The sequence below is a fragment of the Gigantopelta aegis genome, chromosome 3, assembly GCF_016097555.1.
Source record: "Gigantopelta aegis isolate Gae_Host chromosome 3, Gae_host_genome, whole genome shotgun sequence".
In the NCBI taxonomy this organism is placed as follows: Eukaryota; Metazoa; Mollusca; class Gastropoda; order Neomphalida; family Peltospiridae; genus Gigantopelta; species Gigantopelta aegis.
Genome location: NC_054701.1, coordinates 63,440,178 through 63,501,099, shown reverse-complemented (window position 1 = coordinate 63,501,099; position 60,922 = coordinate 63,440,178). Strand labels below are relative to the sequence as shown.

Genomic DNA, 60,922 nt, shown 5'->3' with positions numbered 1-60,922 from the left:
CTGGGTAAAGGCACTAAAACGTGACAAACTTTATGCAACGCCATGGCTTCCCACAGAATGCGACTACGTGGAGTTTAATGTTGTTGCTTGTCAACCATAACCGACGTTAACATCAAACAAAATGGTTAAAGCATGTGTATTGATAAGATTTCCACATTATACTGTAAATAAAATACACAATTCCATCTACTTTCATGACCCCCCCCCCCCCCCCAAAAAAAAAAAACCCACACAAAACAAAACAACACAACTTAGGTTAAATATGTGTAGCAGAAGGCATATTGATGCAGATCAGTTTACTAACAGTCATGATATTTGCCCCATCTCCTTTCTCCACCTGTATCTTAGTTTTGTACATGTTAAATTTAATTGCAATAACAATTCCAGTACAGCCCAAGACAAAATCTGCAATATCCACTGACTAGGTATAAAACAACGTATATATATATATATATATATATATATATATATATATATATATATATATATCTGTGTGTTAAACATTATTTACTCAAGTAAGTTTTTGTGTTTTATTGATAAATATACCATGTTAAACCCTATTATTAAAACAGTTATATGTTTATTCGATGAGATAACACTGTGTTTTAGTAGGTTGTAGACCGTGACATGAAAATAATATGGGAGTTATTAATTGCTACCCTAACTTAGATTATGGGGGACAATTTAAAATATTAATATTCACATGCCAAAGGGAGCTATATATTATTCTCCTTGAACTAATCTCAGGGGAGTGATGGGTAGCTAGAGAGAGATATAACTCCCCTTAGATGACAAGGTCTGAGGTTGGCTATATTTTATTATTGCTATTTTCTTTTCGCCTGCATTCAACCGGTAAGGAAGGCCAACATCATGAGATAATTTCACAATCTGTAAAAACAAAATCATTTCATTATTTCAAGAAACTGGGGTGGTTTTTTTAAAGAATAAAAGAATGTATTCAGTGGAACATTTTCACTGTTGCCAATACATTTATATAATAAGAATGACCATAATAATACTATAATTTAAAGTTGTAAAGTAACAACTTTGCAATTGTTTAATTATTACATTCTATTTGGAAATAAAATAATTATGTTAAATCATAAAAATTATCTTGAATCATGCATATAAATTTTATTATTATACATACAAATTATATATTTTGTAGCCCACATCATAATTATTATAATATTAATAATTATCTTATCATTTCAAAGTAATTATAATGAATATTACCTTAAAATTGCATCAACAAAAATTGTTCTGTCCAACCTGCCTCTAGTCAGGTCCCCTCGACAATATAAGCTATACGGAAACATGTCAGTAATAAATATAGACTACTAATTCATATTCCCGTTGTTCGTTTCTCTTATATGACAACCTAAGCTGCTATAATACTCATAAGACATGCTGCAACTATGTGTTAGCTACAGAATATAAATGACAATATGCAAAGCATGCAAAAAGTTAATATGATAACTTTATTCTATGTAAAACAGTAATCACTAAGGCTTTGCTTCACCCCCAAAGACCCGGATGATCGGTAACTAGGCCGTGTGACGTCACGCTGGTTCCGAGAATTATCTGCTTTACGTAATGACGTTCCATTTGATGTAATGACTGCGCTACACAATTTTATGGAATTTGTGACAGTTGTACAAGCAGTTCTTATATAATTACAAACATAGGAGTGTGTGCAGAGGGTGGGTTTCGGCAGTCGAACCCTCCACTTGATTATGCAAATTTTTCTGTCTTTTTTTTTTCTTTTCAATATTTTTTCCGGGAAGCATGTCTTAACCCCTCATAAACTTTGTTTCTCTGTTAGTCGACAACATCTTAAAATTTGCAGCAAACTCAGGAATGTCCCTTTAGAAATTAATCGTGGTCATGGCACTAGGTTTATTGACATTTAAGCAAACATACTAGAGTGACACTCCATAATTAACGTATGCATTCAGTCGTCAAATAAAAACATTTCAATAGCAATTTTACACTGAAAGCTGTCCAGCGTTAAAAACCCCCAAAACAAAACATAAATGTTACGCACTAGTTTATTTTGATGTAGCTAAGGACATCTAGTGATGAATATCTAGTAATGGCAGACTGGAATTAAAGTTGTGTGTACAGTTTACAAAAACGCGTTGTATTAAGCTTGGGATTATTACCCTCGTGTGATTCGGTATCGTCGATATGATATATTAGGAATAAAAATAATGTATTATGCTTGACAGAGGCTCGCATAATACAATTTTTATTCCTAATATATGATATTGAAGATACCAAAAAACAATCTGGTAATAACAGATACATACTGTACACATACATATATACACACATACAGAGACAGAGACACGCATACACACAGGTCAAGAATCTTTGTTTATGACACCTCAGCAAACATCATCTATGACACTTTGGTGTTTAATAGTTTCAACACATGGGAAGTGAGTGCGGAAGCCTGGTGCAACATATTATTCCTACCGAATCCTACCGAATTAGAAGAATGTTGTTTTTTTATATGCACTGTCCCATAGACAGGTCAACACATCTCTGATATACCGGTCATGGGGCACTGACTGGTATATTATAAAAACTAGAATAGTCCATCGAGGACAATCCATCTACCCTCACTTTCGCATGCTAACTTACCATTCCGTTGGGGCCTATAGTATACTGCAGTATCAACTGTATGGAATGGTACCTTGGCTTGCAAAGATGTCTTACCCTCATCTGTCTCACCACACATACACACACAACATGGTACACACACACACACATACACACACATGGTACACACACACACATACACACACAACATGGTACACACACACAACAAATTGTTTGAAATACCCTTTTTAAAATAACAAATGTTAGGTTTTTTTCAATTCAACATCCACAAGAGAGAGAGGGGGGAGGGGAAGACCGACAAACAGACAAAATGACAGATGGAACAGGCACTGGAATGTGCCAAAAAGTGTGTGGGGGGGGGGGGGGGCACACTTTTATATTTACACTTTTACACTATTATAAAGCAAAATATCTTAAAAGTGGGTGGGGGGCACATGCCTTCCTTGCCACCCTCCACTTCCTATGCCAGTGCGAAATGATGGAGATGAAAACTATGGTAGGGGACTAAAAAACATTCCTCATCCCATGGGAGGTTGGTGTAGGTTTAAAACCCCATTATTTCAGTCAAACGGGTGAATTTTATTGAGGGTCCAATCATAGATGATATTATATCAAGCATCATTAGTAATGACACGTTTTATAAACAGATTCCCTTACATTCCGCATGTCATTTGCAATAAAATAATACTTAAACACAAAAAACAAAGCAACACACAAAAACATTCGAATTTGGAAGCAATATTTTATCCTGTGTGTCGAGTTAATAAAAAAAAAAAAAAATTATGATTATACACCTCATATTGTTTGTGTCCTAAAATATGTGTTGTATCGAACCATTTTGTCGCCAGGGACATTATGGTTTAATGGTGACAAAATGGTCTGACAGGTGTGACTCATTTTATCCCTACACACAGCTAGCCTGCTGTTATTTGAAAGCCATTAAGTGAAAGTACCTGTAAGACTAAAATGTGAAAATATTACAATTATTTGTGTGTAATTTTGGTAGAAATCAACCATTGTTTTTTTCTGGAACCTGCTACAATGTAACATCCTCTTCTTTTCTTTTCTTTTCTTTTCTTTAGTGGGGTTCGGGATGGAGGGCAAGACCATAGCCTGCTTACATAGCCTGCCACTTACAGGACAATTCAGTTTGTAAGGTACATCCGTAAATAAACTTGGCACACCCAATGAAAATAAAAACAAAGTTTGGTTAATCTACAAACCTGTAAAACATTTGCATAAAGTTACCATAGAGTGAAACAAGAGTCTATTTTATATTTATATCTTATGTTCAAAGCCATTCTGAAAACCCTGCTAAAACAATACTTGTCCCCTACCGGGCCCAACATATTTTCATATCAACAGCCATAACTCTAAAATGGGTCAATCACATATGAAAGTCAAACTTGATCCGTAACAGTACATGATAAAGCTATACACTAACTTTCTGCTGAATATCTCAAGTCACTGCAAGAAAAGAAAAAGTCCGGAAAACTAATTTTTGTATCTCCTAAGTTTAAGGGCCATAACTCCATCAAAAATGGGTCGATCGTCATGAAAGTCAAACTTGATCTGTAACAGTACATGATAAAGCATTGTGAAAAAAATCTGGAAAACTATATGTGAGACAGACAGACAGACAGAAGGATGGAGATGAAACTCATAGTCCCCTCCGGTTGGACCGGTAGGGGACTAATAAGAAGACACATCAGAACAAACAAATGGTCTACCAATCCAAAACAAAGAAAAACCTATCTGTTTTAAAATTTATTTTATTTTTGTTCGTCACCTATGTTTCTGAACATGCTGTTTATTCCTTGATCTGTACTGCTCTTTCACAAATGTCACCAAGCTAACTTCCGATCTATATATGACTAAAAGGACCACCAGCCCACAGAGTCCACCAACACAAATATGAATTATTCTTCCAGAAATTCCTTTATTACAGCAAAATGTGATCTGGAAAAAAAAGAAACAATAAAAAACCCCATAATGGGCCACATTTACAAAGCCTGTTTTTCTTAAATATATGTAGTTATACATGTGTAAGACTAAAACAGGTTTTCTAAATTCAGCCCCATTTGTTTTAGACGTACACTGTAATTTGCAGACATGCTTATTTGCCAAACAAACACAAGTAAAATTCTTGTAACTTTATACAGTTTATCATACCAGTCTCATTCTAATAACTGCATATTAACCCACAATACTAATCTCACCTTAGTGACACTAAACTATTTCTTTGTGTAACTATTATACTTGGTCTACCTGGGAACATTTTGTTGAGTATCACAATAGGCTACACTAGTTACAGACATTGTGACATGATTTTAAAACATGAAGCAGTAGTTGCTAATCAAAATTTAATTGACTAAAAATGTTGCTAATCAAGATTTTGAAAACAAAATGTTCTCTGTTTACGGTACTAGGGTCTCCATTAGTATTTGAGTACTTGGACATGGGCTAACTCTGTTCACAGGACTCGAGTACCCGTACTCGTGAGACAATGTAGGGCATTAATTTCAGCAGTATCTAATCAGTAATACAAGTTATGCAATAATTTATATGATCATACACTAGTTTCTCTTTTCAATCTGGCCGTCCGTCACAATACTGAATGTACCAACTGGTTTGTAAATGCTTATACAATGGCATGATTTGGCATCCATGTTCAGTGCTGGAATTAAGATGCATAATGCTATTTCACTTATTCCTTAGTCTCATTATCATCTAGTGTAAGTGTCGGGTACTCGGGTCTGGGTCCAGTTTGACCCTCGAGTACTTGAGTGCAATATTTTGGACTCGTGGAGGCCGTACTGTCTACATGATGTCATTAAATGTGACTAACTTGTGTGGTAGTATAATAGCTGTGAACAACATAGACAACTAATGTCAAAGTTGTGAAGGGGAGATAATTCGTCAAATCACTAATGGGGACCATGAATAAAATATTGAGATGCATTTAGTGGATGTAGCTTTGGAAAAAAACAAGTTGAATTCTTTTAATTATTGCCAGCGACTGAACAAAAATGTTTAATACACTTTTTAAAGAAGATTTTCAGTTGTTCTTGAAGCCCTGAGCTTTGTTATAATTTCTTGTACAAGTAACAAAAATAAAACCCCAAACAAAACAATTAAAAATCTAAATACATAAACCTATGCATTATTCATAGACAGCTAAGTGTAGCAGGATCGAACCACCTTGGTGGATCCATTTACCTGACGCAGGGATAGAAATGGACATTCTATTTTTAATATACATGTACATTTGTAATTATTATTTTCTCGTTCCAACCAGTGCACCACAACTGGTCAATGGCCATGGTATGTGCTTTCCTGCCTGTTGGAAAGTGCATATAAAAGATCCCTTACTGCATTAGGAAAAATGTAGCAGTTGACTACTTGTCAGAATTACCAAATGTTTGATTAATCAACATGCTCTAGTGGTGTCGTTAAACAAAACAAACTTTAACTTTAACTTTATTCATAGACCTACCTCTGAAAGATATGTAATGAAGAATGATGCTATTAGTGTAACTAAAACTGGGAAGGAAGAAACAAAGGACTCCAAAGGCTTGTGATGGCTTTCTTTAAAATAGTTCACAATAAAGTAGATGCTGAAAAACATAAATATTATATTTTAAAATCTCTGTACTGTAAAAGTAATATAAATATACTACTCAAAAGAATTTAAGGGTCAAAAATTTATAACCAAATAAGTTTCAGAGTGTATTAGATTGATGATGTAAACTACACCAAAAATTTAATTTATTGTTCCATATTTACAAAAAACCACAAATAAACGTCACTGTATACAAGAAAGTCACATGACATGCTGTCAAAGTTGAAGGTTGTCAAACATGGATTTTACACATTAGAACATTCGTTTAATAGTGTGAATCCACCCCTGGCGCGAATACACTCGACACATCGTTGCCTCATGCTGTTGATCAGATGTCTGAAGAACTCCTGGGGAATGGCCTACCACTCTGCCATAAGAAGTTGACCCAGATCATGAAGGTTGGCCGGAGGGGCATGGTTATCCCGAACTCTCCTGCCTAATTCGTCCCAGGCGTTCTCTATTGGGGCCAAGTCAGGCGAATATGCTGGCCAATCCATCCTGGTGATACCTTGTTGTCTGAGAAAGGCATTGTCATCCTGCAGAACTGCCCCGCCGCCAATCTGCTGAAGGCCTGGGAGAACCAACGGCCGGATAATCTCATTCAGATAGCGGATTCCATTCAGATTGCCATCCACCACATAGAGGGGGGTTCCTGTGGTGGATAGAGATGCCGCCCCACACCATGACGCTGCCACCACCGAACCGGTGACGTTGTCTAATGTTAACGTCAGCGAAGCACTCCCCAGGACGTCTGTAGACACGAACCCAACCATCGTTGAACTGGAGACTAAACCTGGACTCGTCAGTGAACATCACTCGACCCCACTGAACACGTTGCCACCGCCGTCTGGCCGTTCTGTGACGTGGTAGGAGTGGTGGTAGAACAGCCTGGCGACGGCAGCGTAGATTATTGGCTCTCAGACGATTGCGTATGGTTTGATCAGACACTTGAGTTCCAGTCGCAGTCCACAGATTGTCACGTAATCAGCGTGCAGTGGTTGTGCGTTGACGTAGAGCCATATTGGTGATGTAGCAGTCCTCTCTATTTGTAGTGCTTCGGGGTCTTCCCGAACGTGGACAATTTCGAACAGAATTCGTTGCTTGGTACCGTTGCCACAGTCGGCCAACGACTCTCTGACTGACACCAAGTCTCAGAGCAACATTTCTTTGCATATTGCCATCCTGAAGCCAAGCAATAGCCCTTCCTCGATCTTCGATAGTCAGTTGATGTCGTACCATTGTCGAATTTGGAGTGTGCACCGTACACGAACGCAAGCTCCAATTATACGGAAATTCAGCATTGGGAACATGGAATACACATGCAAAGCGTGCAAATGAAGCGCTTTGTGAAAAAGCTAGTTATGGGCACTTAGCAGACCTTTCGCTTTCGCCCTAATTTACGTGCAAATGTAAGCATGTTTTCGCCATTAGAACTAATCGACAGTGTCAATGACAGTGGATTTTAATTCATTTATGGGTTGCTTAGACCCACTTTCGTCAAAATGGAAAAATACCATGCGTGACATTATGGTCTAGCTAATATAATTGACATTCAGAAAATAATGTCGAAAATATCGTCTGACCCTTAAATTCTTTTGAGTAGTATATGATATTTTATGATCCATTCATTGGACAAGTAATACTATTATACATACATGTATTACTTTTCTATGCACACTGTAGAAGAAACAAAACAGATTTGTGTTCCAAGTCTCCTCGTGTTATTTATACTCATGTTATTTTTTATTATAAATAAAGCCAGTGCACCATGCCTGGTATATCAAAGGCCATGGTATGTGCTATCCTGCCGGTGGGATGCTGCATACAAAATATCCCTTGCTGCTAATAGAAAAATGTAGTGTGTTTCCTCTCAAAGACTATATGTCAGAATGACCAAATGTTTGACATCCAATAGTTAATAATTAATAAATCAATGTGCTCTAGTGGTGTCGTGAAAGAAAACAAACTTTAACTTTATAATAAATAACTATACTAGGAGTAACTGATATCTCAAATTCATCTGTAATACTGGCTCAGACTGAATAAGAAAACTAGTTCTAATGCTCACATGCTTTTAAATAAAATATGTTATTACAAATCAGGTAACATATTAAACTTACTGCCTGGTACTACAGTTTAAATAAAATTTATTTGCATGAAATAATTTCAATGTGTCCCTCGCAAAATTGAAGCACTATATAATTTTCTAGGCAACATCTGCAATTGCCCATGGCAATCAGAAATGCTGTGGAGTTTTTAGTTCTCTGCGGCCCTTTGTTTTTGCTGTGGACTACATCCATCTACATTAACTTTTCTGTCTAGGTGCCAGATGGTGCCTCCTACTTTTTATACAGACAGTATAAAATGTTTTAGTTGCCGTAGACATTTTCTTAATTGCAGATGTGGTCTAGGAACGTCATGATACACGGTCAGTTTATTTTAGTCTTGAGTATTTTAGCATAAAAACAAGTTGTCCACCCACCTGTGTGCAATGCGAGCCAGCATGTTGAGACAGTTTGCTATGATGAATCCGACACTACCAAATTGTCGTGTCAACAGCCATGAAGACAGAAGAAAAACCACAGAGAACACCAACATTTTCTTGTTATATCTAAAATAGGTACCACGTAACATCTAAATTATCACATATTACATCAATTTGTTCAGTAAATAATCACATATCATCCTGTCATTCATTTAATAATTACTAAATATTCCCAGACATATTTTCTTAGTCTACTGAGCAGTAAACAAACACGTTGCAGGCCGAAAGTCCAAACTGGCATATATATGCCCAAAGTTAAGGTTTGATGTTTCAAACAAAGTAAAAGGTCTTAAAAAGATTTTTATTTTATTATTTTCAAATTATATAGTTTTGCATCATTCTACAAGAAAGAAAAATCCATTAAAAACAAGCGAAAAGGTTAAATAGTGAACCACGCTCGACAGTTCTCGTTGTTAGCCCTTGATATTCTATTTACTTAAATAAGACACATAACTTGTAATTCATTAATCTGATCAATAGTGAAATACCAGAACTCATATAATCTGTCTATTGATGCATTAGTCAGACATTGGAGATGTCATGTACTGAACCCAGGGCCTTTTACAAGCAGAGTAAAATACTCATACTTGTGTATTCTGTCAATCTGTCCATTCTTCTTTTACAAACCAAATATTACTGTATTGGTGCTTAATACAATTATAGTAGTATTGGTATAAAGTGCTCCTACTGGCAGTAGCTTGTGGGATTTTCCCTATTAGCCGAGTTGGTAGAGTGCTGGATTCTCGTATTGAGAGACCGTGGTTCGAATCCCCACGGTGGAGGTTGATTTTTCTGTTACACATTATAAAAACATTCCATTCTTAAAATGTTCACACCAAGGATGTTTAATATGTCATCAAAATTGCATAAAATTGTGCCTTAAAATTAATAAAGAACAGGGTTTGAACTTAATGCTGGCACCAATGGCAATTACTGTAACTGCAATATGAATTGCTGTAGGTTTGGGGCTTTACAGATGGCATTTGGGTTTTTTGCCACTGGATAAGAATGATTGACTTTGGTTGAAGGCAAAAGTTTTGGTTTTTAATTTTGTGTTTATTTGTTGAAAAGGTTACTGGTTTAAAATTGCTGTAGGAAGGCTGAAACGTGCCATAGGTAAGCATCTGTGCATTTGCCTAAGGCAAAAACGTTTTAAAATTGCTGTAAAAAAACAAATTCTTAAAGGGACGTACCCTAGTTTTTAAACACTAAGGCATATTTTTTTACTATTAGAGCCGTTTTTGATAACTGAAATCATACTTTACTTAGATTTTATTGTTTAGGTTATCCATTTCCATACATTCAAAGTGTTTTTAGTCATCCTGGTGTTTTTAATATCACAAAATGCATTTATCATATTTTAAAAAATGCCTGTGTGTCTGAGAAGTAACAGTTATGGAGTTGAGTTTTAGTCTATTTTTAGAGGGTATTTCACCATTTCAAAGTCAAAGACTCATGCTTCACTCAATTGTAACTTTATCCAAATGTGTTACAGGTTTGTAGATTAACTAAATTTAGTGTGCATTTTCATGGGCTAAAACTGGGTTTGTCCATTTTAAGTTGGAGCCCTGAAGTATCTGAAGACCGCATCGTATATAACAATTTACCTATCAACTTCTTCCTTGCTCATTGCAGCAAACACAAACCCCTCAGTTGTACCATTGACGGCTATTACCAAGACATACACACAGTACCACCTCAACAGCATCGGCCCTGATGGAACAAATTTAATACGTTGGTATCATGATAAAGAAAAAGTGAACACAATCCAAAGTGATACAAGTTAAACATTTTATCAAGGGCATCTATAGCTCTTAGAAGAGCACTTTCAACTCATTTCATTTCAATACTTTACTTGACCTTACAGCTTATAAGACATCCTTTCTCCATGAAAATGTAGGTACAATTTGTTTTCATGTTGGAGCATGTCAAACAAATTCACATATTTCAACTTAAAAAGGATACATTTTGTAATATGTGGGGTGATCTTAATAAGGAAATTATTTGAAATTTTTATCTTAGTTAAAGAAAAATGTAGGTTTCCTCTCAAAGATTACATATAAGAATTACCAAATGTTTGACATCCAATAGATTAAATAATAAATCTAGTGGTGTCGTTAAACAAAAGAAACTCTTGTTTGTTTTATTTAATGACACCACTAGAGCACATTCATATATTAATCATCGGCTATTTGATGTCAAACATCTGGTAATTTTAACATATAGTCGTAGAGAGAAAACCCGCTACGTTTTTTTCATTAATAGCAAGGGATCTTTTATATGCACCATCCCACAGACAGGATAGCATATACCACGGCTTTTGAAATACCAGTTGTGGTGCACTGGCTGGAATGAGAAATAGCCCAATGGTTTTTATCTTTGAGTCAACCATATATTTAGGGCCACCATTATTTTTTTAGAAGTTCAAAAAATAATATATAAACTGGAGCCCATTTTTCAATAACTGTACTGTCTCTCCGATGATTATTTTTTACAGTGAAAAAAGGGTTTCTATCTCACTTGATGAAATCATGGTGAAAAGTCAATAATAAGAAACATGACAAATTAATGGGGGGAAAAAGATACAGGGAAACTCCTCTAAACCAGATATCCTCGAAGCCAAGTATAATGTGTGGTTTAAAGAGGTTCTCTTCTGTACTGATATTTAAAAAGGGACCGAAAAAAAAATCTGGTTTTAAGGGAATTCTGGTTTACAGAGGGTCCGGTTTTGAAAGGTTTTGCAGGATACAGCTCAGAGGTTATGGTGTTTATCTTAGGTGCTATGGGTCATATGATCAACTGCTCTTGGTGAACCCAGTGTGCTTTTCTAATTCCAACCAATTCCATGATTGGTATACAAGGGGTCATGGTTTGAGCTATTCTGTTGGTAGAAAATCATTTAAAATACCATGCTGCCATTGAGAAAGTGTAGCCTAAGTGGTGAAAGCAGGTTTTTCCTCATATACTCCCTACATCAAGCAGGTCTGTAGGAATGATATTTGGAATAGAGGGCCACAATATTTAGTGGAGGAAGGTACAGTCTCTAGTGGGGTAGGATGTGGAGTGCAAGCCAGATTTTTATCTTTATTTATATAGAGGACAAAAAAAACATACATTTTCAATCACGTCCTCCCCTCCAGGTCTGTCTAGTGTCATAATTACCATGTTTGATATGTAACACCTTCTGATTACCGTAAATAACAAACTCAAATGTTGTGAAACAAAACATTTCATGTTCTTTGTTGTCATTTATATTAAATTATTATTTGTAGTAATGATTAGGCACATGTGCAGGAATTTATGCACATGTAATGTGACTGTGACGACCAAAGTGTCTAGGGAGATCGAGACATGTTTCCCCAGAAAATAAGTTTTTTTAAAAAGAGAAAATTTGTTTGAGCAGAGGAGGGTATGTGTTCAACCATCACAACTCACTCCCTGAACATGAGCCTGATGATGGTTTAATTGATAGTTGATTGTTTTATAAATGTAGAGTTACCTGCCCCTGAACTGAGAATACTGCCTCCGTAGAGATCTAGTGCAAGGAATGAGAACGAGTAACCAAACACTAGGATGAGAGATCCGATCAGGGTGACTACTTTCAACAAGACTCCCAGAACCTGGCTGCAAAATGCTAGAGATTCCTATGTAGACAAGCAAACATAATGCTGTAAATCGTAAAATATTAGCGACCTAAACATTTATCGAAATCTAAATTAATATAAATTACCGTACACACAATTTTTAATCAGTTAAAAATAAAGATCCATAAACAATAATTTTTTCAGTCTTACCCCTCTTCACTAAATATCATTTTTATGCTCGTGTTATTGATATTTAATTCAGATTGTAATAAAATAATCATGTATCATTTACCAAAGCCCCAGATAATTCTGTTAACCATCTTTTAAAAAATATAACCCCGGAATACATGTATCTCTATTAGTTCTTGGTTGTTTTGCGGGGTTGGTGGGGGGTGGGGTGGTGGTGGTGGTGGTTTGTGGGCATAAACTAACTGGCCTGTAAATGACATGAAGATTTTTAAATTGATATTTATGGCATCGTTTACTTTTTTAAATATTCCTGAATTATAAATAAAATTATTGTTTACTCCATCAAAAAAAAAAAAAAAGAAAAGAAGAGCTCCCTGAATCATAAATAAAATTGTTTACTCCATCGAAATGAGAAAAAAGAGAAGAGATTTCCAAATATCCTCAACAAAATTAAGTAAGGACCAGTGGACATTTTTGCTAGTTGTTTGTATACATTTTAACAAGTGATGCATGCTTTGTATAATGAAAAACAAACATATTTTGTGTTATATATAAAGAAAAAAGGTTTGTTTTGTTTAACAACACCACTAGAGCACATTGATTTATTAATCATCAGCTACTGGATGTCAAACATTTGGTATTTTGACATATAGTCTTAAAGAAGAAACCTGCTACATATTTCCATTAATAGCAAGGTATTTTGTTATATGCACAGACAGAATAACACATACCACTGCCTTTAATATACCAGTCGTGGTGCACTGGCTGGAATGAGAAATAGCCCAATGTGCCCACCGATGGGGATCGATCCTACACCAACCGCGATATAAAGAAAAATGCCAAAAATATTTACTGGTCCTTAATTAATTTTGTTGCATATATGTACCTACCGCAGACTGTTGTTTTGCTGGTAATCCTCTAGTAAGTGACTGAGAAAAGAACAGGTAACCATTTTCCTCGATGGGCAGAAATATAAAACGAGCTGCCATTGAACCCAGATTATTGATGACGTCGTAAACACCTGAAAACAAGGAAATATTCCTATTTTATTAATGCTTTGAACAAACTGTACATCACCAGATATTGAACATCTATAAAGAAAGAAGACATGCCATGGAATTAAATGTTTTCCTTCTTACATTCTGGTTTCATATAAACCTTACCAAAATTCTCTTCTTTCCCACAGTGACAATAGTTTTATAAACAGATTTTAGTTTTTATCCTCTGTTTGACCGGCCTCGGTGGCGTCGTGGTTAGGCCATCGGTCTACAGGCTGGTAGGTACTGGGTTCGGATCCCAGTCGAGGCATGGGATTTGTAATCCAGATACCGACTCCAAACCGTGAGTGAGTGCTCCGCAAGGCTCAATGGGTTGGTGTAAACCACTTGCACCGACCAGTGATCCATAACTGGTTCAACAAAGGCCATGGTTTGTGCTTTCCTGCCTGTGGAAAGCGCAAATAAAAGATCCCTTGCTGCTAATCGGAAAGAGTAGCCCATGTAGTGGCGACAGCGGGTTTCCTCTCAAAATATGTGTGGTCCTTAACCATATGTCTGACGCCATATAACCGTTAATAAAAATGTGTTGAGTGCGTCATTAAGTAAAACATTTCATTCTTCATCCTCTGGGTTTTTTTTTTTTTCATTTTTGATATAGAAGACATGATATTTTTTATAAATTTATAAAATATATACAGTGAAACTCCCTTAAACCAGACAACCATGGAACCAAGTACGAAGTTGAGATTTTAGGGGTATCTGGTTTAAAGAGGTTCTGTTCTGTTCTGATATTTAAACAAGTGTACTGGTGAGGTACATAATAAGCCCATCAGGAGTTTGATGGAAAATGAATATGTTATGAGTATGATTCAAGTCTAATTATGTGAATTTTTTTCAATGGGATGGATGAACAGTTTGTTTTGGACCAACCACCATACTAAGTTGTTCCTACATGTGGTTTGATGGTCCTGTATGCATCTGTATGCAAGATACTGTTATGTGCAGTAGACCGTGAAATGTAGGTCACAGTGACCTAGTAATAGTACACGACACACTGCCATCCCAAGTTGTTCGTACATGTAAGGTTTGATGGTACTGTATAGATCTGTATGCAAGATATGATCTGAACAAGGATATACTGTTATGTGCAGTAGACCGTGAAAAGTAGGTCACAGTGACCTAGTAATAGTACATGACACACCGCCATCCAAAGTTGTTCCTACATGTAAGGTTTGATGGTCCTGTATGCATCTGTATGCAAGATATTTACCATTATTTGCAGTAGACTGTAAAAAGTAGGTCACAGTGACCTAGTAATAGTATGCAACACACCGCCATCCCAAGTTGTTCCTACATGTGAGGTTTGATGGTCCTGTATGCATCTGTATGCAAGATATGGTCCAAAAAAGTTAACAGATGGATGGACGTAGAGACGAACAATTCCATACTATAATAGGACCCATCATAGATGGGCTCATAACAAAGTCTATGAACAACATCCAGTTTTTGAGGGAAATCTGGTTTTGAGGGGTTTCATTGTAATAAATATTCCAAATTAGACAAACCTTGGTCTGCAAAACTGAGAACATCGAGAAATGTCATTACAAACTTTTCTCCTGAAATATAAAAACAGTATATTATTTAACATTGTGAGAACAGTGAATATTTTTAACATATCGTTCATACAAGACCAGCGTTCGACCGTAGCAGTAGCCCATGGTGTTTTGGCTACCAATTTCTCACTTGGGCTACCAGATGTCTAAACCTAGTAATCCGCCAGACTACTAGATTTTTTGGTACCTCCAGTTACAAGATGCTTAAACACCTAAATAAAAACATCCTAAAACATTTAAATAAAAATAAATTATTTGGCTTTTTTCTCTCCTTTTTTAAAAGTTTATTAAAAATTATGGGCTACCAATTTTACTGAGGGCTACCAGATTTCATAACCTGGAAGCCTGGTGGGCTACCACTGAAAAAAGTTATGGTCAAGGCCTGAAGACATATTGTTCTCAAGCTAATATGACATATTGGATGCGGTAAAGAGAGAAATAAAATAAGAAAAACACCTACCTTCTGTAAGAATCTGCTTTAAAAAGCTCTGTTTGAAGAAACTCCACGTCAAACTTGCCAGTCGGTTGTCAATGAAAGACTGCAAGTAAAATACTTATTTAGTTATGTATGATTTTAAACTCACTGACCCTGGTTTCCAAGGTATGTATGTATGTATCTTTTCTCTTTCACAAGAAATGTATTTTGAGCTACTTAAACTCTAGGACAACCACAAACACATTAGATTTGTCAAAAATTATTACATAACCAAGAAGTAATGTGTAATTTTAATGGTAGGAAAAGCTGTAAACATTTTACACTGCCTGATTTACTGAGGTAAGTTAAAAAAAGTAAAGTTTGTTTTATTTAACGACGCCGCTAGAGCACATTGATTTTTAATCTTATCATCGGCTATTGGACGTCAAACATATGGTCATTCTGACACTGTTTTTAGAGGAAACCCGCTGTCGCCACATAGGCTACTCTTTTTACGACAGGCAGCAAGGGATCTTTTATTTGCGCTTCCCACAGGCAGGATAGCACAAACCATGGCCTTTGTTGAACCAGTTATGGATCACTGGTCGGTGCAAGTGGTTTACACCTACCCACTGAGCCTTGCGGAGCACTCACTCAGGGTTTGGAGTCGGTATCTCGATTAAAAATCCCATGCCTCGACTGGGATCCGAACCCAGTACCTACCAGCCTGTAGACCGATGGCCTGCCACGACGCCACCGAGGCCGGTAAAGAGGTAAGTTAAAGTTTGTTTTGTTTAATGACATGGGTACAGTGCTCACCTGATTGGGCTATTTCTCATTCCAGCCAGTGCTCCACAACTGGTATAACAAAGGCTGTGGTTTGTACTATCCTGTCTGTGGGATGGTGCATATAAAAGATCCCTTGCTACTAATCAAAAAGAGTAGCCCCTGAAGTGTCAACAGCGGGTTTCCTATCTCAATATCTGTGTGGTGGTTAACCATATGTCCAACTCCATATAACCGGAAATAAAATGTGACGAGTGCATTGTTCAATAAAACATTTCCTTCCTGTTTAATGACGCCACTAGAGCACATTGATCATTAATCATTGGCTATTGGACAAATAGTCTTAGAGAGGAAATCTGCTACATATTTCCATTAATATCAAGGGATCTTTTATATGCACCATCCCACAAACAGGATGGCACATACCATGGCCTTTGATATACCAGTCATGGTGCACTGGCTGGAATGAAAAATAGACCAATGGGCCCACCGACAGGGATTGATACTACTAAGATAAGTGTCTTTAACAAGATGATGATTTAAGAATCAACATCTTACTGTGTTATTCTCTCAGTGGGGTGGGACGTAGCCCAGTGGTAAAACACTTGCCTAATGTGCCGTTGATGTAAGATCAATCCCCATCTGTGGGCCTACTGGGCTATTTCTTGTTCCAGCCAATTCTCTACAGTTGGTGTAAGATCAATCCCCATCTGTAGGCCTACTGGGCTATTTCTTGTTCCAGCCAATTCTCTACAGTTGGTGTAACAAAGTCCATGGTATATACTACCTATCTTTGGGATGATGCATGTAAAAGATCCCTTGTTGATAATATTTTTTTTTAAAGTAGTCCATGGCGTGAAGACAGCGGGTTTCCTCTCTCGCTATGTGTGGTCCTTAACCATATGTCCAATGCCATACACCCATAAATGAATATATGCTGAGTGCATTTTTAAATAAAAGCATTTGGTTTACATGGGGTATGTGTGTGTGTGGGTGTGGGGGGGGGGGGGGGGGGGTGGTGGTGTGTGAATACTGATGTGTTCAGTAAAAGGAAGGAAATGGTTTAGTTAACGACGCACTCAACATATTTTATTTATGGTTATATGGTGTCGGACATATAGTTAAGGACCACACAGATATTGAGGGAGGAAACCCGCTGTCGCCACTTCATGGGCTACTCTTTTCGATTAGCAGCAAGGGATCTTTAATATGCACCACCCCATACACAGGATAGCACATACCACTGCCTTTGATGTACCAGTCGTGGTGCACTGGCTAGAGTGTTCAGTAAAGGCAATTGACTCTATGACCCATCAAGGTGACCCTTAGGTGAACATTTTATTACTGAGCTACACCCCAACCCAAGTTGACACCAATTTCATTAAAAAAGCAAAACCTATATTTTACCTTCAGCAACTTTGTTTTACATGTCATAAAAATAAAACATGCTTAGTGACTAAAGATTCATAATCGTAGTCTTATCCATACCTCACCCTGGACATGTCGTGGGAAAAAGTCTTTAATACTCTGTAACGGAAAGTCATCATCTCGCTTGCAGGCATGTGTCGTGTACCGCACAAAGTAGCCGTAGTACATCAACACATAGCAAAACACAGACAATACCTAGAACAGAGAGAAAAAAAGTGTTTACTATAATTATTTTAAGGTAAGATTTCTGAAGCATCAATGTTTAGAAAACTGAATGCTCATAAAACTGATGACATTAATCTATAATGAAATTAGACTGTTTTACTGTCAAATTTGAAAAATGCTTAGGGTTTTTTTTCAAGAAAATATATTGCTTTGTATTTGTAATACTGTATTAAAATATTATATTTACAACTTAAATTAAAGGCGCATTATCCTAGTTGCAAGTGCAATATATTGCTATGTTTACATTTATTGGTGATAATTAACTACAAATTAGTTCATTCCAATAATACTTTTTGCATAATTTATTTTAAAATATTAAAATAGTAATGTGATGTTGACATAAACAACGGCTTCATCAAACAATTCTGCATAAAAATGGAAAATAAACAGAAACATCTATGATTAATATCCATCAAACCAGCAGTCAGTTCTTCGCCATCAAACAATTACAGTATGGGTGGAAAACATGTATGTGTAATCTTGCACACTTAACCTGTCAGCCACTTTTGAAGATTTATCAGTTAAAAGAAATAAATGCTGAAATGATTTGGTTATAATTATTTATGGGCATGCTGTTCAAAGTATAATCTTTACATTTCCTAACAAAATTTAATCAATAATTTTGGCAGAAAGCCATCATTTTGTTTTCATCACAACTTATTTTCGTGCTTATATCCAATTAAGGTTCAAGCATGCTGTTCTGGGCACACACCTCAGTTATCTGGGCTGTCTGTCCAGGACAGTGGGTTAGTTGTTAATTGTTAGTGGTTAGTGAGAGAAAAGAGGTTGTAGTGGTCTTACACCTTCCCACTGAATCATTAAAACTCGCTCCAGGTGGGAGCCAGTACCGAGATGTAAACCTAGTACCTACCAGCCGTATGTCCGATGGCTTAACCACAACGCTACAGATATGACGGTAGAAAGCCATCAATATGTTTTGATAGGGTCCCTTTACTGGACAACTCACCTGTGCTATACAGAAGTTGATTAGACCCCATTCTGGGAAACAAAGGACCAGAAGAATGGTGACAAAACACTTGATGGCTTGAGAAAATCCCAATAGAATAACCTGTGCAAAAATACAAGTAATTAAGAACATTATAAACTACAGAAGGTGAAATTGTGTTTCAGATGGGGTTTTTAAAACAAATATTACAGATAGTAAAAAAAAACTATCTTATTATGCAATAAAGTACAAGCTAGTAATCCCATATTCAAATTTCCAATTTGTACTAAACAATTGGATAATTTTCTCTTTTCGTGAATATTTAACCTGACCTCTAACCAATGGCATTTTGCCATATGACAATAGACTGGTTCTAACATCAGGTCAGGTTAAGTTGAAAAGAACTAGATATTATCCCAATAAATACAGCGACTGTTAACAAGTATAACAGAAATAATTTGCTGATAGTGAAAAATAACAAGTGTGTGCTGACAAAATGTAACTTTTTTTTTTTTTTAAATACTGTAATAAACAACTGAGATTGTGGATTTATAAAATGTACAATAAGAATAACAAACATTACCATAATAACATATTATAAAAAAAATTCCCAAAATTCTTAACTGTTTCTGTCTTACTGTATTGTATTATATCAGTTATGCTTCTTAATTTGTGAAGTATACAACAACACTTCACAACAGTTCTTTTATACAGCTAATGTAGATAGAATAGTCATTAATACGTACCACAAATGCTCTGCTATAAGTACAATGTTCAGTCTAGGCTTGCTCCAATTACCTTTAATCGGACAAAGAGAAACGCTTGGCCAACCACCCAGAGAGGTTCGGCTATAACTTCTATTAGAGTCGAGACGGCAAAGCAGACGACTCCAATGTTGTAGTATGGCACCACTGCAGGGTCTGGCTTGTCCAGCCAGTAGACCCATATCAAGCCTAGTATACCTGAGCAAACCACAGCTGTGGGGACACTCAGGAAGTTGAAAAAAAAAAATAGATGGGTAAATATCAAAATACAAGTCTTTGGTAATTTTTCGGTATTATTAGTCATAATTTTTTGCTTACCAGATAGAGATAACCCTGTTTCAATGTGTAATAGTGTAATAGATTATTTTGTCTCTTTCCCTAGGGCTAACAAAAACAATAGGCTGCATGTCAAAACCATGGAATATGACAAGACATTGTTTAGCTTTATGAAAATCAACATTTGCACAAGATATACACAAGTATACTATATAACAAGGCTAGGCAAATGCTAATATTTCATGAAAATGAAAGTATCAAATGACTACAAAACTTAATCAAATACAACAGTTAATAACATAGTATAAATTGTCACAAACACCAAAGAAAATAAATGTTAACACATCAAATGAAAATAATTAAATTTTCTTTGCGTCTATACACTTTACGGCAATCTGATTGGTCAAGAGGTGCTATTTTTTTTCGTATCTCGATGAACCCAAAACATTAAGCCACGCCTACTACACCCCCCCCCCTTCCTGACTTGCACTACTTTAGTGCAACAAGCCAAATTATTCTGGCAATCATATTTAGATATTTTGAAGAAAACACACGTGAAAGCTACAAAAAATGTATACGATAAATTAATGGAAAATGCTATAGCAGAGTAGACATATGGATCTATACGCATTGATTAAAAAAAACCCACAACAAAAAAAAAACCTCTTCGCTAATCATGACATGAGACTCTGTCATTGGCCAAAGAAATCATGTAGGAAAGTTCACGCCTGTAACTTACTTGTAAATCGCTTACAACAGCTGTTGGCAAAAATTAAACGGTTCCACCGACAGCATAAATGTTAAACACGTTCCCTTCATTCACTTTCATAAAATATAAACTAAACACGAATAGGACAATTCCTTCCAATATAGGCCTAACTAAATGATCCGTAAAAATGCACAGCAGCTAGAGGAAATGACGTCATTTACAAAAAATCACCTGATTCAAATAATAGTGAATGAACGTTCGCATTCTTACGCGACATAAGTATCAATGAAGTTTACACAAACAATACTACAGGCATATTTAAAGCTAAACTAAATAAATTCAGTTATGTATTGTTAAAGTATGCATATAAATTTAATTATAAGATTTGACCGCAATTATTTTTTGGTTCATGCAAGTATGAACCGAAACAACAATGTGCACACTTTTGTATGACCCTCTACGCGGGATCATACAGTGTGCAAATAGTTTTTTCAGTTCATACTTGCATGAACCAAAAAATAATTGCAGTCAATTCTTAATTGAATTCCATACCTACACCAAATAAGGTTTATAACTTGACGCCAATTTTTCTTGTCAATATTACTTAGGCATGCTCTATCAAATGCTTCTTTGGCTAGAAAAAGTGTCGTTGAATATAACAACATCAATCTGAAAAAGAAACATTTTCATACAACTGTCTATACATAATATTATATATATATATATAAGACAAGACAAGATTCTTATTCAGTTATTGAGGCCACATATACATGTCAGGTCAGGTCAGGTCATAGGGCAGTAGACTGAGTAAAGTGGATGCAAGGGAAACTAATGAAATGTAGTGGTATACACAGAGTGCCATAATACACAGATGTCAGTGAACAGGACTTTGAGATTGTGCCAGGTTACACAAAAGTCTTAATTATGCAGAAACTGGTTTGGACAGACTAATGCACTAACTGTATTTATTACCCATATTGTTAAAAATATCTTGGTACATATTAAAGTGAAACATCCCATTAGAAAACCAAGTGGGACGTAACACTTCAACGACACATGATGATGTCATAGATTGGTGCACTACAACCGTACAGAAACGTCAACCAAACGAGTTGAATGATAAAAATTAAGATCGATTATGGATAATAAATAGGATATTAAATTCGCTACCATTTCTTTATCATGTTTATGTCCCTTGTGAAATAATTTTCATTGTCTCTAAAGGTCGTGACAACTGAAATGTATTTCACTCGGGACATAAACATGATACGAAATAGAAGCTTGTTTAATATCCTATAAATCTGATCTAGGTATGACAAATATAACACTTAATAACATTAAGAGGGGTATTAAATGCACTTTTGATATACCAGTTGTGGAGCACCAACTTGAACAAGGGTTAATAAACGTATTGCACCTCATGTGAGAGTTGTAACAGTAAGCCATATATCCATCTTAAATACTTAAGTACAACACTGTTTTGGGGTTCTTTTTTTGTTTTTATTTGTTTTTGGGGGGGGGGGGGGTTTGGGGGGGGATGAGTGGATTTATCCTTTTTTTAAATAAATAAAGTTTGTTTTGTTTAACGACACCACTCGAGTGCATTGATTAATTAATCATCAGCTATTGAATGTCAAACATTTGGTAATTCTGACATGTCCTTTTTTTAAAAACTAAGGTAAAGTAATTCAAAGAAAAATATTCAAAATTTCAGGAAGCTTTTTGTGGACCTAATAAAACATTGTTTAAGATTAGAAGTAGAAGAATAAGCCAGTGGATTTAATCTCATGTAGAAAACAGTCATGGTTTTAAACTTATGATTGCATAAGCATAACATTAAGCGAGCTAAAACCATTGACAGAAAATATCCTTACCTGACATTGACGACACCCAGGAGATCCCTAGAGATGAATCTCAACACAAAAGCATTCAAGAGGAACGTCATCACTCGAATTGTCAGCTTCAAAGGAAAAATAAATACAGTTATATTACATATGAACACATTAGGCAAAGCTTATATAATAAAACTAAAAAAATTCAACCCAACTCTATATTTTGTGAGCAATAACTTTTCATCTCCATTTGTTTTCAGCATTTTAATTGGGGTGTTTTTAAATACGGAAAAACCTACTACTGGGAGTGTTTGGCTGCTCAAGGAAGGAAATATTTTATTTAACGATGCACTTAACACATTTTATTTACGGTTATATGGCATTGGACATATGGTTAAGGACCACATAGATATTGGTAATTCTGACTCGTAGTCAGCAGAGGAATCCTGATACATTTTTCCTAATGAAGCAAGAGATCTTTTATATGCATCTTCCCACCGATAGGAAAGCACATACCACAGCCTTTGTCCAGTTGTGGTGCACTGGTTGGAACAAGAAAATAATAATTACAAATGTACATGTACATGTATTTTAAAAATAGAATGTTCATTTCTACCCCTGCGTCATAATTTTTAGAATGTCCGTTTAAGCCTTACACTGCAGTATGTAAGAAGTAATGGCCTGCTGAACTCACCTGTAAAACCATATTGTAGGTGGCAGCCTTGGTTGCCCCAGCAAGCAGATCTGAGCCTTTCATTTTTGTAGCTGACTTGGCCCTGAATATTTTAGACATACTTTCTTCACTTTGATTTCAGTCAGATACGCCCTATATATAGAAAAGGGGAAAAAATGGTATAATTATGTGAACTTAAAATTTGAAATTATAATAATTCTTGCTTTATTTTTCAGTATAGTTTCGTTACTGTAGCCATTGTTTAGATAGCAGGTCAATTCACCCAAAACAGATTCATCCCCTAATTTTACTCAATCCAGTGGTTGGTTAACTCACTACAATATTTGTTAGTGACATTGTGCCTCAAAAATTATCAACTAACACAAGTGCGTGATCAACATTTCACATAGGATTCCTGCTTTACTGTGTTCAAATGTAAAGCAGCTATTCTAGTGTAATATCGTACTGTTTAAGATGTTAGCTTTCATAAGTTAGCTGATAATATAGAGTAGTTAATATTTTACTTATGAAAACTTTTCGGAAAGACTTCTGGAATTTCCCCTTCAACAGTTTTTTGTTTGTCCAATATACAAGTGAATAAATCAATGTCAATGAAACATTATGTATATATATATATTGAATTTGGAGACATTTTTTAATTTTTATTTATTTATTTTTTAGAAATTTATTTTTCGAGATTCCACCATCGTAGAATAATCAATAGTCGAGCACATCACTTTTTTTTTTAAAGCTTGTGAGCACAAACGAACCAGTGACATCACATTTATTAACATATAAAATAACACTTCCTGGTCCATTAACACTAATAACAGAATATATCTTAAATGAAAAACATTTTGAAAAGTGATTTAAATCATTTGTTTTTTCCATCAGTGAAAAGTCTGTTTTCTCTATTACCTAATATAAGGATCCAGACGCAAATTGTCAAACATGTAACCAGAATGGACTGTGCGACTATTCGTTATTTTTTTACATAGTATGCCAAAAGTGGGTTCCATTTAAAAACTTGCTTTGGCAAATGAAGGAAGGAAGGAAGGAAATGTTTTATTTAACAACGCACTCAATACCATTTATGTACGGTTATATGGCGTCAGACATATGGTTAAGAACCACACAGATATTGGGACAGGAAACCTGCTTCATGAGCTATTCTTTTCTATTAGCAGCAAGGGATATTTTATATGCACAATCCCACAGACAGAATAGCACATGCCACAACCTTTGATATACCAGTCATGGCTAGAACGATTTGGCAAATGAATTTGGCAGTAAATATTAATAACATATAGTATGTTATATACAGCAAGGGACCAACTATTTAAGTAAATAATATTTGTTTCCTCTTAAAAACAGTGTCAAAATGACCATATGTTTGACGTCCAATAGCCGATGATAAGATACAAAAATTAATGTGCTTTAGTGGCGTCATTAAATAAAACAAACTTTACTTTTACTTTGTAAACTGTTTGTTCTTAGGTGCGCAACTATTGATTACTCCTGGATAATGATGTAATATATAGATATTTTGCATAGTTGTGAATATTGAGAAATGCATTTCAATTTATCTTAATCCAATCAGTGATTTTGAGGTCAGCATGTTTTGAGGTCAGCATGTTTTGAGGTCAGCATGTTTGTACATGTACTTAATTTGGGCATATGTATTTTGGGCACAAAATGTTTCGCCTGACTGGTTGATGTTCCCCATTGTTGGTGCAATCTAAAGCCCTGGTTACCGAGGTACTGTTCAAAGAAAGAATAAAAGAACAGGAAAGACAGTTCACTCTAAGTACAGTTTAGGTACATTTGCCATGGCACTGTTTCTGCTCATCTTTTTACCAAATGACATAAAGAAACAATATTATTGTATTTAAATTTAAACCTGTTACGTGGGCGCAGACATTTTGGACGTGTAATGGTCACGTGGTAGTATAATGTGACTACATTGACGTTTTGTCTAAAGCACGGACGCTTATGTGTAGCTACCGACTTCATTGTGTCTTAGTTTCTGACAGCATTTCTTTCTTTTTTCAAAAGTATCAATACCTTATTGTTTTAGTAGAAAATTCGGCTCATGTTTAAAAAAATTATTTTTCTTCATCGTCTTTAAATTAAAACAGATACTAAACAGACTTCATTTGCGAGAACGCTTAGGTCTCACTACACAGATGTCATCTGCCATTGAAACCCATGTTAAACTGCCCAACATCAAGCGAAGATTGCCCATAGAACGGGTTCTCGTTGGCACTAACAACATAAACCATTGCGAACATACATTATATAAGCATTTGTATTCATTCCAAAATTGTGAACATTTCCGTCTCAGTTTTTTGCTATATGACCGCATCTGGCTGTAGTACCGGTCCGAACAGGTGGTTCATAAACCGATTCACTCCGCTGTCACTTGCACTATATACCCATGTCCCAAAAGGTCGATGCACAATAATACAAAATAACATGGGCAAAAATACAGCCAGAAGGCTTACCATTAAACATACATATTGTTTTAATTCTTCACCATTTCCTAGAAGTGAATATGTGAACCATAACATGTGCCATAATTAGGAACTATAGTGAAGTCATCTGTGTAGTGAGACCTTAGCCCGGCCGTGGATCTCAAGTCATATTGGTGTAAAATACGTTTATAACAAAAGTTTTGCGTCATTGATGTTGTTTTTTCAACTTGTCTGCTATCAATATTTTAACAATAACAGTTTAATATGATTATATCATCTTTCGTATTTCTTCAAAACATTTTGATATCAGACTACATGTGCAGAATTTAAGAAACGTAACTTTTAATCATTTATTGGTGATATTCTTAATTTTGAATGGCGGGCTCTCTAGTCTCTCCCTAGTTCATCAAGATAAACGTCTCCGGCACGATATTTATTATTGTGATGTTTATGCTGTGCCGTAACGTTTATCCATTGGATCGAATTTTCCATTTGCAATCACGATTTAATAAAATCAGGCATATGTGCTTTATTTAAGAGCCTCAACACGTACAACAACATATTTTAATAAATTTTAGACAAAAATATTAAGTACAATACCTTTGGTAACCTTTCCAGGATTAGATGTTTGAAGATGACACATTTAAACATTTGAAAGCTATTTTTATCCTGGCACATCGAAAATGCGGAATGAAAATTTTGCGGAACGAGAATTATTCGTATCAAGCATTTTACGTACACCCAGTAAAAAGAAATATTGCGGAACTGAATGGAATTGATTATTAAATTTATTGATTTTGTTATTTTTGTTTCTACATATGTGCTTTGTGTGGGTTGCATTATATGCATTGTTAATAATATTATCACATTAAAGTTTTGGGGTGTATTATTCTTTTTTTTATTATTATTAAAAAAATAATGATTGTTAGTACAGGTCATTACTTATTTTAAGGCCTTCATTTATTTACTTTTTCCAAAATTATTATTTCCTTTAGTAATTGTTTTAAATATTATTATTACAGGCCATTGCTTACATGTGTTTCAAAGGTTTTTCTCCTTTTTTTTCTCTTCTTTTTGGTTTTAATTTAATTTCTTTTTTTTAGCTATAATTACTGGTCATAGTTATTTTAGGGGTTTTATTCAGTTAAAAAAAAAAAAAAAAAAAAAAAAAAATATATATATATTATATATATATATATATATATATATATATATAATATATATATATATATATAAATCTAGACACACAAAGAATGGGGAAACAGACAATTTGAAAGTTAAACTGGCAGTTGAAAACAATTTATACATGTAAATCTAACATGTAATGATTGTCAGCTCCATGTAATTTATTCCTTGAAACACATATTCATGTAACTACTTTCAAAACTTGTACTATAAGTTGTATGTAGTTACATTACAAATCTCCACAGCAATGTACTTAAATAAAGTACTGAAAAAGTATGTTCAACTACATAATTATCAAGCATTAAGTCTCAAATGTTAACCATAACATTTAGAAATTAACATAAATGCATGAACATGTTAACAGTAAACTTACCTGAAGTAATCCTGGTACCAACAAAAGAACAGGAATGATACACATCCATCCCACTACTTGCATGCTATTGTCAAGTGCACACCAGTGTGCAGACAGGTACAAGGCAGTCATTACAAGCAGCAGTTGTCATTAATTACTAAACATATTCATATGGTTGCAAGGCACATTTAATGTTCAAACGGTTAAGTAGAAATCAGAGTACACATCGGTTTAGCCAATGTGCAGACAGGTACAAGGCAGTCACCACAAGCAGCAGTTGTCATCAAGTCAGAGTTATGCATTAATTACTAAACATGTTCTAACAAACAAATGCGTGATATCTTGCCACCCCGTTTCATCCCTCTATGTCTGTCTCCCCCACCCCCTTCTGTTTTGTGTGTATATAAGTGTGTGTGTGTGTGTGTGTGTGTAACGGAAACATTTATAAATGAAAAAAACAACATTTTATTTAGTTAATAATAAAATTAATTAATTAATTTATTTATTATCATTATTATTCAATCAATAATTTATTTATTATGTTATTTATTTATTATAATTACTAACATTATTCAGTAATTTATTATTATATTATTATTTATTAAGTATTAATTAATTAATTTTGTATTATATTATTTAATTGTTATTATTAATTTATTATCAATTATCAATATTATTCATTAATTAAGTTTATTTATGTATTATTATTAAACGTGATATTCCATTAAATATCGTGGAATAAACTCGTGAACCCGATACGAATAATAATACAAATAATCCGATTCCGCCAACAGTTTTCAATCACATTTTAAATATGCTCACAATGGCCGGCGGGAATATTCGAGATTTTGTTCGTAACTGAAAATTGGATTAATGCAGGATTACTGTTGGGACAAACTGTCTATTTATGCGTAAAACGTGACTCGGGCAGTTTTCTTTATACAGTAAGTGTTTATATTTATTGGTACATCTCATATTTCGCCACCAAATAATTAATTCCATGGTTGTATCGATTCCGCCTGAAATCTGAGCGGAAACTGCACGCTTGTTTTTGCTGTTCAAGTTGTAAACATCGGGTCCAATAAATGTCAAAATGTTAAAAAACGGACCGTAGATGTTCACCTTGGTGAACTAGTCTCTCCCCCCTCCCCACCATAACTTGTATTTATACTCTCACCCTGTTGCGTTTACCTAACGACAAAAACACGAATACAATATTTACGGAAATACTATTCTACAATTTTCAGCTACGATAAGTAATTTTTTTTTAGATTGCAATCAATTGACGTAAACCATCAACAATGTTGACGTAAAACGAATCCATTCTATTGTCCGAACCAAATTGTTAACAACTACAAAAAATTACTCTCCTACCTTTAATTGCCGTTAGATTTCCTCCAAAGCTTGTCCAGACACAAATTGCAAAAAAAACACTACAAATATACAGATTCCACACACGAGACTGCAACGATGTCGCCGATATTGTCTTTGCTGAGATTGCATAGGGAAAAATACATGCAGTTTTCTGCCGTCTGCCTCTTAAAGAGGGGTGAAAGGATAGGACTTAATCTAACAACGTCATAACATGTTATGATATAAAAGCAGACGTGATGACGTCATATTATTAATTATTATTATTAAAAAATGTTTAATGATACCACAAGAGATCATTGATTTCATATTAATTGTGTCACATACTTTGGAGGCTTTCACCCCTCTTAAAGAGTATTCCATAAACAAGCAACATGGCAGACGGCAGAAAACTGCATGTATTTTTCCCTATGCAATCTCAGCAAAGGCGATATCAGCGACATCGTTGCAGTCTTGTGTGTGGAATCTGTATATTTGTAGTGGTTTTTTTACGATTTGTGTCTGGACAAACTTTGGAGGAAATCTAACGGCAATTAAAGGTAGGAGAGTCATTTTTTGTAGTTGTTAACAATTCGGTTCGGACAGTAGTCTCTCCCCCCTCCCCCCTCCCCCCTCCCCACCATAACTTGTATTTATACTCTCACCCTGTTGCGTTTACCTAACGACAAAAACACGAATACAATATTTACGGAAATACTATTCTACAATTTTCAGCTACGATAAGTAATTTTTTTTTAGATTGCAATCAATTGACGTAAACCATCAACAATGTTGACGTAAAACGAATCCATTCTAGTAAATAAAAGTGAAACACCCTCCGGTAAACGGGAACAGGCTAAAACGGAACCGTGCCAAAACGGAACCATCTTCTTTGGCGAAAACGGAACCTATCATGGCTAAAACGGCACCATATATAAATATATATAACTTATCTTATTTTTAATTTCAGGATTAGGGTTAGGGTTCAGAGCGATGAATAGGGGTTGGGGGGGGGGGGTGAATTCAGAAGTATTTCCATTTTGATGACGTAGACTGGCCACACTGTTTATGTAATGTTATTATTAATATTACGTATTAATAGATTATAACGTGATGTAAATACATAAATGTCTGAATTTCTTTAGATTTTTTTTTTTACATTGGTACACTTCACTCTTTGTACATACTTTGATGCCTAATATACCGACCTCGGTAGCGCTGTGGTTAAGTCATCGTTCTCCAGACTGGTAGGTACTGGGTTCGGATTTTTTATTCAGGTAAAGGCTCCAAATCTGAATGAGTGCTCAGTCGAGACATGGGTAGGTTTAAATCACTTGCTCCGACCAGTTATCTGATGGAAGCACGTACATAAATTTACCTGACCTGAAGATAGTTTGTGCAACTATCAGAAGTGACACAAAAACATTTCTTTTTTCTTTTAATAAATAACTTTTCATTTGAGTTAAGTTGTTTTGTTGGGGTTTTTTTTTGTCTTATTTACTATTCTTCAAATAAAATTCAATTATGGTGCCGTTTTAGCCATAAATTTCGGTGCCGTTTTAGCCAATGCAGGTTCCGTTTTGTCCAATTTGGTTCAGTTTTCGCTTGGTGCCGTTTTAGCACGGTTCCGTTTTAGCTATAACCCCGGTAAACAGGAAAGAGTGCGATGTTTCTAACTGTAAAATTAATGGTTTTAGGGGTTTGTAAAGTTTTGTATTTAGATACTTAATTGTTTGAACTGTATTGTTAATGAAAATGTTCTAGAACTGTGAAGAAAAACCTAACAAATGAACGACAAGCAAACGTCAACAAAACAAATGTTAAGTGCATGAGAAAAAGTGAACGGAGTTGGAAGCATAATGCAGTTAGGGACGTTGACGATACTCCTTTCTCACGGTATCGTGGGTTCCACGGTATCGCGGTATTTGTATTTTTCATAGTTTAGCATGCACAAATCTGCCTGTTAGTAATTTAATTATATAAACACGTTGACAGATGGTACTCTGTCATCTCTGGGAAGAAATTTGAAATAATTTCAAATTGTTTAAAAAATTATAAATGTTTTACTGATTCCTTACAGAATTACTAATAGTGTGATTTTTCTGACACCCGTATGCTTAAAAAAATCCCCAGTAACTGCAATGCAAATTTAAAACGTTATTGCTAGTGTCGTTGACAATCAAAATGAGGCTACGTATGGTGATGTGTTTACCATTTTGAGAATGCAACCGAAGTAGAAATATATCGGGGAAATTTAAGGGTCCAAAATATATTTTTAAAAACCTGAAAATGTCATTACACTTTATTTCGACAATCAGAATATGCGAGAGGCTGTTGTACTTTTGTAAAATGGGCAGAATATAACTTATTGTCTTAAGTGGACACATCTCAGCCACAATATTTTGATCATACGTTCGAGTGATAAGGCACAGATGAGGTTTTAAATGCGCTCTCTGTTTTACACAGAACTAAACTGGTTTTCTTAGGGAAACTGTAGACATGTAGCTGAATTGAACAAACGAAAGGTTTCAACCAAATTTTAGGATCTTTTTTGTTTTCAAAATTTTGTCTCTTCAATTTTACTGTAAATTTGTGAATAACCACATATTTAACCATTCAGGTGAATTGTATACCATTTTTTCGAGTTGCCGCGATATCATGAGAAGCACGTTGAAAAACTCTGCAACAGTAGTGCACACTTCCGCCAGTAATATTTATTTACAAACATGATTTATATGAAAATATATGTGTAGAACATGGAAATATAAGGTAAAATCCAACAAAAGTATATTTACCTTGATGTATGTAGGTATATTATTTTATTTCTGCACTATCATTAAGTACCGCGATACCATGAGACCCCAGTATATATCCAATTATTTGTTACATTTTACCGTAAAAAAAAATAATTTCTACACAGGAACCAAAATAGGTAAAAAAAGACATGACCCGTATGCCAATTAAAACATTTATAGTTTTCGTAATTCCAAGCTTTGAAATGGTCAACAATGCTTGCTGCAGACTACGGAATTACAAAATTCACTGGTGTATGAAAGGAATAAAAGAGGCACTTTGTGTTCATAAATTTTGGTTGCCCAGTGGACAACTGAATTGTAAATTTTATTTGTCTGAGCAAATGTTTACCTGTCTGGGGCGAGCAGACAAGTACTTTTGGCCAGCCCTGTCTGTATATCCAATGTGGTTTTGTTTTTTTGCCAAATATTTTTTTCGTAGGTATAGATTAATTTTTTCCTTCAATCATCAAATGAAGTCTATATTTAGACGACGCATTCCCTTAGATACATCATGTATTTTTTAAATATAATTAGTTCTATTTCACACTTTTTTATTGATTTTTTGTTACATAAATGTATAACAAGTGAGTATATTAATCCAGTCTATTTTATTAGCATCAAAGTCAGGACTGTCCCTTTAAAACTCTCATTTGTATTTGATTGGTATCAGATATTAGTAAAATTTAGATGAAAGTTGTGTATTATATTTACTAAACAAAAAAAGAAACTTCCGATTTGTACATATAGTATTTGTTGTGTTAAAGAATTCATTGTGTAATGAAATTATATAGGTAGTATTAGCCTTGAGCTGTATTATCAGGATTCATGAATTTTATCGATTATTTTTGCACTGTTAATCGTCGACAACGTGAACTTCAATTTGCACGTGCATGCATGGTTCGATATGTCCCATGTAGTATTCGGTCAATTTGTTTTACTTGTCTTACTGACATTGTTGTTAAGTGAACGAAAACGCTTCAAAATTTGTAAAAAAAAATATATTTTTTTACATTGTAGCATTTTTAGTATGCCAAGAATACCCAGTAATTTACGCGAACAGGCGACTGGCATGCTTGATGCTGGCATGTCAACAGAAGACGTTGCAAGGCATGTTGGGAGTTCTAGTCGAGCGATACGAAATCTTCGCGTAAGATTTCGAACGACAGGAAGCACCAACGACTTGCCACGTCGTGGACGTCCGCATGTTACAACGCGTGGTCAAGACCGCTATATCATGAACATGCATTTGCGCAATCGATTCCAAACTGCCACTGCTAACACACCTGGGCTTCATAATAACCGAATCAGTGTTCGTAATCGTCTGCGGGAGAACGGTTTACATGCACGACGTCCTTACGTCGGATGCGTTTTAACGCAACGTCATCATCTAAATCGTCTTAATTGGGCACGTGTACACACTCGTTGGATACGGCGACGCTGGAATACCGTTCTTTTTTCGGATGAATCCAGATTTTCTTTACAACGTGGTGATGGCAGGGTGCGCGTCTACCGTAGGAGAAATGAGCGCTATGCTGACTGTTGTGTTCTTGAACGAGATCGTTTCGGGGGTGGGGGTTGAGTCATGGTCTTGGCAGCCATTGCCCATGGTTATCGTTCACCACTAGTTGTCATTGATGGGAATTTAAATGCTCAACGTTACCGCGATGACATTCTCGCTCATCACGTCATTCCTCTGTTCCATAACAACACCAACATCTCGATTTTTCAGCATGATAATGCCACGTCTCATACAGCTAGAGACACTGTAAATTTTCTTAGGACAAATAACATTGATTTCATTGATGACTGGCCCGCTAAAAGTCCTGATCTCAACCCCATCGAGCATGTCTGGGATAGTCTGGACAGACGATTGATGCGTCGTCCCAACCCACCCGCTAACGTCAACAAACTTCGTCAAGCGCTCATTCAGGAATGGAATAATATTCCACAGGCAGAAATCAACACTTTAGTCAATTCTATGCGCCTGCGATGCACTGCAGTGGTCAATTCAAGAGGTGGTCATACCCGTTATTAAGTGGTTTTTTTTTTTTTTTAACCCCTACCACACTTGGTCAAAATTTCTCCCAGTTTCTGTTAACCTATGGCCATGATTTTTGCACCAAACGATGCATCATGGAACACTCTTTAAACGCATATATAACAATTATTCCCCTGGTTTGTTTTCATCATATTATGTTCAAGCAAAGTTAGCGGAAGTTTCTTATTTTGTTCAGTATATATTATTCTTGACCTTTTTTTTTTTTCTTAGTTGTAAACCGACACAATGCCTTCCACTTCCCAAACAAGCCGAGCTAGTGGCTCCCAGCGGCATAGTTCTGCAAGTCATTCACAGAGAACCTCATCACAGAAGGGCCAGAGTGCTACCCAGAGCATGACTCAGGCTGACAAAGCAGCTGCTGGTATTAATGAAGATGAACTTGAACAAAAGGTATCCCTTATTTGAGTTTTTGGGGCAGGATGTAGCCCACTGTTAAAGAGCTCGCCTGATGCGCAGTTGGTATGGGATCGAATCCCTTCGGTGGGCCCATTGCGCTATCTCTCATTCCAGCCAGTTCACCACGAATGGTGTATCAAAGGCTATGGTATGTGCTATCCTATCTGTAGAATGATACATTAACAGAAAATTGTAGCAGGTTTCTACTCTAAAACTATTTGTGAAAATTACCAAATGTTTGACATCCAGTAGCCAATGATTAATAAATCAATGTGCTCCAGTGGTGTCATTAAACAAAACCAACTTTCTTTTTTTCAGTTTTTAAAATATTAAAATATCCACCAGTTTCGATTATGTTAGGCCAGCGGGTTAATGTTTGTAGATTGCACTAGAGTCATGGAGATAAATGCAGCACACCAAAAATAAGCATATAAAAAATACATGTACATATGCATAGATTACACCTAAACATTGCAGTTACTGAACCTGTTGCTGGTGGCTGCAAAACAATTTAACAGGGGTGAAAATTCTCCTCAGATCCGCGGTTTTCCTCTCGTGGAACATTGTGTTTCCTCGCATTTTAATTGTCCTTGCCCCCGGACCCCTCTAGATTTCCTCAGATCCGCGGTTTTCCTCTCGTGGAACATTGTGTTTCCTCGCATTTTAATTGTCCTTGCCCCCGGACCCCTCTAGATTTCCTCTTTTTTACAGTTCACCAATTCCAATTTAAAACTGGTTTGGGTTATTTGCTAGTTGAATTGTAGACTCTTATAGCTGGTTGATGTTCCATGTGCATTTTTATATACTAGTTTCCACCCAGAGTGAATTTTAAATGTACAGTGTTGAAGTATAAGGTCGCTATATATATTTATACATATGCTGGTGTAGGATACTAGGAAGCGGGGGGCAAATTTGTGGGTAGATTTTTATTATTTTAAGTTAACTTTTTGACAGAATTAATTATTCTTATCATCACTGTATGATTTTCTTAACCCTAACCCTAAACTTAACCCATTTTCTTTCTGGAGGAGGCCACTCATACTGTGGTTGCATTCAATTCCATAGTGCTATACCCACAAATTTCTTTCTGGCAGAAACACTGATAATAATAATCAGATATGTCAGCTAAAGAGGGAGATAGAACTTAAAAACACTAACATTGGGGGTTGGGGTCAGGTCAGGATATTCATGTAAACAAAATAGACTTAACTGCAACTTTTGACAATTGTTTTGACTAGCCATCTGGCATGGCAATAGTAGTTATTTACTAGCCCATTACTGAATATCACTAGTCATGGGAGTGGGGCTACCATAATCTAGAAGCCTTGAATACCCCCTTCACACGACCCCTTCTCGTTTTCTTCCTCTTTGTTCAAGTCTGTGTAGGTCTGTTGTATCTTAGTATGTATCCACTTGTAAAATGTAGGTAGAGATCTAGGCTAAGCCTGTTGACAAATATTGTTTAGACCAAAAACACCAAATAACCCATGTCAAATGTGATAGTGGTATCTCTTTGCAGGTGACCGACTTGGTACAATATATGCTTATCATGTGGCAGAAAAATATACCCATCAAGAAGCAAGGTAAAGTTAAATTTCAGTTTCCACTTTTGCAGCATTATATAGAGAATAACTAGTTAATGACGTCAGATACCTGCTTTATTCTGTGATGGTAAGAATGGGAAATTCTGCAAGACTCTGCTGAGTGGAATTTCTCATTCGACCTGAACAGGATAAAGCAGACATTACAATGATCTAGAGGTCAAATGAGGGATTTTGTAATGTAACGAGTGACATCAAAAATCATATCCTGTAGTAGCAGGATATGACTTTGTTTTATCCATCATCATAGTCTGTCAATAGAAACGGTGGTTGCAGGATAAAATATGCGATATCGTGGGGGTTTTTAAAAAGCACAAAATCCTATATTTATTATTGTAATATCAAAGTAGCTAAAACAGTTTTTACATTTTTTAAATATTCAAATATTTGTGTGACTAATAAAAAAAAAATTATATGCTACATTATAATTTATAAGCAGGAGGTCATCATTTGTCATCCTACAAGGGAACATTTTGTTAAGCATCATGTTCACTACACCGGTTTCTGAGATCACTACACAATTTTAAAACATTAAATAGTGATTTCTAATCAGTTTTCAATTCACTAGAAATCTTGCTGATCAAGATTTGAAAATAAAATGTTCTCTGCCATATTTCCATAATCAACTCTTTCACTGTAAATTTCATTGCAAACATTTTAACTGATTTATAAATCTAAATTACTTAATAAAAACACTGTTGGTATTATTGTTCAAATTTCATTTATGTGCATACATTTGTATATCCTGCTTCAAATGTCCCAAATATTTCAGCCTTGTTTATTACAATGTCTAATGCATGTGTAATGATTAAAAAAAGAGAAGCTCTTTTTTGTGTGTGTTTTATTATAATTATGTATCTAATGTGTACAATTTGTGTCTTCATAGAGATCAATAAAAATGTTCTGAAGGAACACAGCAAGGCCTTTGGACATATTATGAACAAAGCTGTGGATAAATTAGCAAAGGTAAGTTCAGTTTAGCTAGCCAAAATACAGTTTTACATTTTAGAATGTGATGGCAGAAATGTTTTGCATATAATATGCTTACATTATGTTTAGTAAAACTTGGAGATTTATTCTTGTAATCGCTTAATCATTTCTTTGAGTTGGGGTTGATTTTGTTGAAAAAGATTCTTTTCCAGGGCTACCTCTGGCACTCGCCAGATTTGCGAATTTTAGGAACAATTGGCGAATTTTATTTTGATTTGGCGAACAAATTTCATGTACTAATGGGTATGTTTTGGGAAAATAAGAGTGATTTAGCATATTTTAAGATGATTTGGTGAAATATTTTGCTCATCCAGAGCTAACCCTGCTTTCTTTTGTCTGTGAGTTCAAAAATTAAATGGTATTTTCTGTGTTAAATTATGTAGGTGTTTGGAGCCAAAGTGGTTGAACTACAGGATAAACAGAAGGGAAGCTACATCCTCTTAAACCAACTGGAAAATGATCCTGAGAAACCGTATTTGGTATTGTAAGTGTTGTGATTGACAGCTCATATCCATGCATTTGTAACAGACTTCAGCAAAGTACTGAAGTACATTAAAGTGATCACTAAGGAGTATCAGTGGTACTGTGAGTTCCCTAGATACATTATGCCTGCATCTATCTCCAATCCCTGACGTCATATAACAGTAAATAAGATGTGTTGAGTGTGTTGTTAAATAAAACATTTCTATCTCCAATCCCTGTTCTACTCCTCTGGTAGTGGGGTGTAATGCAGGCGTTTACTAGGTAATGTCTTCTTAGATCATACAAATGAGAGTTAACATTCCCGGCACCGTTTTTTTTTCACCATTGCTTTCTGACGACATTGAAATTATTATTAAGGAACAAAAAGTTTGTTTTCTTTAACGACACCACTGGAGCACATTGATTAATTAATCATCGGCTATTAGGTGTTAAACTTTTGGTAATTCCGACTCATAGTCATCAGAGGAAACCCGCTACATTTTTTCTAATGCAGCAAGCGATCTTTTATATGCATTTCCCACAGACAGGAAAGCACATACCACAGCCTTTGTCCAGTTGTGGTGCACTGGTTGGAATCTCGAATAACACAATCAGCTGAATGGATCCACCAAAGTTCAGTCCTGCAATGCAAGCTTCTCAAGTGATCACTCAACCGACTGAGCTAAATTCCGCCCCTTTATTAAGAAAGAGAAATATATATACAAACATTTAACGAAATTTTAAACGTTCTCTCCAAAGGTGAAGTCATCTTCTTATAATTAGTGCCTTTAAGTGACTGTTTTTTGTTTTTTGTTTGTTGTTTTTTCAGTCCAGACCTAGAAAATGCGAAAACTGGTCTCCTGATGGTCACTCTTAGTCTTATCTTCATGAACGGCAACATCATGCATGATGGTGAGTTCACATCAACAATATACTTTATACACATCGTCAGCTATGACTGTTCTCAGATTGTCCTCATTTTCTAGATGTAATAAATGTATTGCTTCCCTTCACTTGTCTATCAGCAGTAAATCGGACCCCAAACAACAGCTTTATACATTTTAAAGAATACACTTGATCGTGTACTAATCTGAATATTCCCACTCCTTTTCAGAATTACATTTATTAGTCTCCTACTGGTTCAACTGGAGTGGAGTATAGGTTTCATATTCATCCTGTTTGTCTGTCTGTCTGTCTGTCCTGTCCGACTGTTCGTCTGTACCACATAGATTTCAGGACTTTTTAAAAAATATAACGCCTCATGCTATTGAGCTGTATTGTTGTATATAGCTTTATCATGTACTGTTACAGATCAAGTTTGACGTTCTTGGCAATTTACCCTCTTTTTTTTATTTTATTTTTTACAATATTCTAGCCCTTGAACTTAGGAGATACACAAATTTGTTGGGCCTGGTAGTGGACATATATTGTTTTGGCAGTACTCTCAGATGCTTTGTTCATTTGGGGATTTTTTTATTTTTTTTTAATCACTTTCACATTGATTTATGCATATGTATTAAGTAAAGAATTTTATTTCAGCTGAATTATGGCACACATTAAAGAAGTTTGGAATTGATCCGTCGTGAGTGTTCACTTATTTCATTTTAACTTCCAGATGAGCTCATATGTAATGTGATACCTGCTCCTTCACTTGCTATATAGGGCACCTTGTGTTTTACAAACTTTCTATATACGGGCATTTGTTTTGGTTTCGATGTCGAGTGTTTGGGGGGGGGGGTGTAAATGGTTTTAAAAATGAAAAGCAGACATCCAAATAAGCAGTCTGTCGGGTAATCCATGTACAGGTTACGACAAAATACAGACCTAGTAATCTACAATTTACCACACATTCATATTTATATTATTATTACTTTAAAATACCATCACAGACATGCTATGACTTTGTTATTTATTTATATCACTTCTCACTGTACTGGGGGTGGGATGTAGCCCAGTGGTAAAGTGCTCGCTTTAGGATCGATCGGTTTAGGATCGATCCCCGTTTGTGGCCCGATTGGGCTAGTTTTTTTTCCAGCCAGTGATCCACAACTAGTGTAACAAAGGCTGTAGTATGTACTATCCTGTCAGTGGGATGGTGCATATAAAAGATGCATTGCAGCTAATCGATAAAGAGTAGCCCATGAAGTGGCGACAGCGGGTTTCCTCTCTCTATATATGTGTGGGGTCCGTAACCATATGTCCGACGCAGTATAATCATAAATAAAATTTGTTGCGTGTGTCATTAAATAAAACATTTCCTTTATTCTCACTGTGCTGATACTGTTTGTGTATCTAAGTAACACTGAACTGATCAAAATTTAGTTGGTGTTGTATTAGTTTAATAAGATTTTATGGAAAACAAAGAACTGTTCTCGTCTTTTTTGATATGTGGTAACCTGCTGGTAACCTGCAGGGCTTCTAGATTATGGTAGCCCCACTCCCATGGCTAGTGAATGTCAGTGTTTTGCTAGTAAATACCTATTATTGCCATGCCCGAAGGCAAGTGAAAAAAAAGAAAGAGTCAAATACTGCAGTTGAGTCTATTTTGCAAATAAGAATATCTTGCCTCCACCACCCAATGTTAGTGTTTTTAAGGTCTATCTCTCTCTTTATATGACATATCCAATTATTACTATTAATTATTAAAATTGTATTAACTTAAAGTAAAGTAGGGCTAGTGAATTTTTAATCGTCGTAAGTAAATTTTTAAATTCACTAATTTAATGGCTAGTGGATTTGATAAAAATTAAACTATTCTCGATTTATTTTGATGTCTGAAAATATAAAGCAAAATTTACACAAGATGTTGGGAAAATATTTTCTTTTTATACATTAGTAACCAGTCCTTTCGCTCCACTGCATGACCCTCTCAGGACTGGTCTGAACACGATAACACTCAGTGGCTGTCATTCTTATGCATCCAGGATACCCATTTCCAGTCTCAGGACTTCCATTTGTTCCTTCTTCGTCGTTCTTATGGTCATGTAGTGAAATATGAAATATGTGTGTAATAACTTTGTGATTTACATTATTCTAGTATTACACATGATGTATTTGGAGACGTCAAGAAGGTGATAACTCAGGAGTTTGTACGACAGGGTTTCCTGGAATATGTACGACAGCCGAACAATGACATACCAACCTACGATTTTCAGTGGGGACAGCGGGCACATTTGGAAACATCAAAAAAACATTGTCTACATTTTGTTAGTCAGGTAATTTTTAACTGTTGAGTTAGTGTAACGAATGTAACACTGTCTCCACTTTGTTAGTCAGGTAAACTGTAGAATGAGTTAAATATGTAACATGTCTCATCTTCTTTAGTCAAGTAAATGGTTTGAAATTTTACAAATGTAATATTGTCTCCACTTTGTTAGTCAAGTAAATTGGCTAACATTTGATAACAAATCTAAAATATGTACATAAACAGTAGATATATTAAGTTATTGTCAGTAACTGGATACACTTGTTGATAATATGGTGCCAAATTCTAAATTTTTGTTTCTATAAAATGATAGAGGCTTATTATATTAAAAATATGAATTTGGGGGGTTGCAAAAATATGGTTAAATTAGTAAATAATACAAGAATAAAACTGACATTTTAGGAATAATTTCATTTAGAGTAGGCCTACAACAACGCAAACATGAACATTTACAGAGATACACGAAGGATTATATAAACACAAAAGGGAAAATAAAAGACATGTATATTATTAATTTACGTATAATATTAAATGTCTGTGTACTCAACTTGTAGATATACGACATGGAGCCAGAGAGATGGACGTCACAGTATCAGGACGTACTGACTGAGGAAGGTATCGAGTCGGATAACAACGTATCTACGTCATGAGGAAGCTATCGCGTCAAACAACCACGTATCTACATTGTGACGCACCCGAACTTGAGAAGAGAGATTGATGTAACCAAGAGACGAGAAGTTTTCCTGATTGTTTTTTTTATCATCAATACAGTGTTTCTGGGTTTTCCACTGTTCGGCTGAAATTTTCCGTACTCTCCGTCCAAAACTTAGGATATGGTTTCCATTGATGTTTTGCCTACATTCTGAATGGGAGCTGCCATTTTATACCATGTTGTAACCTTTAATTTCCTAAGGCCTATCTCATTATTCAACTGCCAGTGTTAAAATTTCGAGATTATTTTTTTCGTTACTCATTTTCATATGTGTATAAAGATCTGTGTGAAGCATTCAAAAAACATTTCAAATTGTGAAAAAGTGGAAACATCCAATATTCATCTGCTGGTGAAATACATGGGTATGAGAGACAACTCTGCATGATAATTCTGTGTGTGGAGAAATCATTCCACTGCTGAAGTAACATTTGCCCACATATAGGCAGTTTTCTTAGTGTTATTTCACTTCTGATTTATGACAGTTTTTTATTATGTGGAAATTTTTTATGTGATTACATAGCCGCTTGATACCTACTGATGAACAGTTTGACTGTTATTCTATTTCTACAGACTGTTTTAATCATATTGTTCAACTTCTAACAAGGAAGGAAATGTTTTATTTAACTCAACACATTTTATTTACGGTTATATGGCATCAAACATGTGGTTAAGGACCACACAGATATTGAGGGAGGAAACCCCGTCACAACTTCATGGGCTACTCTTTTCGATTAGCAGCAAGGGATCTTTTATATGCACCATCCCACAGACAGGATAGTACATACCACTGCCTTTGTTACACCAGTTGTGGAGCACTGGCTGGAACGAGAAATAGTCCAGTAGGCCCACCGATGAGAATTGATCCTAGATCGATCGCGCATCAGGCGAGTGCCATACCATTGAGCTAAGTCCTGCCCCTCTAACAACAAATGAGTGAATGTATTCACTTAAAGATAGTCATCCACTTTTTCCATCAAGACATTCCAGTATTGTGAAGCTGGAGGAGTGTTAGATTGGTTTATCAAGTGTTGCACTTTAAAAAAAAAAACTTTTCTTAACAGCTGTTTAATAAATCGGATCATTTGAGGATAAATTCTTGTCTGAATGTTTTTATTAAACAGAATTTATGGTGATGGGAATACGATGAATATATTTTTTTTCGAAGATTCTTCAGCACATTTTAAACTATGGTTACTTGGGGTATAACAAACATGATTACTTCGACACTTGAGAGAGAAAAAACCCCACTGCCATCACCCATTCACAAAACAGTAAAAAGACTTGTGTACACTTTGCCACTGACCAATATATACTATGGCCTTTGATATATCAGTCGTGGGACACTCGTGGAGATGGGGATGGGGGACTAACCAAAGAATATGTCTACAGAGGTCATTCAATCCTGCAACCAAAGCACCTCGGGCAAGCACTCTACCGACTGAGCTAGATTCCATCCCAGGGCAAGTGTACCGTTTGTTGCTAAGCTATATCCCATACTACTACATTTTAATGCAGCCTAGCATAAAGGCACTTCTTCCTCCCTCCCCCCATAAAGCTATTGTATACAGTTTGTTTACGTTTTCATTTCAAACTTTAATGAATTGTGTGTAACAAGCGAAAACACGCTGGCATACAATTTTTATTCCTACTTTAGTACATTATGCATTAAATATGCAACGCATCACATAAAGATACTTGAAACAATGGCAAGTGTGTGCATGTTCCTATAGTTGCTATGGGTATACTAATACTGTGTATATAGTTTACTATATGCGGAAATACGAAACCAATCTCATGTTTAATAATACCACTACATTAAACAAAACAGTGGTGTTGAAATGGAGGAGGGGGGATGGGGGGTGAATAACATACCATCGCAGTTGGTAAAAAGCTAAATTAGCGTATATAAAAATTTGTGACATTTTCTCTGGTGTGTTACTGTTAGTGAAGAAACTCATTGCTCAACGATTATAGCAGTAAGTTGTCTTGTTATTACGACATGAACTTTAAAAATAATATGAACATGATTGCTTGGTCAAACGTATATTACCATCAAACTGGGGGCCATTTCACTAAACATAAGTTACGTCTGCTACTAGCAGCCGGTCGTGCGTTTACACGTGTTTGGTATCAATTTCATGCAGAACATTACATCATTACGGAAGCTGGAGTATTTTAAAGACAAAAGAAAATGAAATATGTGTTCTAACTATATTTGTTGTGCTATAATAGTAATAAGAATTGTGGTTTAGTCGTAGATTTACCGTTACGTGCAACACTAGGCTTACGATGTTTTGTGAAATTAGATCCTGAACTTTAAAAATTGATGACGTCTGACTGAAGCAAATGTGAGATATTGTCGGTAAATTAATTGAGGATGATGGGGGTGGAGAGGTGTTAACAGAGTTTACTGGGTTATAATTCAAGTTTGAAAGATTAAAATTGTTTAGAAAAATGCAATGCAGTGTCTTACCATAGTAATTGACAAAGAAGAAACCTTTTGCTACACGCAACCTGGGCAATTAAGAAATTATCCACTGCAAAATATGCAGTGGAAAAAAATAGTCTTCGTGGCAATTTCCATGGTGGTTTTGCAGTTAATGTGTAATGAGGAGTTTAATTTGTCAGTGTTACAAAAAATAAATAATTGAAAAAAGAAAATTTTAAAGTTCCACGGCAAAATATATGCTGCGAAAAATGTAAAACCCCACAGCTTTCTCCACTGTATTGCTGATTGCAGTGGTTAATTGCCAGGGCCCAATTTCACAAACGATCGTAAGCCTAGTTTTGCATGTAAAGGTAAATCAAGGACTAATTCACAATTCTTGTTACTGTTACAGTACAACAAATATAGTTAGGAGTACACATTTCATTTCATTTCGTCCTTAAAATGCTCCATTTTCCGTAATGATGTAATTTTCTTCGTGAAATAGATGCCGAACACTTGTAAATATATTCGCGATATAACTGCTAGTCGCAGACGTAAACTTGCGATGTTTTGTGGAAATTGGCCCCTGGGTTGTACACGTATTACTTAATATAGTTTAGATTATAAAAGGTTGCTTCATTTGAACGTCTGGCATGCAGGATAGCACATGCAATGAGCAATTTAATGAATAAATAAATGTAGGCATGGAAATCCAGGGGAGGTAGGTACCTCCTCCCCCACAATCCAAAGTATTATGGAATTCCTCTATATAATGCATGTTTGTGTTGGCCCTACTTTGAATCACATTTTTGAACGATTCGTCCGCTCTGTAAAAATTCTGCGGCTGCTTCTGTAATACCACCTGACCATACTTGACGTTTATTTATAATTATGTATGACTGGTTTTAATACTATCGAATGTCTAAAATATCTTAATTTTCCTAATGGAAAAACAAAACAAATAACAAATCATTTGAACTACATTATGTTACGGTTGCAAACCTTCAACTTATAAATTTACATCAATAATGAAGTATATATAATTTCCGAATGTTGAACAAAAGCACCTTCCACCATTTTGTGTAACAAAGGCCGTGATATGTACTATCCTGTCAGCCAGTGCAACACAACTGGCATATCAAAGGCTGTGGTATGTGCTATCCTGCCTGTGGGATGGTGCATATAAAAGATCCCTTGCTGCTAATCGAAAAGAGTAGCCCATGAAGTGGCAACAGCGGGTTTCCTCTCTCAATATCTGTGTGGTCCTTAGCCATATAACCGTAAATAAAATGTGTTTTGATTGCGTCGTTAAATAACACATTTCCTTCCTTCCACCATTTTGGATTTTCAATGCTGTTTTGTTGCAAAATGAAAATTCCACTCGAAAATTTGAAAATATTTTAGATTTTTGTTATCAATTGTTGCAGCAAATAATATTGTAATATATCATAAAACTTCATACGCCCTCCATTATTTTAGACATATATCAAAAGGTTACTCTTAGCTATTGGTTTCATAATTATTTTTGACTAACAAATGGGTGAGATCCTCGGTAAAGTAATTTGTTTAAATAGACATCAAAGTTGTCGACTGCATGTGGTCAGACAAAACCAAAGGCAGCGTTCTACGTGTATCCTGTATCGTCGGTTTACACGCCTCGTTTAATAATTACTTTTAGATAATTGGTGTAAAATGTATGTAAAAAAAAAAGTCAGAACATGTAAACAACCACTTCGGCAATTAACATAGTAATTGATACAAATTGTTAGCCGTTATGTCTAATATTTGTTGATTTCTAACTATGATGTGTAGAGAAATAGGATGCGTGTGTATGTGAAGTTCAGATAATTATATGAATAAAAGTTTTGAAAAGTGTTTTAGGTTTCAGTTTTCAGTAATTATTAGTTTTAATGCTGTACCTGGGGGGGGGGGGGGGGGGGGGGGGGGGGGGGGGGGGGGGCCGGGGGGGGGGGGATTAGTTTTAATGCTGTACCTGGGGGGGGGGGGGGGGGGGGGCAGAAATGTATTTTAAATAGTAACAGTATCTCCAGTTGATACTCTAGTACTAGTTATTACTGTGTGTATAAAATTATACAGCGTATAGACATATACATGTATTGTACATTGATTTGTAAATATACGGTCTGCATTATACATCTATAAACTGATGTTCTCAAACGAAATATTAAAATGTGTATTCCATAAACCTGTGCATTTATTAACAACTTTGCCAACGATAGTAGCCTAATGACTGAAATGTTTTTGTTGTCTTTATTATAATCAAGATATTGTTTACATTAATTAATGCACATCGTTAGCTTTCGTAGTAATAATATAATGTATGTGATTTCTTTTAAAGTTATGTAGTTTGAAAAACACCACATTTTAAATATAAACAGGATGGTAAACTGGTGAAGGGTCTTGCAATTGCCATGGAAAAAACAGATAACAAACTCAACGTAAGTGTGTGCATTGCATGCAATTATTTAACGAGGCCCTTCCAGACGAAAGGGCATGTGTTAGCGGTTTGTGTTAATCTCATTTTGGTCGTTCTGCATTTCTATGGCAACTGAGGGCCTGCTAATATTGAGTGGCGTTTAAAAGCCGTTTGTTTCGACAAAAGTCGGACCCCCATATACCCTTCCAAGCAGTGGTCGACCGAGTTTTAGAATTACCGCGAGGGAATGTACCAAAATACGTCAACCGTGGGCACGCAGCTAAGTAGGGAGGCACCCCTCTGCGCTGCTCTTCGAGGGAGTATGTTGGACCAGGTCGTTCCAGCTGTTGGTGAAAGTATCCCGTGAATTTTAAAACTAATGACACGCGCCGAGTGAATGTAATTCGAGTCAGTTTCCCTTGCGGAGAAGGTTCGAATGTTTGAACATAAGGAATGGCCATCAGTTCAAATGATCTTCGTTTTACCATAACTTGGCAAAAGAATATTGAAATATTTAATTTTCGAAAAACTTCAACAGCAGAATGTTCTACATATTCAGAAAAGGAAAACCAGGAAGAGATTCTTTGCGGAGTTTGGTTTGAAAAATCATGTTGGTGAAAAATGGTTTGGTTTTGAAATTCGAGTTCCATGTGTGTTAACAGATGACGTAAAAATGGGTCAGGATTTTTCAGTTGAAGATTTTCGGCATTTCCAAGGCTTCCATGGAATTAATCTTAGATCTGAATTTGACAGATGCTATGATAAAGGTACGATTTAGTTCTTTATCATATTTCCTTTTGGTATTGTTTAAACTTGATGAAAACATTAACTTTTGTCATTTGATGTTGATGTTGTTATAAAGACCTGTGGTATTTAAGTGTTGTGCTCCTGCCTCGGTCGGCTCTTGTGCCCAAGATAGGCGTGCGCTGCAACAGCTTGCTCTGAATGTGCACGTAATTCGATTTATTTAGTTTTGTTATATGACAGAAAATGTAAAAGTTAAAAACGCATCCTATCCCTACGTTTTAATGAAACTTCAGGCGCGTACCCGTTCCTGCACAAGCTAGTTAAAAAAAAAATCAATACATTTCCCCTAGGGACATGACTCGAACCCCGTATAAACTTCGTTCGCCACAGTCTAGACCTCTACCCCTGGTCCAACCACTGGCCATGCCAGATACTGGACCAGAGGGGGACATGCCTGAACCTTAGTGGACATAGGCATGCTAAAAATTATCAGAACCTGAACCTGAAGTCTAGACCCCCCACCTGCTAATATTCTTGCACACTTGCCAGTACTTAATAGTATACATGCATTCAAAGAAATGCAAAACGTTTCAACTTGTTAGTACGGTGAGAAGGTTATTTGTACTAGCTTCGAAACTGGGCGGGACGTAGCCCAGTGGTAAAGCGCTCGCTTGATGCGCGGTCGGTTTGGGATCGATTCCCGTCTGTGGGCCCATTGAGCTAGTTCTCGTCACAGCCAGCGCACCACAACTGGTATATCAAAGGCCGTAGTATATGCTATCCTGTCTATGGGATGGTGTATATAAAAGATCCCTTGCTACTAGTGAAAAAAAATGTAGCGGGTTTCCTCTCTATAACTGTCGAAATATACATATGTTTGACATCCAATAACCGATGATTAATAAATCAATGTGCTCTAGTGGTGTCGTTAAACAAAACAAACAAACTCCGAAACGTATTTTGCAATACTACTCTGATATTTAACAGGCGCAGCTGGAATGGTATTGTGGGGGCTCGAACTTAAAACTCTCAAAATCCAGGGTATAGCATTGAAATATATTGGAATTTATTTCCTATTTGTTCAGATGTAACATCTTGGTCGGTTGCGTGTTTTGTGCGGAAGACTGCTTGTAAATAAAGATATATGTTAGTCAGTTCTAGTGTACTCTGGAATTTTGTAGGTGTTCTGGTATGATGATGCAACCACCCCTACCTAGAAATATCTTTCCTCAGCTTATATGCTTAACAGATATATGGTCATATGGATGTTTCATTTGATCATTGTTTATTATTTATTAGGCGAATTGTAAGTAGATGCTGGAGTCGTAGGATGAAATCCCCTCAATGTATAGTTTTGTTTTTTGCCGTCATAATATGTACCCTTCGACTCAATCTAATTAAAATTAGCTCCACTATTACACATGGTAGTGGAGCTCATTTTAATTAGATTGCCTTCGACTGGTATATCAAAGGATGTGATAGTTCTGGGAAGGTGCATATAATGTTCAGATGTTATAATTACTAAATATTTGACATCCAATATCTGATGATGAATGAATCAATGGTCTCTAATGGTTTGTTAAAACAAACTTCAACTTTTTTTAAAATTCATACAAGATTTAAAAACTTTCATATATCCACACAACTTTGAAATTTATTCGTCATCTTATTCGAAGGGTAGCATCTACTATCACTTGAGAACTAAGGGCAGCAGAGCAGTTTGGCTGTTCGAGTTTTTCGCGCATACAGGTGTGCGGAGGTTGTGTTTGTTGTTGTTGTTGTTGTTTTGTGTTTTTGTGTTTTTTGTTGTGTTTTTTATTGTTGATTTTTAGCCCGAGTACTCTGAGCGTAAGAGGGCAAGACGGACATGCGTGATAACTGTCCAAATGTCCGTCTTTCTCTCTATTTTTTGTTATGGTTTGATTAGGGACTTTTTTCTTCTGTTTTTTTTTTCTTCACCCTTTTGATCTTTGTATGTCAAGATATTGCAGATTTTGTTGTTATTGTTGGGGGTTTTCAGCGGTCGAACTTTTGACCCTGTCGAGCAGACGATTCATACCACATGTACTGACATACCGCTTATTTCACACCATTTGACATTTGGAATACGCTTACACCTGTACTAACTTCGGACTACTGTTCGCTAAAAATGTTTTGTTTTCTCACAGCGCCGTTAATTATGTCGCTTTAAGTGTCCGAAAACCGTAAACAAACAACCACAATGTTCTCTGTAGAGCTGTCAGCAGTTTATCAGTTTTATTGCTAACCAATGTGGAGTGTTGAAATGTGGGAAAACATTACAGCTTAGATATGTATCTAACTGTGTGCAAAATATGTACGCGATAACTAGGACGTTATGTGTTTCACTTGTGGGTCACCCTTAATAAATTTTTCAATAAAATTAAATGTTTTTCTACTAGCTAATGACATTCGCTGGTTGGTTGTTTGGGTGTTTTTTTTTATATTGGCACTGTAGTTAAAGCTATATTTAGTATTTACAATTTTAAACAAAAAAGATTTTTTAATAAAATTAAATGTTTTTCTACTAGCTAATAACCGTCGTTGTTGTTCGTTTTTTGGTGGGTTTTTTTTTTTTTTGGGGGGGGGGGGGGGTAAATATTAGCACTATAGTTAAAGCAATATTCAGTATTTACAATTTTAAACAAAAATTTAAGATTAAGTTTTGGTGGGAAGCCACATTGTGCAAATTTGATAGAACCATTTTGAATATAGGTGCCCTGTAGCGTTTTTCGTAGGTTAATGAACGTTTATTTTATACAGATTAGAGAAAGAGGTTACATTACCTGGTAGTTTTCGCAACAAGAGCTATCACAACAAAAACACGGTCGTTAATGCGGTTCCCGGGGCTGAAGCTGTAATGAACATACGTTCTGTCCATCAACCTCTCGTTATAGGTATACAGTTTCGTAATTGTTTATGTGTGCAAGAAATATACATTAAAGACATCGCGTTTCAGAGATAAAACTGTCAACAAGGAACAGGTAAATAAGTGAGTTAAAGGTGGCATTTGGGCTAACTAAACAGTCGGACGTTTAACTAAAAACATATGCTTAAACGAAAGAAAACAAATTCTCAAATATTATATAGACATTTTGTATATATTCACTTTCGTACATGTGTCATTATTTTTCATTAGAAACTGGTGGGAGATTATTAGCTTTATTAAAAACGTATTCCCAGGCCTAATACAAGTTCCGTGGCATTCGGGATTTCTTTAGAATTCCTCGTTACCACAGAAAAGGAATGCTAAGTTAACGACTCAATCAGCAAAGGGTCGTAGCTAATAGGGGTAGGGGGGGGGGGGCAGCTGCCTCGACCCACTCCTCGAATTTTCCCCATCAAAATTCCTTCCTTATTGGCGTATTGTATTTCTCCTTCCGGAAACTGGTATGTTTAGGTTGTAAACGTGTCAGAAAAACTTGTATTGTTTGTGTTAGGTGAATAGAGGGATTCTGCTCCACTAGAACGGTGAAAATCAATATGGATGTCGTTAAACAGCATCTGGGGGCGGCTTAGTAGTCTAGGCACATTTTGGAGATTTGAGACTTGTTACGGCATTTTTGGGTAGAATATAGTATACAGTCGTTTTTATATGACTAGGACTTGCTGATTCCAAAAATGCTGTATACCAAGCTGAATTTTATGTTTTAAACCCCCTAAAGCCCAAAAACAAGATGACCGCCAATCTTTCTATATGATTTCATTACTTCTCAACTAATTGAGATATAACAATGATTTAAGACATTTTTCTGACATACTAAGCATCCAGCAATTCAATAAAAACAAATTAAAGTATGTAGTATCAAGGTTTTGGTAATTTACAGGAAATGTCACGGTCAGTTTGCAAGGTGGCTTCTCAATACAACAAGACGTTGTATTGTTTCTCTCTATAAACATGCAATTTGGCCTTCACTGTAGTTTTTACATGTTGTGTTTTGGATAATTGATAAAATTAAGCACCAAAGTATAACATTTGATTAATAACTAACATTTGAAACATATTATTCTAATATAAACAAAAACTTCAAACATTGCATTCAAACTCACACTGTTATAGACTTCTTATGTTGGGTCACACAGACATTAAATTTATTATTGGTCAACTACGTCAACGTTTATGCAGTCACCTGCACATTTGCAAGCACCAGTGCATGACAGTTTTGCCTTTCTGCATTTAGATTTCTGAGAGGAACACACGGAAAGGCAGCCGCATGAAATTAGTTGCAAACAGGATGCTGGTTACAGATGGTAGAGATACTAAAACTGGTTGGAGTTGGTCATCTTTCAGTTCCCATCCCATAGTTGTGGCAGGTGGAATATTTAGAAGTAATGTACTGGCCTGAAGTCAAATGCTGGTTTGATAATGAGTTCTTTTTATGTGGTATCTTGCAGCATCACTTGTTGGAGGGAGCATTTCTGGACGTTGTGCTTTTTTGAACAGTACATATCTGGCCTTGTCTGTTGTGGCTGCATTGGGAACTTTATAGATCTTACAAATTAATGACTCAGCATTATGCATTGTATGTTCTGTTAAAGGCTCTTTACCAAGGCCATAAAGCGGTTCTTTGTGCTTAAAGAAGATAACAAGAGTTGTTTTCGTGGTGTGACCAGACAGGTATGAAGTTGTATCACAATGAAAAGGAAGAGGAAGTTGAGCTGTTCGGAGGGCTAAACCATGTGTATCCATAACATCTCTCACTGAAATGAATTTTTGTGTTTTGTGTGTCCTTACCTTTTACCACACAATGGTGCACTTCATTCTTGCATAATGTGCAATGAGCAGCAGGAAAACATCAGTCTCTTGCAGAAACCACAATGGTGTCAGAACTTCCATTCACACAGTGAAGCAGAATTCGAGTATCGGCCTTCTCGTGGTAACCTTGTAACTGTGTGATGTTGATGTCTTGAGTGTTGCAGTTCCTCTCTTTCTCCTAGCCCTGGTTCCTGACTTGATAGAATGCTGTTCATATATGTCAAAAAGGATATCAATTCGACTGCACTTTGCACCAGATTGATAGACTGCCCGTACAAAAATATCTGCAAAGTCATCAAATGTTAATGCACTTTGCGGCTTCCCTAAAGCAACAACCAATGCCTGGCCATCAATTGTAAATGTTGCACCATTAGGGATTTCTAAGGTCGCTAGACAAGATATGTTCTTTGTTAGTTCTTCAATAAGCACTGATTTTTGTCCTGTGCGAAGACTACCATCCATCTATGCAAGTGACAGAGGTACTGGCAGATGGTCATGCTTTAGTAAGTTTTTCAAGTGAACATTTCGACCAGCTTCAGAAGCAATGAGTAATCTTTGCAGGATAGACCTGTCTGCTTTTAATATCTTCCTCTTGTCATTAGTCACCTTAGTAACATCATAAATGTTAAAAATGTCAGTAACTTATTCTTTTGCAGTTATTAAAGGATCTCTGAACTGTTTTCCAAGCTGTCCTTCACCAGTAAGAATCAGTCTGTCCCTCACACATTCTTCAATTTGCTTCTGCCCTCTGTCTCCTGTATGAAGCAACAACTCTGTAATATCTTGTGTTGCCTGATCCTTCGTTGCAATGTTGCACAGTGTCGCATCATCATGTTCAACTTCTTGGAACACACCCTAAGTGTTTAGAACCTGTATAACTTTTTCTTCATCTTCACAATCTCTCTGTCTCTGGCTCTTGGTAGCTTCTTTGTGGACTAATGAATCATCAAGTGCAAGATCACAGAGTTACCTAGTGTCTGATGCAATCTGTGCTCGTAGGTTAAATGATAAAATCCTTCTACTTAAAGCAGATAGTCTTTGTTATTCCAACTATTCCACCTCCTCTCTTACCTGTTCCATTCAGCCATTCCTGAGACTGGTCAGGATCCACTTGGTTGAATCTGGAATTCCCACCTTCACTTCAAAGTTTCCCTCTCTGAACTGCTCAAGAACATCACTGGGCAATTGATTCATCTCAGCAAGGTATATAATACCCCATTTTGCATAATTTGTATGATCATATATGTGAAAATAGGGAAACATACATTGGAATGCAAAGAGGTGTATCCCAAATGCCATCTCGTTGAGCACAGATAAACATCAACAGCACTTCACCGTCTGCAGATATTCCCACCATAGCATAAAGTTAGGATCTTCAGCATGTCTTTGACCAAACCGAAATGGTGCATTGTTAAGTTTTGGTGTTGACAGAATGTCAAAGAGCTGTTTAACTCCATCCTCGTCACTTGCATCATATTATGCCAGAGTTATATCAACATTCTGCAGAACCAATGTTACAAATATACGAATGTTTTTAGAATTTCAAAATGTGGTCATCTACTCTCTCTCTCTCTCTCTCCCCCCCCCCCCCCCCCCCCACCGTTATTAGGTGCACCAATACCAAACATAAATACTCGATTGTAAAGACAAGTTAGAATATTTAATTACATGTTTAAATATATGGTTTGTGTAAGAAAAGCCATTACACCTTAGCTGAGAGAAATAATATGGTTCTTCTTGTATGAACTGTACTTAAAAATGTGACTTTGACCTTTCCAGTAAATATATACGGTTATATCCAACATATTTGAATTTGCTTTCATTGAACTACTGGGTACTTCAAATGTCAAAAACAGATCTGAGATGATTATAATATCTCACTTAGATGAGAAGTAATCGAAGGCTATAGTGGTCTATCTGCTACCCTGTCGTAAGGCTTCGATTATTGACATATCAAAGGCTATAGTAGCCTATCTGCTACCCTGTCGTAAAACTCCCGATTATTATCATATCAAAGGCTATACAATACATAGCAGTAGCCTATCTGCTACCCTGTCGTAAGGCTCCGATTACTGACATATCAAAGGCTATAGTAGCCTATGTACTACCCTGTCGTAAGGATCTGATTACTGACATATCAAAGGCTATAGTAGCCTATCTGCTACCCTGTCGTAAAACTCCCGATTATTATCATATCAAAGGCTATACAATACATAGCAGTAGCCTATCTGCTACCCTGTCGTAAGGCTCCGATTATTGGCATATCAAAGGCTATACAATACATAATAGTAGCCTATCTGCTACCCTGTCGTAAGGCTCCGATTATTGGCATATCGAAGGCTATAGTAGTCTATCTGCTACCCTGTCGTAAGGCTCCGATTATTGGCATATCGAAGGCTATAGTAGCTTATCTGCTACCCTGTCGTAAGGCTCCGATTATTGAAATATCGAAGGCTATAGTAGTCTATCTGCTACCCTGTCGTAAGGCTCCGATTATTGGCATATCGAAGGCTATAGTAGCCTATCTGCTACCCTGTCGTAAGGCTCCGATTATTGGCATATCGAAGGCTATAGTAGCCTATCTGCTACCCTGTCGTAAGGCTTCGATTATTGACATATCAAAGGCTATAGTAGCCTATCTGCTACCCTGTCGTAAAACTCCCTATTATTATCATATCAAAGGCTATACAATACATAGCAGTAGCCTATCTGCTACCCTGTCGTAAGGCTCCGATTACTGACATATCAAAGGCTATAGTAGCCTATGTACTACCCTGTCGTAAGGATCTGATTACTAACATATCAAAGGCTATAGTAGCCTATGTACTACCCTGTCGTAAGGATCTGATTACTGACATATCAAAGGCTATAGTAGTCTATCTGCTACCCTGTCGTAAGGATCTGATTACTGACATATCAAAGGCTATAGTAGCCTATGTACTACCCTGTCGTAAGGATCTGATTACTGACATATCAAAGGCTATAGTAGTCTATCTGCTACCCTGTCGTAAGGATCTGATTACTGACATATCAAAGGCTATAGTAGCCTATGTACTACCCTGTCGTAAGGATCTGATTACTGACATATCAAAGGCTATAGTAGCCTATGTACTACCATGTCGAAAGGCTCCGATTAATTATTGGCACATCAAAGGCTATATAATAAATAATAGTAGCCTATCTGCTACCCTGTCACAAGGCGTTCTGTTTGGAATGAATGAATGAATGAATGAATGTTTAACGACACCCCAGCACGAAAAACACATCGGCTATTGGGTGTCAAACTATGGTAATGCAAATAAATAAAGTGATGATCAACATCAATATAAAAATTCAAGGTTTAAACAAAAACAGTGTAAAGAACTGCGCAAAAATACAAATACAAATATCACAGAATTTTACGAACACCGAATTTTAATAGGGGTCAAACTATGGTAATGCAAACAAATAAAGTGATGATCAACAACAATACAAAAATTCAAGATTTAAATAAATGAATGAATGAACGAATGAATACATCGGCTATTGGGTGTCAAACTATGGTAATGCAAATAAATAAAGTGATAAAAATTCAAGACTTAAATAAAAACAGTGTAAAGAACTGTACAAAAAACACAAATATCACAGAATTTTACGGATACTGAATTTTACTGAAAACTTCAATTTTGTGCTGTATTGGCCATTCTCAAAGAGAATGTTACACCCCTGCACCACGGTGAGGTTACAGCACACGCAGGGGCGCGTTCTGTTTGGATGCCTACTGTTACTTTTCTAGCCTCAAATTGGTTTCGTGACTCATATTATTCATTAACCAGTGCCCTATGACTGGTATATATCAAAGGCAGCTAGATTCCAACTTCACAACGGATGGTCCAGCCATCTGCACTGCATGCTAAATACAGTGTTCTTGGGTACTTGTTGGATTTATAAATGCGAACATTAATTATAAAAGCTGAAGCCAACATCCATGTTTTAGTCTAATGTCATTGATGCTAAACTGGAGTTTGTTGGATTAAAAAGTGACCTTTTTGTTTTTGTTTTGTTAGTGTTTATTTGTTTTTGTTTCATATATTTTTAAAATTAATTAATTTTTTTTTTTTTTTTTTTTCATTTATATATAACAAGAGTAGCCAACTATGGTATTATGACCATGTGCATACTAATAATAACAGAGTAGGAAACTATACATGCACACAACACCATGGGGACAAATGTCGAGCATTATAGCACACCCCCCCCCCCCCCCCCCCCTTTTTTCGAATAGACTTTAGGGCAATTAAATTGGTTAAAAATAATCAAATTAAAATTAAATTATAATTGTTTTTATATTTGGGTTGCCCAATCAAATGCGACAAAATTTAAATTAGACTTAGAGTTCTGTATTTTATAGTGACATGTTTTTTGGAAAATTGCAAATAAATTTTAATAAATATTTTAAAGTCCCATATTTTTAAGTTTAGAAATAATAATCAAAATTGTCCCGTAAAGTCTTCTGCCCCGAGTCAAGCCACTGGCATCCAGAGACGGGACTCGGGATAGACATGCTCGAAACCTTCGTGGTTTGCTGCCCCGAGTCAGGCCACTGGCATCCAGAGACAGGACTCGGGAGAGACATGCTCGAAACCTTCGTGGTTTGCTGCCCCGAGTCAGGCCACTGGCATCCAGAGACAGGACTCGGGATAGACATGCTCGAAACCTTCGTGGTTTGCTGCCCCGAGTCAGGCCACTGGCATCCAGAGACAGGACTCGGGATAGACATGCTCGAAACCTTCGTGGTATAGGAGCAGGATAAAACCTTCAAGTCAAGTCAAGCATTATAGCATGCATGCTTGATGCGCGTTCGGTTTGGGATCGATCTCCGTCGGTGGGCCCGTTGGGCTATTTCTCGTTCCAGTCAGTGCACAACGACTGATATATCAAAAGGCCGTGGTATGTGCTATCCTGTCTGTGGGATGGTGCATATAAAAGATCCCTTGCTACTAATGGAAAAAATGTTGCGGGTTTCTTCTCTAAGACTAAATGTCAAAATTACCAAATGTTTGACATCCAATAGCCGATAATTAATAAATAAATGTACTCAAGTGGTGTCGTTAAACGAAACAAACTAACTAAATATGAACAGTGTATGTTTCAAGTGCATTGTCAACTATGCTGAATGTACGACCCATAACCGAGTCTCTACAAATGTCACTACACAAGCAGACGAGAGACAGATACAGGAAGTTAATGACACGTGTAAAGTGCATAATATAATATTTCCATGGCGCTATTGTTATTATCTATGCTGTTATGGAGTATTTTTCTTCCTGATAATTCAAATTGAATACTACTGAAAATAGAACAATATTATGTTCCAGACATACTAAATTCACTATTCACTTTAATCTGTGAACAATATGGATACAACAAAGGATCAATGTAAGTATGTTACATACTTATTTTTGTGACTGTATATTATGCGTAGTAGTAATTCAGTTCAGTTTATTGTTGTATGTAAGATCATAAGCTCATACATACCAGAATGAATATATAATGACATTACGATACCGTGTGTTCAAACATTGAGCTGTGTTAAGACTTGCTCTAGCTCTAGAGGGGTAGTTCCCCCCTCCCCTCACCACCAACGCCCATATCCCCCCCCCTCTCTCTCTCTCTCTCTCCTCCTCTCCACCTCTCTCTCTCTCTCTCTCTCTGCCTTTCCTCCCCTTCTCTCTCTCTCTCTCTCTCTCTCTCTCTCTCTCTCTCTCTCTCTCTCTCTCTCTCTATACATGTATATATATATATATATATATACACACACAGATATATCCCTTCTTTCCCTCTCTCCCCTCCACCTCTCTCTCTCTCTCTCTCTCTCTCTCTCTCTCTCTCTCTCTCTCTGCCTTTCCCTTCTCTCTCTCCCCTCTCTCTGCCTCCCCCCCCCCCTCTCTCTCTCTCTCTCCAAGTGTCGTAGTAGTGTGTGTGTGTGTGTGTGTTTTTGTGTGTGTGTGTCTCGGTGTGTGTATCTCGGTGTGTGTGTGTGTGTGTGTGTGTGTGCGCGCGCGCGCGCGCGCGTGTTACTGTGCTATGCTATGTGGGTTCACGAATTAAATGTTTGTGTCTGTGTGCGGGCGTATTGGCGTGTACGCGCGTGCGTTCGAACAAGGGTTCGAACGAAAATTCTATGAACTGTGTAAATGTGTTCAGTTCTTAGACGCGCACACCACCCTCCAACCTCCCCCTCCTTATTTCAGGATCCACCCTACGGGTATGAAGTACTAGTACATTGTTTTGACAGTCGTCTGCATCTAGCTTTATTGTGTGCCGCCCAGTCAGTTATATTATAACACCCTGAACATTAGCCAACAATAGCACGCAATTTAAACATGGTTTCATGGACGAGCGATTAACCGATTGCTATCAACTCCAGGTTTACGACCGATAGCTACTGGTTTCGTATATCAGTGCAAGCTCAGCTTACCGGAGAGAAAAGAAAATGAATATGTGTTTAACGACACCTCCGAAAATATTAAAGTACGGTTATTTGGGGTCTAACATGTAGTTACTGACCGATTCTAGGGCATTTACCCCCTGGACATTTCCCCCACCCCCACCCCAGGATATTACCCTACTATTCCCTCCTGGACAATTCCCCCTGGCATATCCCCCAGTACCCTCCCCCAGTTTTGTTATATGATGAATTGCATTATATTTTAAAATATGCTTTATACTCCAATTTAAGAAAACAATATATAACGCCCTACTGTTATATACAGCAGCAATCACTTTCATATGTATGTATATGTATTGTTTGCTTGTGTTTTGTTTTTCCTGTACTTGTATTGTAGCTGTAATCTTGTTTATACAGATGAACTCAATGTTGATAAAGAATTGAATTGAAATTGCTATATAGTAATACAGTAATTAATAGAGAACCTTTGAAGTACAAACGTTACTTTCTAAACCTCTTAATGCAAGTGACAGACCCTAGTTTTTAAACACTGCGACGTATTTTTCACTATTAAAGCTGTTTTTAATCATTTAAATTAGAAGTACTTACATTTTATTATTTAGAATATTAATTGTCGTACATCTGAAGTAGTTCTTGCATTCCAGGTTTTTGTAATACCCCAAAATGCATTTTTCATAATTCGAAAAAAGCACGTTCGTCTGCACTATCCTGTCTGTGGGATGGTGCATATAAAAAATCCCTTGCTGCTAATCGAAAAAGAGTAACCCATAAAGTGGCGACAGCGGGTTTCCTCTCAAAATCTGTATGGTCATTAACCATATGTCTGACGCCATATGACCGTAAATAAAATGTGTTGAGTGCGTCGTTAAATAAAGCATTTCCTTCCTTCCTTCCTTCAGATAATTCGATCCTTAGTATATACCATTCATGGAACTGGCTGGGACGGGAAAATTCCTGATTGTACAACCGATCGCACCTCGGTCGAGCTCTTCACCACTGAGCTACATGCTTGTTCCGTTACTTTGAATGGCTGGGAATGCCGTATCTTAACACCTGAAATTCAAACTTTTCTTGGGGAACCACCACCGGCCTCGGTGGCGCAGTGGTTAAGCCATAGGACACTATGCTGGTAGGTACAGGGTTCGCAGCCCGGTACCGGCTCCAACCCAGAGCGAGTTCTTAAGAGCTCATTGGGTAGGTGTAAGACCACTACACTTTCTTCTCTCTCACTAACCACTAACCAACTAATAACTAACTCACTGTCCTGGACAGACAGCCCAGATAGCTGAGGTGTGTGCCCAGGACAACGTGCTTGAACCTTAATTCGATATAAGCACAAAAATAAGTTGAAATGAATGAAATGGGGAACCACCTGTAATGATTCTGGTCCTCAAATACACTCCGTAGACCTTGTAAAACAAGTAAATCAAATTTTCTTTTAAAAACACCACTAACTATTACCCAAACAATCACTGTATTACGTCAGGTGAGCCCTCCCGCATCCAGCTGAGATAGGGGTGTAAGACAGGTAAATTAACTTCCATCTCACTAACCACTATTACCCACACGGTTACTATTGAAAGAAAGAAAGAAAGAAATGTTTTATTTAACGACGCACTCAGCACATTTTTTTTTTTTTTACGGTTTTATAGCGTCAGACATATAGTTAAGGACCACACAGATTTTGAGAGGAAACCCGCTGTCGCCACTACAGGGGCTACTCTTTCCGATTAGCAGCAAGGGATCTTTTATTTACGCTTCCCACAGGCAGGATAACACAAACCATGGCCTTTGTTGAACAGTTATGGATCACTGGTCGGTGCAAATGGTTTACACCTACCCATTGAGCCTTGCGGAGCACTCACTCAGGTTTTGGAGTCGGTATCTGAATTAAAAATCCCATGCCTCGACTGGGATCCGAACCCAGTACCTACCAGCCTGTAGTCCGATGGCTTAACCACTGCGCCACCGAGGCTGGTCGGTTACTATTGATGCGCGATCATCGGTCTAGGGTCGATTTTCGTTGGTAGGGCGCACTGGGCTATTTCTCGTTCTAGCCAGTGCATCACGACTGGTATATCAAAGGTATGTGCTATTCTTCTGTGGAATGGTGCATATAAAATATCAATTGCTACTATCTAAGACTATGTGTCAGAATTACCAAATGTTTGACATCCAATAGCCGATTAACAATAAATCATTGTGCTCTAAAACGAACTTTAACTTTTAACTATTACCTCTTACTAACCATTAACGTTTACCGATGCACTCACTATTGCCTTACTTGTCTCACTAGTCTCTATTACTCACACAAACCTTAAGACGTGCAGAAGTGGTGCACTGGCTGGAGCGAGAAATAGCCCAATGACGGGGATCGATCCCAAACCGACCGCGCATCAAACGAGCGCTTTACCACTTGTCTACGTCCCGCCCCCCACACAAACCAGAGCTGAAGAGTATGCCCACACGATGATGGCAGCTTAAGTGAAGCGTAATTACGTAGATACAAGTCCAAGTGACTTCGCAAGTCATTATCATGAAAGTCTCGAGTTGTAGTCCAGCCAGGACCCTACATTTTTCATTTCAACTTATTTTCGTGCTTATATCCAATTAAGGTTCAAGCACGCTGTCCTGGGCACACACCTCAGCTATCTGGGCTGTCTAGTTAGTTGTTAGTGATTAGTCAGAGAGAAGAGGATGTAGTGGTCTACCCAATGAGTCGTTAAAACTCGTTCTGGGTTGGAGCCGGTACCGTGCTGCGAACCGTGTACTTACCAGCCTTATGCCCGATGGCTTAACCACGACACCATCGAGGCCGGTCAGGACCCTACAAAGTCAGCAGTTATCTATAATTAACTAGCTACTAGCTAAAAATGTGTCTCTTTTTTTTTTCCAACTACCTATTCAAGGCCGTAGCTCAGATTTTGTTTGTGGGGAAGTGGGGAGGGGAGGTCAGATGAATTCTTGGAACGAACGAGCATGAAAGGCGCAAGACACTATGGGTCAGGGTAGCCCCTCCCCCTGACATTTGTAAATCTAAAGGTTCTAAAATACCATTTTGCAGCTATTTCAGGGAGGTTACATACTTAAAACGTCAATATCAATTTACCTAGCTACAACCCTCCTATTTGTATCATCATGACCAGTAGCAGCAGTAGCAGTAACATGTTATAGTGAATAAACTAAAATCTTACTTTTAAAGGTGCTTTAGATACATTGTTCCTGCAGCTGAGCTATTACTGTAGTGGTTGTGATTGTGGTACTGTGTGGG

At 36.6% G+C, this 60,922-nt stretch overlaps 2 protein-coding genes across 4 annotated transcripts; one reads left to right on the top strand and one right to left on the bottom strand.

Annotated features, from left to right (window-relative positions):
- Window positions 1–4,384: 4,384 nt before the first annotated feature.
- LOC121368410 (protein RFT1 homolog) lies at window positions 4,385–25,366 on the bottom strand. 3 transcript variants are annotated; one of them, XM_041493127.1, is made up of 15 exons: window positions 25,298–25,366; window positions 23,255–23,386; window positions 22,603–22,688; window positions 21,281–21,397; window positions 19,778–19,967; window positions 19,001–19,102; window positions 17,869–18,003; window positions 15,640–15,718; window positions 15,132–15,182; window positions 13,459–13,589; window positions 12,295–12,439; window positions 10,403–10,508; window positions 8,733–8,861; window positions 6,125–6,245; window positions 4,385–4,587 (listed from the first exon to the last, which is right to left on the bottom strand). In XM_041493127.1, the coding sequence occupies exons 2-15, from the start codon at window positions 23,351–23,353 to the stop codon at window positions 4,414–4,416; spliced, it is 1,665 nt and encodes a 554-aa protein (XP_041349061.1). In that variant the 5' UTR covers window positions 23,354–23,386; window positions 25,298–25,366; the 3' UTR covers window positions 4,385–4,413. The 3 variants fall into 3 exon arrangements, with proteins under 3 accessions (XP_041349061.1, XP_041349060.1, XP_041349059.1); XM_041493126.1 differs by lacking the exon at window positions 25,298–25,366 and adding an exon at window positions 25,134–25,228; XM_041493125.1 differs by lacking the exon at window positions 25,298–25,366 and adding an exon at window positions 25,056–25,175.
- Window positions 25,367–25,899: 533 nt separating this feature from the next.
- Window positions 25,900–41,538, top strand: LOC121368411 (non-structural maintenance of chromosomes element 3 homolog). Its single transcript, XM_041493128.1, has 9 exons — window positions 25,900–26,042; window positions 33,659–33,838; window positions 35,364–35,427; window positions 36,332–36,411; window positions 36,819–36,919; window positions 37,727–37,809; window positions 38,437–38,479; window positions 39,935–40,112; window positions 40,657–41,538. Exons 2-9 carry the CDS (start codon window positions 33,674–33,676, stop codon window positions 40,750–40,752), a joined length of 810 nt encoding a protein of 269 aa, XP_041349062.1. The 5' UTR covers window positions 25,900–26,042; window positions 33,659–33,673; the 3' UTR covers window positions 40,753–41,538.
- The last annotated feature ends 19,384 nt before the right edge of the window (window positions 41,539–60,922 follow it).

Excerpts from the sequence above, each read along its gene's own strand:
- LOC121368411 (XM_041493128.1), top strand. The coding sequence starts at position 33,674 with ATGCCTTCCACTTCCCAAACAAGCCGAGCTAGTGGCTCCCAGCGGCAT. Across the intron at positions 38,480-39,934 it reads AAGTTTGGAATTGATCCGTC|TATTACACATGATGTATTTG; the intron begins GTGAGTGTTCAC and ends ACATTATTCTAG. Across the intron at positions 40,113-40,656 it reads GTCTACATTTTGTTAGTCAG|ATATACGACATGGAGCCAGA; the intron begins GTAATTTTTAAC and ends CTCAACTTGTAG.
- LOC121368410 (XM_041493127.1), bottom strand. The coding sequence starts at position 23,353 with ATGTCTAAAATATTCAGGGCCAAGTCAGCTACAAAAATGAAAGGCTCA. Across the intron at positions 22,689-23,254 it reads CCTACAATATGGTTTTACAG|CTGACAATTCGAGTGATGAC; the intron begins GTGAGTTCAGCA and ends TTTCCTTTGAAG. Across the intron at positions 8,862-10,402 it reads AGCAAGGAAGAAGTTGATAG|ATATAACAAGAAAATGTTGG; the intron begins GTAAATTGTTAT and ends TACCTATTTTAG.